The sequence below is a fragment of the Nicotiana tomentosiformis genome, chromosome 11 (genome assembly GCF_000390325.3).
Source record: "Nicotiana tomentosiformis chromosome 11, ASM39032v3, whole genome shotgun sequence".
Lineage (NCBI taxonomy): Eukaryota > Viridiplantae > Streptophyta > Magnoliopsida > Solanales > Solanaceae > Nicotiana > Nicotiana tomentosiformis.
In genome coordinates, this window is record NC_090822.1 from 85939636 (window position 1) to 86011724 (window position 72089).

At 38.5% G+C, this 72089-nt stretch overlaps 1 protein-coding gene and 2 long non-coding RNA genes across 4 annotated transcripts; all 3 read left to right on the forward strand.

Moving 5' to 3' along the window:
- Positions 1–3300: 3300 nt before the first annotated feature.
- Positions 3301–5135, forward strand: LOC138891453 (uncharacterized). Its single transcript, XM_070189577.1, has 3 exons — positions 3301–3673; positions 4301–4653; positions 4836–5135. The coding sequence occupies exons 1-3, from the start codon at positions 3301–3303 to the stop codon at positions 5133–5135; spliced, it is 1026 nt and encodes a 341-aa protein (XP_070045678.1).
- Positions 5136–19954: 14819 nt separating this feature from the next.
- Positions 19955–21136, forward strand: LOC138900920 (uncharacterized). Its single transcript, XR_011412269.1, has 2 exons — positions 19955–20104; positions 20984–21136. It is a non-coding gene; the product is annotated as an uncharacterized lncRNA (long non-coding RNA).
- Positions 21137–38312: 17176 nt separating this feature from the next.
- Positions 38313–39402, forward strand: LOC104101345 (uncharacterized). 2 transcript variants are annotated; one of them, XR_687450.4, is made up of 3 exons: positions 38313–38557; positions 38773–38827; positions 39103–39402. It is a non-coding gene; the product is annotated as an uncharacterized lncRNA (long non-coding RNA). The 2 variants fall into 2 exon arrangements; XR_687451.4 differs by having other exon boundaries at positions 38410–38553.
- The last annotated feature ends 32687 nt before the right edge of the window (positions 39403–72089 follow it).

Consider the following 72089-nt stretch of genomic DNA (forward strand, 5'->3'; position numbering starts at 1 on the left):
TTTGAAAACCAAAAAAAAGGTTATAAATGAAAATCCAAAAAGATTTTGTTTTTAGTTTATTCTATCCATCGCTTTTCAAAGAACTACGCTTGGTCTGATTCATGTGGAACATGATATGTAGGAAACCTACAGCGGGTTCGATCGAATCATTTTTAAAATTAAAAAAAAAAAGAGAGAGAAAAGAGATGAAGTTGTGGGATGTGAGAAAAGAGAGGAAAGAAAAGAATGGTAAGCATAAAGGAAAAGAGAGGAAAAGAGATTGTGTAAACCAGGGAGCGCTAAAAGAAAAGAAAAAAAAAGGTTGGAACAAGCAAATCAGGATGATGTCATATGACCTTATGACCCTCAAAGTCATTCTAGAACCGCTAATTGCTGCTAAGTGCATCACATGTAATGTGATATTATTATCTGATAAATTCCCTAACGCTAACATGTTGGATTTGTTTTGATCCTCTTTGTTATTTTCATTATTTATTTAAAGGTAGGTGGTTGGTTTGTGGCACTCTGGAGAGTCATCCACACAACACTAGGTCAAAGAGCAAGGCAGTCATGACTAGCAAAGAATTGGACACAGGTATTGTTGATCCATCAAGAGAGATTGTGGAGTCGGAATCTGAGTTGAATGAAGAGGTTCAAAGGTTGAAACAACAGATGTCAGATATGTATCAAACTTGGATTAGTGGGCATCCTCCATCCTCATTTCCCACTAACTACGCTGAAAAACCTGCCACCATCCCACCACTATCACAAGGCCAGATTCCCACCATTGTTGATTTTTTCCCACAATCTGCTCCACGCTTTACCCCTTATCACAACTACCCTGGCACCTCTTCCCAGCCTTTCCATGTTCCACCAGCCAAAACAACCTCATATCCCGCTCCAACATCCATTCATATTCTTGTAGCCCCCCACAAGCTATCATCCATCGATCTTCTAGTGAACCCGCGTTCAAAGTTCCCGATGCCCAATACTATGCTCCTGAGCCAACTTTTAAGGTCTTGGATCCCTATAGTTATACCTCTCACTTTGAGCCTCCTGTTGAAATCGAGAAGCCCGCTAAGAATGTGGAGAAAGATGAGATATTCAGGAAGGTGAAGAGTTTAGAGTGATCTTTAAGGAACATGCAAGGGATAGGAAATCAAGTAAGTGTGTCTTACAAGGACTTGTGCTTGTTCCCTGGCGTCCAACTGCCCGCCGGGTTCAAGATGCCAAAGTTTGATATGTATGATGGACATGGAGATCCCCTGGCCAATTTGAGAGGTTATTGAAGTAAGATGAGAGGCGATGGTGGGAAGGACGAGCTTTTGATGACCTATTTCAGTCAGAGTTTGAGTGGGGCAGCCCTGGAATAGTGCACACGTCAAGATGCTAGCAGGTGGTATACTTGGGATGATATGGATCAGGCCTTTGCCCGGCACTTTCAGTATAATAAAGATATTGTCCTGGATCGCCTGTCCTTGATCAAGATAGAAAAGAAGCCTAATGAAAGCTTTAGGGAATACGGGCTCAGATGAAGAGAACAAGCTGTCCGGGTCAATCCTCCGATGGAAGAAGACGAGATGGTCAAGTACTTTCTTCAAGCCCAAGAGCCTACTTACTTTGGCCACTTGATATCATCCATGGGCAAACCTTTTAACGATGTGGTAAAGATGGGATAGATGGTGGAAGAAGGACTCAAGTCGATCAAGATCATGAGCTACTCCACTATAAAAGCAACCACGCAAGCAATCCAGAACGGCACGGGAAGTTTGTTAGGCAAGAAGAAAAAGGATGATGTTTCTATGGTCATCTCTGGACCATGGCGTGGCCCAAGGGGTCCGCCTTACCAGTACACTCAACCTCGACCCAACCCCAAGCCTACACCCACACTCCATATAATCTACCCCAACAGTATTTCCCAACACAAGACCCTCAATACTTAGCCAGGCCACCCTATTACCATGCTCACCACAAACAATCATATGCTCAACCCCCTCATTACCTGCAATGGCATGTACTAGCTCTACAAAAGTCTTAACCACACCCACAACCCTACCGAAACCCTACTGGTTTAATCTTTTGACCCGGGTCGGAGTATAAAAGGGAAAGGCAATAGCAAAAAGAGATCTTCACCCCTCTGGGAGAGTCCTATGCCAGTTTATTTCAAAGGCTGAGGCAATTGGACGTGCTGAGGCTGATTAAGGCAAAGATACTAAATCTACCCTCGAAAAACCTTGATTATTCTCTTAGGTGCGTATATTGTTCTGATGCCCCAGGGCATGATATCGAGAAGTGTTGGCATTTGAAAAGAGCAATACAAGGGCTTATTAATGCAAATCAAATTGTAGCACAGATACCAGATGCGCCAAACATCAACCAAAATTCTTTGCCAGCCCACGCAGAGACACACCTGATTGAGATAGTTCGTAAGGATGGGGAGTCCGGGAATTCTTCCGAGTCCATCATGATGATTCGTTCTAGTGAAGGTAATTCAGTTAAGGTTCTAGACTCTACAAAAGAAATTCCCTCGACAGTTAAAGGGATGACAGAGAAACTAAGGGTGCTCAACGTGAAGCTACCCGTGTTGGTTTTGAAAGGTCCTTCGAAGGATGTTGGGGAAAGTCAGGAAAAGCCAAAAGTGGCCATGCCAGGGATCCCAAGCAAACTTGTCGTAGTCGTTAAATGGGCTCCTATTACCCCTATGGGTATTAAGCCAGTGACCCAATTTCCAGTGGTTGATACAAAGGCTATCTCATGGAATTACAAACAAGTTGTAGTGACATATAAAGGGAAAGAAATGGCGGAAGAAGTCAATAAAACTGGAGGACTGACTCACTCTAGGAGGTGTTTTACCATGGAAGAATTCAGGAAGGCCAAGCCATTCAAGGATTGTCAAATTCCGGTAAAGAAGCCGGTCACTGAAGAAGAGGCGGAAGAGTTCCTAAAAAAGATGAAAATGCAAGACTATTCCATTGTGGAGCAATTAAGGAAAACACCGGCTCAGATCTCTCTTTTGTCTTTACTGATACATTCAGATGACCACTGCAAAGCTCTGATAAAGATTTTGAATGAGGCACATGTTCCTAGTAAGATCACAGTGAATCACTTGGAAAATATTGCCAACAAGATTCGAAGCAAATAGGATCACCTTCTCAGATGATGAACTTCCTATGGAGGGTACAGAACACAACCGAGCTCCTTATCTCGTGGTGATGTGAAGAGTCTGTTGTCTCGAGGGCACTGGTTGAGAACAGCTCTAGTGCAAACATTTGCCCTTTGTCTACTCTACAAAAGTTGAAGATCGGCACTGAAAGAATCCACATGAACAATGTATGTGTTCAAGGATTTGATGGGGGAGGGAAAGATTTTGTTGGTGATATAATGCTCGAATTATTGATAGGTCCAATTAAGTTCACTATGGAATTTCAAGTGTTAGATGTGGTTGTCTCCAACAATTTGTTATTGGACAGGCCTTGGATACACGTGGCTAAAGCAATCCCATCTTCTCTACATCAAATAGTAAAGTTCGAATGGGACGAGCAAGAAATAGTTTTGCACGGTGATGAGGACATATATGTTTATAATGACCCATCTATTCCCTTTATTGAAGCTGAAGATGATAAAGGACCTTGGGTCTACCAAACTTTCGAAATAGTGTCTGTTGAGAAGATTTTTGAGGGAGAATGCATTCCAGGTTAGCGGCTATCCTCTGTGTCTGTCATGGTTGCAAATGAAATGTTGAAGAATGGTTTTGTGCCGAATAAAGGTCTAGGTTTATCTCTACAGGGTATTGTGCATCCAGTGTACCCACGTGAAAATTTTGGCACTTTTGGTTTGGGATTCACGCCCACAGAGAAGGATGTGAAAAGGGCTAAAAATCATAAACAGAAGGTGTGGTCGCTACCCAGGCCTGTTCCACACATCTCTAAGTCTTTTATCAAGCCAGGGGCCACAAAACGTCCAATATCATCAGTCTAGAAACCTGTAGTCAATGTTGATGAAGAGTTGATCAAGAGGTTCTAGAGTATGTTTGATGAGGTTAATATGGTAGAAATTGGGGAAGGTTCTAGTAACACAGATGTGCAGTTCGTCTGGCCAAATATGAAGCTTAGCAATTGGGAAGCTACTCCTCTCCCCACCCGAAAGGAGTTTTGGCAGTTTGCTTTATTTTCCTTTATGTTATCTGGGTTATTCCAGGGTTGTAATCCAGATTTTTGTTTTCGCTAACCCTTCTATCCTTTTATTTTCAATGAAATGAAATTTTTCGTTCTCCGTTATTCCTAATAGTGTTTCATTTTATTTTTCATTTTATGTTATCTAGGTTATTACATTTCTTTTTTTGTTGGTTCTAATGACATGACATGCATAAGAAATTTTCAGCCAAGTCTTAAAAATCAGTCTAATCTTGAAATAATGATCCAAGAACTAGAATATGATGAAGAAGCAGCATTTGAGAAAATAAGTAAAGATCTAAAACAATTTGAAGAGAAACCAAAGCCTAATTTGAATGATACTGAAGCAATCAATTTAGGAGATCAGGATAATATCAGGGAAACCAAGATAAGCGTGCATCTGGAGCCACAAGTCAAGGAAGAAATAATCAAAGTACTATTTGAGTACAAAAATGTCTTTGCATGGTCATATGACGATATGTCAGGCTTAAGTACTGATTTGGTAGTTCATAAATTACCAATTGATCTTGCATCCCCCCCCCCCGGTCAAATAGAAGTTAAGAAATTTTAAGACTGACATGAGTGTGAAGATCAAAGAAGAAATCACAAATCAACTTGGGGAAAAGGTCATTCGGTGTCACTCAATATCCCACTTGGTTAACTAATATTGTGCCATTACCAAAGAAGGATGGTAAGACCAGGGTATGTGTTGATTATCGTAATCTTAACAAGGCAAGCCCAAAGGATGATTTTCTATTGCCGAACATCCACATTCTGATTGATAATTGTGCTAAGCATGAGATTGGGTCTTTTATGGATTGCTACGTGGGATATCACCAAATCCTAATGGATGAGGAAGATGCAGAAAAGACAGCGTTCATCACACCATGGGGAATATATTACTATCAGGTAATGCCATTTGGTTTGAAGAATGTTGGGGCAATTTACATGAAGCATGAAGGCGATGACTATTATATTTCATGACATGATACACATGGAGATTGAGGTTTATATAGATGATGTGATCATAAAGTCAAAGAAGCAGTCCGACCATATCAAATATTTGAGGAAGTTTTTCCAAAATCTCCGTATGTATAATCTCAAGCTCAATCCAGCAAAATGTGCATTTGGTATCCCATCCGGGAAATTGTTAGGATTCATGGTCAGTCAACGTGGTATTGAGTTGGATCCATCAAAGATCAAGGCCATCCAGGAGTTACCACCGCCCAAGAATAAAACCGAGGTGATGAGCTTGCTCGGAAGGTTAAATTACATCAGCAGGTTTATTGCTCAACTCACAACAACTTGTAAGCCCATCTTTAAGTTGCTGAAGAAGAATGTTGCGGTCAATTGGACTGACAAATGTCAAGAAGCATTTGATAAGATCAAGAGGTACTTGTCAAACCCACTTGTGTTGGTCCCGTACGAGCCGGGGAGACCTTTAATCTTGTACTTGACAGTCCTGGATAATTCTTTTGGTTGCGTACTGGGTCAACATTACATCACATGCAAGAAAGAGCAGGCAATCTATTATCTCAGTAAGAAGTTCACTCCTTATGAGGTTAAGTATACTCTTCTTGAATGGACATGTTGCTCCCTGACTTGGGTGGCACAAAAATTAAAGCATTATCTTTCGTCCTACATTACTTACCTCACCTCTCACATGGATCCTCTAAAGTATATCTTTTAGAAGCCTATGCCCACAGGTATACTTGCAAAGTGGCAGATTTTACTCATAGAGTTTGACATTATCTATGTGACTCGGACCGTGATGAAAGTTCAAGCTTTGGCCTACCACTTAGCCAAGAATCCGATGGGATGGAGAATATGAGCCATTGAGGACTTATTTTCCTGATGAAGAAGTGCTATATGCTGACGAAGTTCATCATAATGAAAAGCCAAGTTGGAAACTCTTTTTTGATGGAGTTGCTAACATGAAAGGTGTTAGAATAGGGGCTATACTCATTTCCAAATCAGGGCAACACTACCATGTAACAACCCAACTTCGATTTTATTGCACCAACAACATGGCTGAGTATGAAATATGCATTCTAGGTTTGAGGTTAGCTATAGATATAGGAGTCCATGAAATACTGGTTTTGGGAGATTCAGATTTGTTGGTTCACCAGATTTAGGGAAAATGGGAAACTCGGGACCTGAAGCTCATACCATATTGATAGTGTCTGCATGATCTTTGTCAACGATTTAGGTTAGTATAATTTAGGCATATTCCCAGGATTCATAATGAGATTGTCGATGCCCTGCTACTCTGGCTTAAATTCTACATCATCCAGATAAGGCTTATGTTGACCCTGTGCATATCCAAGCTCGTGATCAGCATGCCTATTGTAATATGGTTGAAGAGGAACTTGATGGTAATCCTTGGTTCCATGATATCAAGGAATACATCAAGTCTGGGGTATATCTGGTACATGCCACAGATGATCAAAAGAGAACCATTCGACGTCTGGCTAGTGGTTGTTTCTTAAGTGGAGGAATCTTGTACAAGAGGACTCCAGACCTAGGACTAATGAGGTGCGTAGATGCTAAGGAAGCTTCAACTGTCATGACTGAAGTACATTCTAGAGTTTTTGGGCCTCATATGAATGGGTATGTCTTGGCAAAAATGATACTTCGAGCAGGTTATTATTAGCTCACCTTGGAACGAGATTGCATCAGCTTTGTTCGCAAGTGTCATCTATGCCAGGTGCATGGTGATTTGATTCATTCTCCACTATCTAAGTTGCACACAATGTCTTCACCTTGGCCCTTCATTGCCTAGGGCATGGATGTTATCAGACCAATTGAGACGGCGGCATCAAATAGACATAGCTTTATTCTGGTGGCCATTGATTACTTTACTAAGTGAGTCGAAGCTGTAACTTTCAAGTCCGTGACCAAGAAGGCAGTGGTAGATTTTGTTCATTCAAATATCATTTGTCGGTTCGAAATTCCCAAGGTAATCATCACAGATAATGCTGCTAATCTCAACAGTCATTTGATGAAAGAGGTATGCCAACAATTCAAGATTTTGCATCAGAGTTCTACCCCATATCGTCCCAAAGAAAATGGAGCTTTTGAAGCTGCTAATAAGAACATAAAGAAGATACTTCGTAAGATGGTGCAAGGTTCTAGGCAGTGGCATGAAAAGTCGCCTTTTGCTTTGCTGGGCTATCGCACTACTGTTCGCACTTCAGTAGGTGCAACTCCTTATTTGTTGATATATGGAATTGAGGCAATTATACTTGCGGAGGTTGAGATTCTATCCCTTCGGCTTGTTGCGGAAGCTGAAATTGATGATGATGAGTGGGTCAAAATCCAGCTGGAGCAATTGAATTTAATTGATGAGAAAAGATTGGCATCAATGTGTCATGGTCATTTGTATCAGAAGATAATGGCAAGAGCATACAACAAGAAGGTGCATCCTTGGAAATTTGAAGTGGACCAGTTGGTATTGAAGCACATCCTTCCACATCAAGCTGAAGCTAAAGGCAATTTCGCTCCAAACTGGCAGGGGCCGTTCACCGTGACAAGAGTGTTGCCCAATAGTGCTTTGTATTTAACAGACATAGAAGTAAAAGTTATGGATGTGGCTATCAATTCTGATGCAGTCAAAAGATACTATGTATGCTTTCTTAGCTCATCTTTAATCACATGTTTTGTACTTAGAATTTTCAAAGTTTGGTATGACGAAGGCATTTTATTCTGCTATCCAAACACTTTTATCCTTTGCTACCCCCTTTTTGAGCCTTTGATGCATTTTCTTTCATACCCTTCTTTTGGAATCAAAAGTAGGGTTAGGAAATAGAAAATAAAAAAAATTAGAAAAAGAAAAAAAAAAAAAAGAAAGAAGAAAAAAAGAAGTGGAAAAAGTGGGGGAAAAAAAGAAAAAGAAAAGAGATAAAAAAAAACAAAACAAAACGAATTGTAGTTTATGTTGGAACCATGTTTGACTTGATTCCTTTTAAGAATACGTAGGCAGCCTTACTCTGAGGTTCGGTCCCATCAAAATAAAAATCTAAAATTTCCCAGATTCAAAGAAACTAGGGCATAAGTTTTAGTTTTGGAAAAAGATCTGATATCAAAAGTTGTAATTCTAAACCCTTTCATCTTAAATTGTTTTGAGCCTTCATGCTATCATTTCTTCCTAACCTTTACCATAAGCCCATATTACGGTCCAAAGAAAGACCTTCCGATCAATCTTTGAGGATAACAAGTCAAGCGTAAGATAGAGGTATGATTTTCTTACATCATGGGTGGCACTTTGTTCATAGGAACAAAAATGAATAAAATGAGAGAGTCTTATTGGTGAAAACCCTCATGGGCACCGCAAGGAGATGTTGAATTGAGAGATAAACATATGAGAGAGGTTTGTTGGTGAAAACACTTCGGGGCACTACAAGTGGAGTGAGGACTGTGGGTTTTACAGGAAAATTGAGTCATTGAAGCCCGGTTTCGAAGTGTAAAGGAATGACGTAAACTGAAGGTGTGATTGGTTTGGAGGATTAGGCTGATCAATCCGAAATGCATGTCATGATCATTGGAGCTAGCTACTTCACTTAGATAAGTCTCTTTTCTCCTCTTCTCCAAATAGTCATATTGGTTCATACCTTTCCTTTTTGTTCCTTTTTCCAAAAATCACTTCACTTTGTTCTTTTGGTTATGTTTCTTTGTCTCTTTCAAGTCAGTCTTGTAAAAGCAAGAAAGAAAGGACTTCAAAGTCTACTACCGACTTCTTGATTGCACAAGGCGAAGTTCAGCCAAGCACATTGTCAGTAACATGATTCGGAAGGAGCAATGTGGTGATAACTGAAGTTCAGGTGATCAAGTGAATCTTGAATTTTGAGAAAATACAAAGGCTCAACAATTTTCATAATGAAAATGCAATGCAACAAGTGAATGTTAGGGATTCGGGTCATTCAGAGATTTTTGTGGTCGAGGTTCGATCAGAAGGTCAAACAATTTCTTGTTAGCACGAAGCAGCTAATCAGAATGAAGCATGGCAGTGGCAGAAGCGAACACCTTCAGCAACGATGCCACAAACTAACCGCCATGTTTTCAATCTAACAAGATTTTCTTTGTTTGAAACAGGGGCAAGAAATTTTGTTCATTCTGCAGGGATCCCCTATGAGGAAAGCATATTTCAAGTAAGTTCATTTTTGACTCTTCAGGACCCTCCTGGATAATGGGATTTAGTTTTAAGTTTTCAGGACCCTCCTAAATAATGAGATTTAGTTTTAGGTTTTCAGGACCCTCCTGGATAATGGCATTAAGTTTTAAGTTTTCAGGACCCTCCTGGATAATGGGATTTAGTTTTAGGTTTTCAGGATCCTCTTGGATAATGGGATTTAGTTTTAAGTTTTCAGGACCCTCCTGAATAATGAGATTTAGTTTTAACCCTTCAGGGCCCTCCTGGAAATGGGATTTAATTTTTTATAAAAGTGCTCAGGACCCTCCTGGATAATGGAATTTAATTTTAAGTTTTCAGAACCCCTCTGGATAATGGGATTTAGTTTTAAGTTTTCAGGACCTTCCTGGACAATAGGATTTGGTTTTAAGTCTTCAGGATCCTCTAGGATAATGGAATTTAATTTTAAGTTTTCAAGTCCCTCCTAGATAATGGGATTTAGTTTTAAGTTTTCAGGACCCTCCTGGATAATAGGATTTAATTTTAAGTTTTCAGGACCCTCCTAGATAATGGGATTTAGTTTTAAGTTTTCATGACCCTCCTCGATAATGGGATTTAGTTTTAAGTTTTCAGGACCCTCCTGGATAATGGAATTTAGTTAAGTTTTTAGGACCCTATTGGATAATGGGATTTATTTATAAGTTTTTAGGACCCTCCTGGATAATGGGATTTAGTTTTAAGTTTTCAGGACCCTTATCGATAATGGGATTTAATATTAAGTTTTCAGGACCCTCCTGGATACTGGATTTAGTTTTAAGTTTTCAGAACCCTTCTTGATAATGGGATTTAGTTTTAAGTTTTCAGGACCCTCCTGGATAATGAGATTTAGTTTAAGTTTTCAGGACCCTCCTGGATAATAGGATTCGATTTTAAGTCTTCAGGACCCTCCTGAATAATGTGATTTAGCTTTTAAACTCTCAGGACTCTCCTGGATAATGGGATTAGACTAACACTCACAAATGTTCCTGGTACAAACCTAGGCAGAAAAGTTTCTTTGCTTTGTCTATTTCGCTGTGATTGCAGGCACCCACCTAGACAATCAGGGTTAACATTTTAGAATGTCATGCACCCACCTGGATAATGAGAGAATTCAGTTCGAGTTTCAAGTCAGTAGCAGGCGCCCACCTGGAGAATGAGGGAATTCATTTCAAATATCAAGTTAGTAATAGGCACCTACCTGGAATATGAGGTTTTAGTAGCAGGCCCTCACCTAGAGAACGCGGGTATTTATTTCAGAGTTGAATTCAAGTTCGGATCAGAACGTCCACCTGGAGAATGAGGGTATTTACTTTAGAAATTAGTTTCAAGCTCAAGTCTACTTCAAGTTCAAGTTTGCTTCAAGTCCAAACAGCATGAGCCCGCCTGAAGAATAGGGTCAATTTTCAAGTTTCATCCAAGTTTGAGCAGCAGGAGCCCGCCTGAAGAATAGGGTCAATTTTTAGTTTCCAAATTCAAGTTAGAAGCACCAGGAGCCTGCCTAAAGAATAGGGTCAATTCAAGTTGGAAGTAGCAAAAGCTCGCCTTAAGAATGCGAGTCAACATTTCGAGATGCACAACAAGACCGAAAGAAGATTCAAGATAGAAGAGTAGATATGATTTTATAGTTTTCTTGTAATTCTTATTTTATTTTTCATTTTTGATGTAATGACAGGAACCACGGACCGGAACCTCGACAACACTTCACTCGACTCTCCACCTCGGTATCCTTCCCCACTTTTCCTACTTTTGAACTACACGTGACCTGATTCCCATATAATTCGGGATATGTAGGCTGTCCAAAACCAGGACTCAGTCACATTTTCCTTTCTTTTAGTTCACTTCTCTTTTAAATAATGGTCGGGTCAAAAAACTTGTCTCGCCGTTCTTCGTCTGAAAACTCTTCATGTTTCTAATCAAAGAAGGGCAGCTGTAGACATGTAATTATACCCTTCCCAAAATTTTATATCTTTTTAGTGCTTAGATATTTCTTTAGGTTCTAAAATTGGTACTTTGCCTATTTTTGACTTTTTTGTTTCATTTTCCCTAAAAATAAAAATTACAAAAATATCTTTCTTTGTTTTAGTTAATTTAGTTCATGTTACTTCTCATAAAAATGAAAATTCCAAATAAAGTCATGTTTGCTTTACGATTTTATGGCATTATGATTCAATAGCTCTCTTTATCTGTGTACTCCTCACAAATGGACAAAATAGGATAACAAACTCCTTTGCACAATTTAATCTCACAATTCACTCATACGCACAAAAAGAAGAAAAGGCAAACACAATCACGTAGTAAGGGGGTCCACGTGGTTTGGAGACATTTTCTTCCTCTCCAAGCTAAGCACTCAATTTTTCCAGGATATAACCCCACACATAGAATAAAATGAAGGGGGAAACAATTAGAAGAGCAGCAACGAGTGGGGAACGGGAATTGAACAAAAAACCAGAGGGGATAGAGAAGAGTCAAACTGAGAGGAATAGAGTGAGAGGGGTGACGGAAGAAACTCTAACAGGGCACTAGACACCAAGGAAGTTAGCACTCAAATTTTTAGTTTCTTTTCTCTTAATCTCGTCGAGCTTCACAGTAATTTAGCTACCCTTCTTCATCAACGGACATCCACATAACTCCTCTCCATTGTTTCCAAATATCTCACTACCATGTGAACTAGGAATACCTTCCTCCGATTTTGCTTCACCAAAATAAAACTACATCACCACCTTGAATCCTATATTATTATCTCGAATTTTCTCTGATTGGTAAAAAGTTTCTGTCAGTTGAGCAAAATTTTTGAAGTTGAGATTTGGGGTGCTCAGATCTGAGAGACAAAGAGGTCTCGGGACAGTCCGTTTTGGTGCTCGAGTTTTTTCGGTTCCGACTCCTGTTCGTACCACTATTGCTGTAATTGCTCGAGGTCCATTCTAAACATTCCCTTTCGTTGTTATATTCTATCACATTGTGAGGTGTTTATTTTGCTTTTAATCTTACTGTTTATTGATATCTGGTTGTGTTAGCATGTGTTAGATGTAATTTATTTTGTGATATTGAAATCAGATTTGTTTATAAAGAGATAAGGATGATATAATAGGCTATATTGGCTTTTAGAAGAGTATGACGGATAAAAAGAAAGCTTTAGTTTAATTAATCATTGGGCCGTGGGGTTTTGGGAATTAATTGTTAAGAAAAAATGAGCATGAAATGAATTCCTCTGTTATTTAATTTCTTTTTATTTAGTTTATTTCTTCATATTATCCGCTAGTAGCATGTTTAGGCCGATCACACTTGGGTAGTCAAGCTTTAGGACTTTTGTTTAAATTTTGAGGCAAGAGGTTGTTCCCCTTAGTTTATTATTTTATTCGGGGAATGTCCCGAGGATTTTGTATATATTTTTATCCGGGGTATGCCCCATAGTGAATGTAATTAGAGGCCATGACGTACATCGTGAAGTGAGCATAGTATAGACTTTTAGTATTTTCACTCTTATTTAATTTTCTTTTCTCTTATTTAGATGGAGACAACCTCGAGCCTCTTGTATGTTTATTTTTATTTCGTGTGTTTTTTCCTCAGTTTGAGTTTTCTTAAAAGCCAACTAGATCATGTATGCAACTGTGACTTTCACGGGACTTGGGGAATGCCTAATACCTTCTCCCCGAGTCAAATGAACCCCCTTATCTAGAATCTCTGGTGCAAACTGGTTTAGAGTCAAATATGTTTTAAGGAAAAATTATTTATAAATGGTGACTTGGCACACCGAGATTATATGTCAAGTGGCGACTCTGAGAAAATCCCTTTTAAACAATCATTTTGTCACTTTCACGATTGAAAACTCTTTGAGCTTTAAAACCACTTTATATCTTTTAATGAGGGTTAGTGAGGTGAAATATAGGGTGTGACAATTGGGACTCAAATCCAATGTCTCACCCTCATAAAGGCATGTTAAGCCATAATGCATTGGGACTCAAACCCAACGTCGTTTCATCATGATGCACCAGAACTCGAATCCGGTGTCTGAACACCTCTTCCGAAATATTGCTACCTCTGATGCAAATTCGAGGCATGTAACATAGAGAATAGTTCTCTAGCATGTCTTAATCAATAATAAATTTAGTATTTGAACATATTATCACTTTTAATGATCATAACACCAATCAGAACTAACAATACTTTGAACATATAATTATTTAATTTAGCTGTTATATGCATAAATGCTTAGTCATAATGAGCCTTTATGAAAATATTAATCATCACTCTAATGGTTATATATTTCTTATAATTATGTAGGCAAATGAAAAGGACTATGTATCACCTACCATTATGGTCTGAAGATGAAGAGTAAGTGCCAAGAGAATTGAGAGAATGAACCCATAAGGTGGCTTTATATACTTAGTGGGTAAAATTATATTTTTGTTAAAGTTTATTGGGCTATCGGTTAAACCGTTAATAAAATTAGGCAAACCGAGACCCGAACTGATAACCCAATAGTCAAATAACATTAAACCGTTATCGAACTATTTACCTAATAACCCGATATCGATAAGCCAATAGTATTTTACTGGTTCGCGCTATCGGTTATACCCGATATATGCCCCGCCCTATCCGAAACTTACCCTCCCCACCCGGGACCCCGTTCAAATGAAACAACAAGTCCATAAATATATTATGGATCTGTTCGAACTCTCGGAACACGTAAAACAACATCAAAACTAAGAATCGCATCCCAAAACCCAATTATATCAAATTATGAACTTCAAGCTTTTCAACTTACTTCGAACGCACTGAATCATACTTAGACTACTCAGAATGACACCAAATTTTGCGTACAAGTCATAAATCACCATACGGAACTATTCCCAGGCTCAGAATCCCAAGCGTATCTCGATAACACCAAAGTCTACTCCAAACCAAATTCAAAGAACTTGAAAACCTTCAATGCGCCAACTTCCACATTAAGTGCCGAAACTCTCCCGGATCATCTGAAACCCGATCTGAACACACGTCCAAGTCCAAAATCATCATACAAACCTATTGGAACCGTCAAATCCTAGTTCTGAGGTCGTTTACTAAGAGAGTTTATTCAAGTCAAACTTGGTCATCTTAGGCCACTATTAAGTAACCAAGTATTCTGATTTCAACCGGAACCCTTTCAAACCCAGGTCAACCACCCCCGCAAGTCATTAAATAGTAAAAGTACATATGGAGAATCTTAATTTGGGGAATGAGGACCTAAAAAGTAAAATGACCTGAATACCATAGTGAATCTTTATTCAAGTCAAACTTGGCCATCTCCACAACCTGCTCGTAAGGAGGCCATAGTGACCTGAATACCATAGTGCAAGCCCACAATAAACCTATTCACTTGCTCTGCATCGGTGGGGAGTATCATAAGTTCATGGCGAGATAACTCAGAGAACCTTGCCTCATAATCGGTCACAGACATCTGACCCTGCTGGAGCCGCTCGAACTGACCCCGTAACACTTCCCTCTGAGAGGGTGGGATATATCTCTCCAGAAATAGACGAGTGAATTGGTCTCAAGTCAAAGTAGGAGAACTTGCTGGTCTGCTAAGAAGATAGGACTGCCACTATCTACGGGCCTTGCCCTCCAGCTTAAAAGTGGTAAAGTCCACCCCATGGGACTCCAATACTCTCATGTTGCTCACCGCCAAAAGCAGGAGGATGTAGCCTGGTCCATTTATCTAATAGCTTATGCGGCTCGCCGGGTGCGACTGGTTTGGGATCTAGGGTAGCCGTTGCAACTAGCTGAGCCACGCCCACAGGTAGTGCACTCGGGGTCTGATATACGGCAGCAGTATGCCCTGGAGCCTGAGCGGTAGGGGTATGTGATCCCCATCCTGCCTGAGATGTGGCTGGGTCTGCTGGAAATAAACCAGCATGCATCATAGAGTCCATGAACTGTAGCATACAGCCCATGACCTCCTGGAAACCTGGTGCGGACATGAAATCTGTTGGGCCGGCTCAGATGCAGGTACCTCTCCCTGCTCTTCAATAACAAGATCATCCACTAGATCCACTGGTGGTATAGCTGGAGCAACTCTAGGACGCCCTCGAACTCTGGCATGAGCTGGAGCCCTCCCTCGGTCTCTAGCAATAGGGGGAGCAGCTCCTCCATGGCCGAGTACAACTGTCGCGCCCGTTCTCAACATCTGTGAGAGAATAAGAGAAAGATACTTATCACAACATCAATTACACGATAGGAGATGAAGAAAGAGAAGTTTCCTAACACCCTATAGCCTCTCGAATATAAGTACGGACGTCTCCGCACCGATCCACAAGATTCTATTAGGCATGCTCATGACTTATGAGACCTATGTGAACCTAGAGCTCTAATACCAAGCTGTCACGACCCAATTTCCCCTATAGGCCATGATGGCGCCCAACATCATCACTAGGTAAGCCAACGGTGAACTAGCCATGTAATTGTTCTTTTCAATAATTTCAAAGTAGTTGATTTTATTTATTAAGAGAATTTTAGTAGGAAATTATAGCAAAGTAAATCATAAACTAACGAAAGAGTAAATATAGTGAATTTAATACTCAAAATCATAAAGTGTCTACTAGATTATTCCCAAAATCTGGTGTCACAAATGTATGAGCAACTAGTAGAATATACAAAATCTTATATACTACTGTCTGGAGTAAGATAGACAAAAAATAAATAAAATAAGAGAGACTACGGGCTCTGCAGGATGGGCACAGAGAGCAGCTCACCACTAAGCCTTGGGGTAACGGGGATACGCACCTGAATGACCGCCAGATGCACATGCCGCAGATCCTGCACGATTAGTGAAGAAGTATAGCATGAGTACATAAACAACATGTACCCAGTAAGTATCTAGTCTAACATCGAAGAAGTAGTAACGACGGGTCGACATCGACACTACTAAGGGCCAATAAATAAAGTACATACATTCTAAATAGGCATGGAATACATTAATAATAGTAATAACGCAATAATGAACAATAAATAAGTGGTCCTTTAATTAGATATCAATTAAGATCCCCAACTAACACGTACTAACTTCAACAAATAAGAGCCATTAATGTAAATTTTAATTTCTCAAGTCATGGAAGTAATATTGAGTAAAATCGGACTCTGAGCAATATCACGCACGATTTATGCTGAGGTCGTACGGCCCGATCCAGAATAATATGTACGTTGCCGAGGGTCGGCCGGCCCAAATCATAGATGCATTTATTATACTGCCGAAGTGCTCTGCCCACTCCACAAGAAGAGAGAATACTCTACGAACTCCGATCTAATGGCTACTACAAGACTAATACACCAGAAGGCACAATTTCTACTAACAGTCAAGTAACCCGCCAAAACTCAAAGTAATGAAGTTCGGTTCGTTGCGAATCCTTTATCAAGTATCAATATAATTTAAGCACTTAAGCTAACAAGTAGAGTACAAATAATACAAGTATTACATGATAGAGTCCTAAAACTACCCGGACATAAGCATGATTTCTAGCTACATATTGACTCTCGTCACTTCGTGCGTACATAGCATTCACAATTAGTAGCAAACAGCAATTAAATACCTATGGGGTAAATTTCCTCTTACAAGGTTAGGCAAGAGACTTACCTCGTTCTCAAGTTCACATTTCGGTCCACGAATCACTCTAAAAGCCTCAAGTTAGTGCTGAACAATCTGAAACTAGACAAATATTTTATAAATTAATCAATATATACTCAAAAGTTCATAATTTAGCTATTAAAGTAATTACCCAACCCGAATTGAAAGATTCCTAAAATTTACCTAGGGGCCTACATGCCCGGATTTCAGAATTTTTGAAGATAAATGTTACCCATAACCTCACGAACCCAAATATATAATTTTTACTCAATTCCATAACAATTTCGTGGTTTAATCTCATTTTTATCAAAACCTAGGTTTTTCAACAAAATCCTAAATTTTTCACAATTCTTGTTTAAATTCATTTGAATTGGATAGTTGATAACTAGCTTACCTAGCAGGTTGGGTTAGGTGCCATCACGACTAGTTGGATTTTGGGTCGTGACAAGGTGGTATCAGAGCTCTAGGTTCATAGGTTCTATGAGTCATGAGCAAGTGTCTAGCAGAGTCTTGCGAATCGGTATGATGACGTCCATACTTATCTTCGAGAGGCTACAGGGCATTTAGGACAATTTTCCATCTTTCTTTCCTTATCGTGCGGAATTGATACAACATGAAATATAACTCTTTGAATTCCTTCCACGCATTCGTGTGCGCATGTGAGCGTTCGGTATCAGCTATGTATCACCGGCTTGTGATTTCAGGGATGACATCGAGATGTGTATTTTGTGTTTTGGTGATAGGTCAGTCTAGAGGACTTGAGACCAGGTTTGGACCATAGCTTAGGCTCGATAGCTTCAGTTGTAACTTGTACATTTGGACTCATATGTCTGGTAGTATCCCTATGAGTGGAAAATTTGTGGCTCGATGAGCAGTCGAATGGCTATATGATGAGGATGATGCGATTGCAAGATGTGTTAAGATGGATTGAATGTGACAAGAAGTGTTTACTTGGAATTTAAAAAGGCCAATGGGTGCTTGATTTTCGTTTGATGTGACGTACAGTCTCGAATTATGAGTGTGTTGAAGGATCTGTCATATAGTTTAACTGTGGGGAGAATTAGATTTTCATGTCTTGTTAATGAGTTTGGACTCAGGAAGATTAAGTGATTGCGTAGTAATTGTGGATGCGAAGGGGTATAACAAGATGCCAATTTGAGGCTAAGCAGGTGTGTTATCTCCTGTATAGTAATCTACGTAGGTGTGTTCCTTATAATGTTGATTGGAGAGTTCCTTTTCTACTAGCGGGTTATATGTGTTGAGATTTGAATTTGAATCTAGTTGAGAAAGTTGACTTGACTATCAAGAGAATAAATGCGAGATTAGCGGATGATTGAGGTATTTTATGGTTGGTATTGCATGGACATGAGAAGAATTTTCGTTGAACTGACTGCGCTATTAAGGCAGTAATAAAGTATGGGTATTGTGAGTTATCAAGTGTTTTAATCTATGGGTTTGAGCCAAGTGGGGGAGCCTGCTATTGACAATTTAATTTCATGGTTATATGTAAAGGTTTAGTTTTAGGCTGAGGCATACTTGTTGGTTAGTTATAACTTGCAGAGGTTGAGATCGAGGATGACTCGAATAAGGAAAATCCTGGATACTGGTTATATTGCACTTATGAATATATGAGAATCATGGAATGAGTGAGTTGTTATTTGTGAAGGATGTAGTGCGCATGCAGTATGAATTTGATTGGTGGTGTTAAGGCAGGGGTACTTCTTTGGGTGTTGTTGTGTTAATGGGGCATGTGTCTTTCGGCCCATTTGGGCGGTGCAATTGAGATTTGAGCAGAGTAGATGACTCTCGAGAAAGTTCTAATGGATTCAAGATTAATATATAGCAATTGAGAATTTTTGGCGGATTTATTTATGGCTAAAATCTGAGAATTAAGTTGGATGGTGTCGAGACTTGTGGCATTTTTGTATATCATTATGGATTTTATATTTCGGTATCAGGAATTGTGAACATGCGCCTATGGTTATCCTCTTCACGAAATTGAGGAGTTGGTTGTAACATTGTGGTTGCGGTGGTGCTTGTTGAACTTGCAATACGGTTATCTTCCTTGAGACATCTCCCATATTTGGGTACACGGATTGCGCAGTTGTGGCGAAGTTATATTGATGTGGCGTGTATGTAGAATAGTTATGTTTAATAATAGAAGGTCATTGGACCTAGAATAGGTACTATCAGGTTTGATTACGGTATATTTGGGAGGATAATATTGAAAGTCGACTTAGCAAGTGATTATGGTTCTGGTTGGGGCGAGAGAACTCTATGACTTGTTGATCTAATAAGGGGTCATGAGATTCCGCTTGTTTCTTTCATTATCAGCAATGTACGAAAGAAATTGTTAGAAGTTGAAAATTGTTAGTTTTCATTAGGCTTGGATTGGAGTGAGATTTGTATTTTGATGTGATTTGAGGGCTCGACTAAGTTCGTATAATATTTTAGGACTTATTGGTACATTCAGACGGGGGTCCCGAGTGGCTCGAATGAGTTCCGAGGTGAGTTTTGAGTGAGTCCGGGCATTTCGGCGCTCTGATGTTGTTCTGGAACTTTTGGAAATGCGAGGGCACATTTTTGAGTGCTGAGGCACAAGAAAAGTGCAGACCGTACAATTCTTCTCGCGGCCGCACTTTAGGGTGGTTTGCAGGTTCGATGGTCCGACTTCGGAGGCTTATATCTTTTAATCTACAACGTATTTGGAGATGATTCAAAAATAAAAGTTGTAGCCCTTTGAATCTAGTTTTCCAAAAAGGAATATCAACAATCATTTGGATAATTTTACAGAAAGTTATGGGTATTTTACTGAAGCCTAGTAGTGCAGAGTTGTTGAAGTGCGACCGCAGCTCGTGGGATGTGTAACCGCACAAGAAAATGTGCGGTCAGCACAATGGGGATCAGATTTTGTACTATATGAACGAGGGTTTCATCTTATTTTTTATTTTTGAACTCGTAAATGAATGGGTTGTCAGATTTTGTGAGTTTTGTCGAATTTCGAGACGTGGGCCCCACTATCGATTTTTCGAGCGGAGTTCATAAATTGTTAATTTGTAAGTATTGGAGTAAATTGTGATTTATTTGCACGTTATTTGAATAGATACAGATCACTGAGGTTGATACGCGCGGAATGGAATTTCCGAAGTATTGTTTATATTGCTCGGCATTGGATTCGGCTTGTTCGAGGTAAGTAACTCTTCTAATATTAGAGTTGAGTGTATGAACCCCGATTATAAGTGGTATGTGTTTGGTGTTGAGGTGACGCACATGCTAGGTGACGGGTGTAGGGGCTTGCACCGTTTGAACTGTGACCCCGTTATTCCTGTGGTACTGTGTAGTTACCTGAACTTATCTGTAATCATAAAATCTCTACGTACTAGAGTTATCGAGTTGTGACTCATGTAAAAAATAATGCTTAGGCAAATGTTGGTATTATTGGGACCCATAGAGGTCATTGTTAGTGACTTTGAGTGATTGTGAGGACTGAGTGACTGTGAGGACTAAGTGATTGTGAGGACTGAGTTACTGGGAGGACTGAGTGAAATGATACTCTGAGAGTATGCATATGGTTTTATCACTGAGTTGCATCGCATTGACATGCACATTTGACATACAGGCATAGAGATGCATTTTCCTCATAATGTACGGTATCACATCATTCATGACTTCTCACACATATTGGCATATGGGCATAGTGATGCATTTTTCACTGGTTATCTGGAAAGAAAATGAAACATCTTATTTATTGTTGAAAGGATTTTTGTGAAAATTATTGTATTCAAACTTACTCATATTTTTTGAAATTTCGATAAAAAACTTGAGTTTTCACTGATACACTTGAGAGGCAGAACTCTTTTCAGAAATCATGATTAAGCTGAGCATTTTATCTCTGAGTTACTTCTTGTATTACTTGTTTTATGTTGTTATGGACTGTTGTTGGCTATTGGTGTTGGACTCGACCTTTGTTCCAGCTCGTCACTACTTGCAACCTAAGGTTAAGTTTGTTACTTATTGAGTACATGGGGTCGGTTGTACTCATACTACACATCTGCACCTTGCATGCAGATATTGGATGCTGATGTTGATGGGATTGACGTGAGCGGGATTTGGAGACGTACATGTGTTTCAGTCGTAGCTGCCTCTTATTCATAGTAGCCTTAGAGTTATAAAAATCTGTTTATGTACATTTCGAACATATAGTGTATTTATTTCATACCAGCTTTATAAATTCTAATCTTAGAAGCTCATGATTTATACTACCAGTCCTTGAGGAATGTATAAGATTTAGATTTTATTTTTTTTACTTAATTGTCTTGTTTAATTTTATTGGAATTGGATAGTTGATAACTGGCTTACCTAGCGGGTTGGGTTAGGTGCCATCACGACTAGATGGATTTTGGGTCGTGACAGTTAACCACGACACTTACCTCGCTTTGCAACAAAATTCAAGATTCCAATACACTCTTCCCTCGCGAATTAGTATCTGAAAGCTTCAAAACTAGTCACAAACAATTCAATATACTCAACACGAATCGTAGGAATTAATTCGATATGAATTTTACTTAATTTCCGGATTAAAATCCAAAATTCATATTAAAAATTGACTGTGGGGCCCACATCTCGAATCCCGAAAAAACATACGAAATCCGAACACCCATTCCTATACAAGTTCAACCATACATAAATTATCAAATTCCGACATCGGATTGACCTTCAAATCTTAATTTTATATTTTTGGAAGATTTTATAAAAATTTAATTTTTCATAAATTCACGGATTCTTGATGTAAATAAGGAATCATGAAATAAAATCAATATAGGATAAGGAACACTTACCCCAATGTTTTCCCGTGAAAATCACCCAAAACTCGTCTTACCCGAGCTCAAAATCGTGAAAAGTGAAAAATGGGACAAAATCCCATTTCCAGAACTTAAGTTCTGTTGCCCAGTCATTTACCCTATGCGATCACAGCCAAACTCCCGCGATCGCGAAGCACAAAATTTTTCTAGCAAATTTTTACTCTATGCGATCGCGTCCATTCTCCCGCGATCGCGAAGAACAAACATTTCCAACAGCCTTCTCCAACTCTTCCGGACAGCCGCTAGTATAATGGCCATAACCTTTTGTACAAAACTACATATAATAAATGGTTTAACTTTCTTAAAACTAGATACCATTATCTACAACTTTCATGTTTTGGTCATCTCCATATTTCTTATAGATTTCGAGATATAAGCTGCCAAAATCAGCCTTGTGCGACACAAATATCTTCTTCACGATTTCCAAATATCTTCTCGGACAACCTGTAGTGTACCAACAATAACTTTTTGTACACAACTCCAAATGTCAAATGGTTTGATTTTCTGAAAACTAGACACAAAGGCTACAACTTTCATTTTTGGATCATCTCCAAATTTCTTATAGATTGCGATATATAAGCTTCCAAGATCGGGTCAGTGCAGCATAAGTTTCCGCTACGCGATCGCGAAAGGTCATCCGTGATCGCGAAGCACTGGTCAATTTCTCCCATTTTACTCATCGCGATCACGGCCAACTAGCCGCTATCGCATAGCACACTGCTGTAGCGAAAACCATCAGCTAAAATGGCCTAGAAATGGTCCGAAACTCACCCGAGTCTCTCGGGGCTCCAAACCAAACATGCACCTAAGTCCAAATATATCATACGAACTTGCTCGCGCGATCAAAACACCAAAATAACGCCTAGAACTACGAATCGGACTCCAAATCAAATGAAATTTTCAATAAAACTATCACGACCCGAAATCTCACCCGTCGTGATGGCGCCTATCTCAATACTAGGCAAGCCGACATCATCAATAACCCACAATATCTTTTAAATACGAAAAACATCATAATTAAATTTAAGAGAAAATCCCACAAATACTAGGTAAAATATATTCCCAAAATCCGGTGTCACTGAGTACATGAGCATCTATACATTACAAGTCTGGAAAACATGGTCTATAATAGTCTAAGACCAAATACAGTAAACAAGGAGATAGGGAAGTAGATACAACGTCTGCGAAACACGGCAGCTACCTCTGAATCTCTGGAAAATCAACTGTGCGAAAGAATCAACACCCACTATGTCCGGGATCACCCGGATCTGCACACGAAGTGCAGGGTGTAGTATGAGTACAACCAACTCAGTAAGTAACAATAATGAATAAGAAACTGAAAAAGTAGTGATGAGCTTCTCAGCTAAGTCCAAGTACAGTACTTTCCAACATAAAAGGGTAGGCATGCTTTCAAGTTCAACATTTAAAACTCCATAGTAATTTCATATCAAATTTGACTGAAACAGAAAATAATATTTTTCCAAAATTTCCAAAATAGTGATATATGATAGTTGAAGTGCAGCAATAATGAAATCAATGCATCCTCTCAGAGTAACAGCCATTCAGTCCTCCCATTCACTCCAACCTCAGAGTCACTCTTTCCTCAGAGTCACTCTTTCCTCTCAATCACTCAGCACTCGGCATTCGGCACTCAGTAGGTACCTGCGCTCACTAGGGGTGTGTACAGACTTCGGAGGGGCTCCTTCAGCCCAAGCGCTATAACAAGCCAATCATGGCATAAATCAATAAAACATGTTGTGGCGTGCAGCCCGATCCCGTAAGTATCCTCACAATTAGGCCCTCGGCCTCACTCAGTCATCAACCTCTCCGGTCTCTCAGGCTCTCATAAACCATGATAAGCAGCCCAACAACAGTGATATGATGCATCAATAATGAACAAGAGAGACTGAGATGTAATATGCAAGTAAAATGGTGACTGGGTACAAAATAGTAATTTAACAGATAATTCAACATGTACACGACCTATGTGGGTCCCAACAGTGTTAACACATGATTTAACCATGATTTATAGTTCAATATCCCTAATACGTGGAAAAATGTATGGTTAACAACAATTTATTCAACTACACAGATCCATGGAATTGACCAAGTCACAATTCCTACGGTGTATGCCCACACGCCAGTCACCTCAAAACTAATCACATAACACATAATCCAGGGTTTCATATACTCAAGACCAAATTTAGAACTGTTACTTACCTCAATCCGAGCAATTTTTTATTCCAATAAGCCTTTGCCTCGCAAATCGACCTCTGGACGCCTCGAATCTAATCACAATTAATTCGATTCAATCAATTCAAATTATAGGAATTAATTCCATATGAAAATACTAATTTCCCAACAAAATTCAAAATTGCACTCAAACATTGTCCGTGGGGCCCACATCTCGGAACCCGACAAAAAATACAAAATATGAACACTCATTAAACCACGAGTCCAACCATATAAATTTCACCAAATTCCGACATCTACTCGGCCTTCAAATTTTCAATTAAAGTCCTTGAAGATTTCTATCATTTTCAACCCAATCTCTACCCATTTGAACTCAACAATCTTTCCACAAACCTTATTGGTATGTGTATGTATAAATAATACTCTCACACCCAAGAATCATACTCCCAATCGCCCATCTTAACTCAAAAATCGAAATTAAAGAATTGGGGGAAGAAATTCTTACCTCTTTGAAGGCCTAGCAAGATCCTTCTGAAATCTTCAAACCTTGAACAAGAATTGATGGACAAATGGCTTGGTCTTCACTTTCTCTCTCTAAGATGCTCTCACCTCTCTCTAAAATATCAGATGCAACACTTCAAAATGACCCCTAATAGTGTTTTATAAGAATGGGGTCGGGCTTATAAAACCAGAAAAATGAAGCCCCGAAACACACTACGCGGTCGCATATTCGACTGCATAACGCTTCTGCCGCCCGCATAATGGGTCGCATAAAAGGCCTCCGGAACTAGGCAACACTGCCTCAGTCTGCGGTCGTTATGCGGTCCACAGACATGTTCTGCGGTCGCATAATGCACCGCAGAACTGATCTGCGGTCGCATAATACGCCGCAGATTTTCCTCCACACTTGCCCCACTCCTGATTCACTCTGCGGCCATTATGCGGTCCACAAAGTGATTCTGCAACCGCATAGTGGGCCGTAGAAATGACCTTCTTCCGACAAAATTTCTCCGGGGTACTTACACATAAGTCAACATCCGGTCAACCTTTTCAACTTAAGTTCTAAACCTTTGAACTAAGTGTTCCAAATCATTCCAACACCTCACCGGACCCGAACTAATTACCATGATAACTCAAATAACAACTGTAAATCACAATTTGAGAAGTAAATGGGGGAACGGGGTTGTAATACTCAAAACTATCGGTTGGGTCGCTACAAAAACTTTAGAACTTCTATTTTAACAATCGTGCGACCGAATCACATCAAACCAACTTCGTTTCTCACCAAATTTGGCACACAAGTCATAAATATAGTAATGGAGCTGTACCGAGTTTCGGAACCAAAAATACGGACCCGGTATCAACAAAGTCAAACATTAGTCAAATCTTTTAAGTCATTAAACCTTTAAACTTCAAAATTTTGACAACATGCGATAACTCAACCTAGGGACATCCGAATTCGATTCCAGGCATACGTCCAAGTCCCAAATCATGATACGGACCTACCAGAACTGTCAAAACACTAATCTGCGTCCGTTTTCTCAAAATGTTAACCAAAGTCAATCCAATTGAGTTTTAAAGCTCTATTTCACATTTTAATTAATTTTTCACCTAAAAACTTTTTGGAAAAATTTATGAACTGCGCACGCAAGTCGAGGAAAGCTAAATGGTACTATTTGAGGTCTCAGAACACAGAAATAATTATTAAATTTAAAGATGACCTTTTGGGACATCACATTCCCACCTCTAAAACAAACATTCGTCCTCGAACAGAATTAGAAAAGTACTTGAGGTGGTGAAAAGGTGTGTATATTTACTCCGCATGTCCGACTCGAACTCCCAGGTGGCTATCTTAATTGATTGACCTATCCATTGCACCCGAACTGAAGGATAACTCTTAGACCTCCACTGTCGGACCTGCCGGGCCATAATAGCTATCGGCTTCTCTTCGTAAGTCAAATCCTTGTCCAATTGGACTTAGCTGAAATCTAACACATGGGACGGATCACTATGATATTTTCGGAACAAAGACACATGGAACACCGGATCAACTGTTGATAATCTAGGTAGTAGTGCAATCATGTAGGCTACTTCACCCACCCTTTCAAGAATTTCAAAGGGTCCAATATACCTAGGGCTCAACTTGCTCTTCTTTCCGAGTCTCATTACACCTTTCAAAGGTGAAACCCGGAGCAATACTCTTTCTCCCACCAAGAATGCAATATCACAAACTTTACGGTCGGCATAACTCTTTTGCCTAGACTGAGCTGTGCGAAGTCGATCCTAAATAATCTTGACCTTATCCAAGGCACCCTGCACCAAATCGGTACCCAACAACTGAGCCTCTCCTGGGTCAAACTAGCCAACTGGCGAACGACACCGTCTCCCGTATAATGCTTCATATGGACCCATCTGAATGCTCGACTGATAGTTGTTATTATAGGCAAGTGGCAATAACTGTACCCAAGAACATCCAAAGTCTATAACACAAGTGCGAAGCATATCTTCAAATATCTGAATAGTGCGCTCTGACTGTCCGTCTGTCTGTGGATGAAATGTTATACTAAATTCAACTCGCGTGCCTAACTCACGTTGTACAACCCTCCAAAAGTGGGAGGTAAATTGCGTACCTCAATCTGAAATAATAGACATGGGCACACCGTGAAGGCGAACAATCTCACGAATGTAACTTTCAGCTAACCGCTCTGAAGAATAGGTAACTGCCACTGGAATGAAATGTGCTAACTTGGTTAACCTGTCCACAATGGCCCAAACTGCGTCAAATTTTCTCTAAGTCTGTGGGAGCCCAACAACAAAATCCATAGTGATACCTTCCTACTTCCATTCAGGAATTTCTAACTTCTGAAGTAAACCACCAGGTCTCTGATGCTCGTACTTGACTTGTTGACAATTTAGACACTGAGCTACATGTGCAACTATATCCTTCTTCATTCTTCTCCACCAATAATGTTTCCGTAAATTTTGATACATTTTGGCGGCACCCGGATGAATAGAATACCGGGAGTTGTGTGCCTCTTCAAGAATTAAATCACGAAGCCCATCAACATTAGGCACAAAAATACGACCATGCATTCAGAACTGCATCTTCCCCCACAACAACCTGTTTGGCATCACCGTGTTGCAACGTGTCCTTACGGATAAGCAAATGAGGATCATCATATTGTCTCTCTTTGATACGCTCATATAAAGAAGACCGAGCGACTGTGCAAGCTAGAACCCAATTGAGTTCTGAAACATCTAACCTCACGAACTTATTAGCCAAAGTCTGGACATCTGCAGCTAACGGTTTCTCACCAACTCAAATATATGCAAGGCTGCCAACACTCACAGCCTTTCTACTCAAAGCATCGGCCACCACATTAGCCTTTCCGGGGTGATACAAAATGGTGATATCTTAATCTTTCAATAGCTCCAACCATCTTCTCTGCCTCAAATTGAGATCTTTTTGTTTGAACAAATACTGAAGGTTACGATGATCAGTAAATACCTCACACGAGACACCGTAAATGTAATGCCTCTAATTCTTCAACGCATGAACAATGGCTGCCAATTCTAAGTCATGAACAGGATAATTCTTCTCGTGAACTTTCAACTGTCGTGAAGCATATGCAATCACTCTGCCATCTAGCATCAATACTGCACCAAGCCCAAAGCGAGATACATCACAATACACCGTATAAGATCCTGAACTTGTGGGTAACACTAACACTAGCGTCGTAGTCAAAGCTGTCTTGAGCTTCTGAAAGCTCAACTCACACTCATCTGACCATCTAAATGGGGCACCCTTTTGGGTCAATTTGGTCAATGGAGATGCTATAGATGAAAACCCCTTCACAAACCGACAATAATAACCTGCCAATCCTAGGAAACTCCCGATCTATGTGGATGAAGTAGGTCTAGGCCAATTCTGAACTGCCTCAATCTTCTTATGATCCATTTTTATGCCTTCAGCACATACAACATGCCCCACTTTTATGCCTTCTCATCGACCCATCTTTCTTCTTCACGAACAACACGGGGGCACCCCAGGGCGAGACACTAGGTCTAATGAAGCCCTTATCAAGCAATTCTTGTAATTGTTCTTTTAATTCCTTCAACTTCGGCGGGGCCATACGGTATGGTAGAATAGAAATGGGATGGGAGTCCGGAGCCAAATCAATACAGAAGTCAATATATCTATCGGGTGGCATCCCCGGCAAATCTGCAAGAAATACATCTGGAAACTCACGGACAACTGGAACTGAATCCATAGAAGGAACATCCGCACTAGAATCGCGAATATGAGCCAAATAAGCTATACAGTCCTTCTCGACCATACGACGAGCCTTCACATAAGAGATAACCCTGCTGGTGGAATGGCCAAGAGTCCCTTTACACTTTATTCGAGGTAACCCCGGCATGGCTAGGGTCACCATTTTGGCGTGACAATCCAATATAGCATGATAAGGTGACAACCAATCCATAACCAAGATGACATCAAAATCTACTAGTATGGGTTATTGTGGATAGGTTGACCAAGTCGGCACATTTCATTCCAGTGGCAGTTACCTATTCTTCAGAACGGTTAGCTGAAATTTATATTTGTGAGATTCTCCGCCTTCACGGTGTGCCCATGTTTATTATTTCAGATCGAGATACGCAGTTTACCTCACACTTCTAGAGGGCTTTACAGTGTGATTTAGGCATACAGGTTGAGTTGAGTACCGCATTTCATCCACAGACAGACGGACAATCAGAGTGCACTATTCAGATATTGGAAGATATGCTTCGCGCTTGTGTTATAGACTTTTGAGGTTCTTGGGACCAATTCTTGCCACTTGGGAGTTTGCCTATAATAATAGCTACCAGGCAAGCATTCAGATGGCTCCATATAAGGCATTATACGAAAGACGGCGTCGTTCGCCAGTTGGTTGGTTTGAACCAGGAGAGGCTCGGTTGTTGGGTACCGATTTGGTACAGGATGCCTTGGATAAGGTCAAAATTATTCAGGATCGACTTCGCACAGCTCAGTCTAGGCAAAAGAGTTATGTCGACCGTAAAGTTTGTGATATTGCATTCATGGTAGGAGAAAGAGTATTGCTCCGGGTTTCACCTATGAAAGGTGTAATGAGGTTCGGAAAGAAGGGCAAGTTGATCCCTAGGTATATAGGACCCTTCAAAATTCTTGAAAGGGTGGGCGAAGTAGCCTACATGCTTGCATTACCACCTAGTTTATCAACGGTTCATCCGATGTTCCATGTGTCTATGCTCCGAAAATATCATGGTGATCCGTCCCATGTGTTAGATTTCAGCTCAGTCCAATTGGACAAGGATTTGACTTACGAAGAGGAGCCGGTAGCTATTCTAGCCCGGTAGATCCGACAGTTGAGATCTAAAAGTTATCCTTCAGTTCGGGTGTAATAGAGAGGTCAGCCAGTAGAAGCATCTACCTGGGAGTCCGAGTCGAACATGCGGAGTAAATATACACACCTTTTCACCAGCTCGGGTACTTTTTCTAATTCCGTTCGAGGATGATCGTTTGTTTTAGAGGTGGAGAATGTGATGACCCAAAAAGTCCTCTTTAAATTTATTAATTATTTCTGTGATCTAAGACCTCAAAAAGCAATATTTATTAGTCATCGACATGCGTGCGCAGTCCGTATAATTTTCATGAAAGTTTTTATATGAAAAATTAATTAAAATATGAAATAGAGCCTTAAAAACTCAACTGAGTTGACTTTGGTCAACATTTTGAGCAAATGGATCCAGGTTAGTGTTTTTGACAGTTTCGGTAGGTCGTATCGTGATTTGGGACTTGGGCGTATGCCCGAAATTTAATTTGGAGGTCCCTAGCTCAAGTTATGACCATTTAAACGGAAACTAGAAATTTAAAGGCTAAAGATTTCTAAGTTTGACCACGGAGTTGACTTTTTGATATCGAAGCCGGAATCCGATTCTGGAAATTAGATTTAGATGGAAGAAATTGGAATTTTTGTAAAACTTTCCCAAAACAAAAAATTAAGATTTGAAGGTCCATTGGACATCGGAATTTGGTAATTTTTGTATGGTTGGACTCATCTCGGAATGGTTGTTCGGATTTCGTAAGTTTTTCCGAGATTCGAGATGCGGGCCCCACTATCGATCTTTGGGATGAATTTCGGATTTTAATCCGGAAAATTAATAAATTCATATGAAATTAATTCCTACGATTTGTATTGAGTATATTTGATTGTTTATGACTAGATTTGAGGATTTCAAACACGAATTCACGAGGTAAAGGTTTATTGGATTCTTGAATTTGGTTGCAAAACGACGTAAGTGTCCTGGTTAAACTTGACTTGAGGCAATAGAACCCTTGAATTATTTGCTATATGAATTTCATGTGTAATGATGTATAGGCAGGGTGGCGAGTGCTTATACTTTTTCAAATTAATTGTTTGCTTAATTATTTAAACATCTTAAATTATTTTAAGACACGAATTAATTGTTATAATAATTATTTCTCTCATATTCCTTGTCAAATATTAATTCTTGAATTCTTGCAATAATTGCTACATGCTTATTTTATTTATGTGTCTTAACTGCTACTTGACATTTAGCATATTAAATATTAAACTGCTTATTTTCTCCTTGATTTCCACAATTAATTGCTACTTGTCATTGTTTGTTTCATAAATAAATTATAATTTTTGTATGCCTTGACGCTTAAGAATTTTTCATTGAACGTGGTATTAATTGGAGTATTTTTATTATATTTAAGAGTTGTTAAAATATTAGGGGGAACGGGTTGCACGCCGCAACAGAATTATTTAAAGTTTATATTGGGGGATCGGGTTGCACGCCGCAATGAAAACAAGTTGAGGGATTAAGACTGCTGAATTGACTTCAATTATTGATATTATTTACCGGTCTTACTACTATTCCTATTATTATTATTATTATTATTATTATTATTATTATTATTATTATTATTATTATTATTATTATTATTATTATTATTATTATTATTATTATTATTGTGTACAGGTTAATGTAAGCGACCTGCCTTAGCCTCGTCACTACATCGTCGAGGTTAGGCTCGGTACTTACCAGTACATGGGGTCGGTTGTACTAATACTACACTCTGCACTTCTTGTGCAGATTTCAGAGTTGGTTCCGGCGACGCACATTAGATTTGCCCGAATACAGCTACCAGTAGAGACTTGAGGTATAACTGCATAGTATTCGCAGTTCTAAAGTCCCCTTCTATCTTATCTCAGTTGTGTATTATATTTCAAACAGCTTGAATTTTATTCATACCTTTATTTGTATTATTCTAGAAGCTCATGCACTCGTGGCTCCAGCTCTGGGATAGTATTTAGATATCACGATTATTATGAATTATTCACTTTATTTCAGATTTTATTTCCGCATTTGTTTTCTTGTTATTAATTAATTTAAAATTTTGTTAAAATGGCTAATTATATTCTAACGTTGGCTTTCCTAGCAAATAAAATGTTAGGTGCCATCACGGTCCCGAAAGGGGGAAATTTCAGGTCGTGACAGTTAGTATCAGAGCACTAGGTTACATAGGTCTCACGAGTCACAAGCAAACTTAGTAGAGTCTGAAGGATCGATACGGAGACGTCTGTACTTATCTTTCAGAGGTTATGAAGTTTAGGAACAATATCACTTCTTTCTTATCCTGTCGTGCGATTTTATTCTATCATCGATAATTGAACCATTCTATTCTTATTCTCTCGTAGATGGCGAGAAAACGCAATACATCTACCGACAGACAGGGACCAGAGCCCCCGGTGGCAACAATGGCCAGGGGTAGAGGTCGAGGCCAAGGTCATGCTAGAGGCCGAGGCAGAGGTAGAGCTCAGTCTAGAGATCGAGCAGCCGCACCTGTTGTAGAACATCAAGTGGATCTTCAGGAGGAGGTTCCAGATCAGACTGTACCAGTTGGACCAGTTCAGGTCCCGGAAGGATTCATAGCGATTACAATGCTTCAGGATACTCTAGTCCGTTTGGTAAGTCTTATGGAGGGCGTGACCCAGAATGGTACATTTCCAGTGGCACCAGCCGTCTCACGGGCTGGGGGAGGAGCACAAACTCCCACTACTCCCGCTCAGGAGCAGATGGCTCCCAGAATCAAGCTCCAGCAGCCCCGCCAGTTGGGGTAGTTCAGCCAGTTATTGCGGCACAGGCCGGTGATAGGCCCGCCATGTCTTTTGAGGCCTTATTGAGACTAGATAAGTTTACCAAGCTCTTTCCAGTTCACTTCAGTGGTACACCTTAGGAGGACCCACAAGATTATCTTAACCGCTGCCATGAGGTATTGCGGAACATGAGTATAGTTGAGACCAACGCAGTTGATTTTCCTGTATTTCAGATGACGGATTCTGCCAAGAGGTGGTGGAGAGATTATACGTTGACCAGACCAGTAGGATCACCTGCATTGACCTGGGAGCAATTCTCATAGCTATTTCTAGAGAAGTTCCTCCCTATCACATTGAGAGAGGATTTCCACAGGCAATTTGAGCATCTACAGCAGGGCAGTATGACTGTTACTCAATACGAGACCCGTTTTATGGATTTAGCCTTTCATGACAATCCAATATAGCATGATAAGGTGACAGCCAATCCATACCCATGATGACATCAAAATCTACCATGTCAAGAAGTAGAAGATACATGCTAGTCTCAAGACTCCTAATAATAACCACACACGAACGATAGACATGATATACCATAACAGAATCTCCCATTGGTGTAGATACACACATAAAAGCATTTAGACAATCATGAGGCACAACCAAATATGAAGCAAAATAGGAGGACACATAGGAATAAGTAGATCCTGGATCAAATAGAACTGAAGCATCTCTATGACAAACTGGAACAATACCTGTGATCACGGTATCGGATGACTCGGCCTTAGGCCTAACTAGAAAAGCATAAAATCGGGGCTGGCCCCACCACTCTAAACCACATCCCTAGGACGGCCTCTAACTGTCTGGCCTCCACCTCTAATGGCCTGACCTCCACCTCTAATGGCCTGACCTCTACCTCTAGTTGCCTATACCCCTACCTCTAGCTTGCTGAGTATGCGGTGAAGCAACTAGTGCCGGTATGATGGCACGAGAATCCTGCCGAGATTTGTTGCTCGACAACCTAGTGCAATACCTCCTGATGTGACTAATGTTCCCACACTCATAACACTCATTCTGCTGTCGTGGCTGTTGAAGCTGAAGATGACCCGAATGGGCCGGATAACCACTGTAGTGACTCTGGAATGGTGGTGCGCTGATAGAAGCTGAGTGTGCGCTAAATGTTGGCTGCCCAGAGTAAGGCATAATAGGACTGTGGCTCCTTGAAGCACCATGAGATGCCTGAAGTACTAAATGAAATGGTCTGGGAGGATGACCCCTACCAAAATTACCCCTGCCTCCAGACGAGGCAACACTGAACCAACCGAACTGACAAGGCCTCGTATCAGACCCCTGCCCTCTCTTCTGTGTAAGAACCATCTTGATCCTCCTAGAAACATTAACAGCCACCTGAAAGGAAATCTCAATTCCGGTCTCCTTGGCCATCTGAAGCCTGATAGGGTGAGTGAGTCCATCAATAAACCTCCTCACTCTCTCTCCCTCAGTAGGTAGTAAAAGGAGAGCATGACGGGCTAAATCTACAAAACGGGTCTCGTACTGAGTAACAGTCATACTGCCCTACTATAGATACTCAAATTGCCTGCGAAAATCCTCTCTCAATGTGATAGGGAGGAACTTCTCTAGAAATAGCTATGAGAACTGCTCCCAGGTCAATGCAGGCGATCCAACTGGTCTGGTCAACATATAATCTCTCCACCACCTCTTGGCGGAACCCGTCATCTAAAATACAACAAAATCGATCGCATTGGTCTCAACTATACTCATGTTCCGCAATACCTCATGGCAGCGGTTAAGATAATCCTGTGGGTCCTCCGAAGGTGTACTACTTAAGTGAATTGGAAAGAGATTAGTAAGCTTATCCAGTCTCAATAAGGCATTAGAAGACATGGCAGACCTATCACCGACCTATGCCGCAACAACTGGCTAAACTACTCCAACTGGCGGGGCTGCTGGAGCCTGATACTGGGGAGCCATCTGCTCCGGTGCGGGAGTAATGGGAGTTTGTGCTCCTCCCCCAGCCTGTGAGACGGCTAGTACCACTGGAAATGTACCATTCTGGGCTACGCCCTTCATAAGACTCACCAAACGGACTAGAGCGTCCTGAAGAACTGGAGTAGCTATGAATCCCTCCGAAACCTGAACTGGTCCACCCGGTACAGTCTGAACTGGAACCTCCTCCTGAAGATCCACCTGAGGTTCTACAACATGTGCTGATGCTCGAGCTCTAGACTGAGCTCTACCTCTGCCTCGGCCTCTAGCACGACTCGGCCTCGACCTTTACCCCTGGCCATAGTTGTCACCGGGATCTCTGGTCCCTGTCCGTCGGTAGATATATTACATGTTTTCACCATCTGCGAGAGAATAAGAACATAATGGTTCAATCATCAATGATAGAATAAAATCGCATGAAAGAATAAGAAAGAAGTGATATTGTTCCTAAACTTTATAGCCTCTGAAGATAAATACAGACATCTCCGTGCCGATCTTTCAGACTCTACTAAGTTTTCTCGTGACTCGTGAGACCTATGTAACCTAGTGCTCTGATACCAACTTATCACGGCCCGAAATTCCCACCTTCGGGACCGTGATGGAGCCTAACATTTCACTTGCTAGGCAAGCCAACGTTAGAATAATATTAGCCATTTTAAAATAATTTTTAAAATTTAATTAATAACAAAGAAACAAATGCGGAAATAAAGTCTGAAATAAAGTGAATAATCCATAATAATAGCGATGTTTGAATACCATCCCAGAATTGGTATCACAAGTGCACGAGCTTCTAGAATAATACAAACAAGGGTCTGAATAAAATAAAGTTATCTGAAAGAAAGCACACATCTAAAATAAAGTAGAAGGGGACTTCAAAGCTACAAATGTCTTGCAGCTATACCTCAAGTCTCCACTAGTAGCTGAATCCGAGCAAATCTACAGTATGCCACTGGGACCAACTCCGAAATCTGCACAAGAAGTGCAGAGTGTAGTATGAGTACAACCGACCCCATGTACTCTGTAAGTGCTGAGCCTAACCTCGACGAAGTAGTGACGAGGCTAAGGCAGGTCGCTTACTTTAACATGTACGTAATCATACAATAATAGAAATAAAACAGGTAACTCATTTCAACAGTTGAAACCAACTCGGCATTCATAAACAATTATTATTTCAATCAATTTCCGTTGCGGCGTGCAACCCGCTCCAACAATATAAACTTAAAAATATAATCTGTTGCGGCGTGCAACCCGATCCCCCAATATATTCTTTTTCATTTCCGTTGCGGTGTGCAACCCGCTCCAATAATATAATTTAACAACTCTTAAATATAATAAAAATACTCCTATAAATACCACATTCAGTAAGAAATTATTTGGCAACAAAGCACACAATATTATAAATTATTTAGGAAACAAGTAATGACAAGTAGCAATTAATTGTGAAAATCAAGGAGAAAATATGCAATTTCATATTTAATATGCTAAATGTCAAGCAGCAATTAAGACACATAAATTAAATAAGCATGTAATAATTATTGCATGAATTCAAGAATTAATATTTGACAAGGAATATGAGAGAAATAATTATTATAATAATTAATTCGTGTCTTAGAATAATTTATGATGTTTAAATAATTATACAAATAATTAATTTGATGATGTATAGACACTAGTCACCTCGCCTATACGTCGTTCATATGAATTTTATATAACAAATCATTCAAGGGTTCTATTCCCTCAAGTCAAGGTTAACCACGATACTTACCTCGCTTTGCAACCAAATTCAAGATTCCAATACACCCTTGCCTCGCGAATTAGTGTCTGAAAACTTCAAATCTAGTCACAAATAATTCAATATACTCAACACGAATCGTAGGAATTAATTCCATATAAATTTTACTAATTTTACGGATTAAAATCTGAAATTCATTTTAAAAATTAACTGTGTGACCCATGTCTCGAATCCCAGAAACACACACAAAATCCGAACACGCGTTCTGATACGAGTTCAACCATACAAAAATTATCGAATTCCGGCATCGGATTGACATTCAAATCTTAATTTTATATTTTTGAAAGATTTTATAAAAATCTAATTTTTCTTCCATAAATTCACGAATTCATGATGTAAATGAGTATGAAATCATGAAATATAATCAATATAGGATAAGGAACACTTACCCCCAATATTTTCCCATGAAAATCACCCAAAACCCGTCTTACCCGAGCTCAAAATCGTGAAAAATGAAAAATGGGACGAAATCCCATTTCCAAAACTTAAGTTCTGTTGCCCAGTCATTTACACTATGCGATAGCGGCCAAACTCCCGCGATCGTGAAGCACAAAATTTTTCTAGCATTTTATTACTCTATGCGATTGCGGCCATTCTCCCACGATCGCGAAGAACAAATGTTTCCAGCAACCTTCTCCAACTCTTCCGGATAGCCGCTAGTATAATAGTCATAACGTTTCGTACAAAACTTTAAATACAAATGGTTTAACTTTCTGAAAATTAGACACCAAGATCCACAACTTTCATGTTTTGGTTATATCCCAATTCTTTATAGATTTCGAGATATAAGCTTCCAAAGTCAGCCATTTGCAACACAAAATTCTTCTTCGCGATTTTCAAACATCTTCCCGGACAGCCTGTAGTGTACTAACAATAACTTTTTGTACACAACTCCAAATGTTAAATGGTTTGATTTTCTGAAAACTAGACATAAAGATTACAATTTGAATCATCTCCAAATTCTTTATAAATTGCGACATATAAGCTTCCAAAGTCGGGTCAGTGCATCAAAAGTTTCCTCTACGCGATCGCGAAAGGTCATCCGCGATCGCGAAGCACTGGTCAATTTCTCCCATTTTACTCATCGCGATCGCGGCCAACTACCCGCTATCGCATAACACACTGTTGTAGCCAAAAACTATCAGCTAAAAATGGCCTAGAAATGGTCCGAAACCACCCCGAAACTCATCCGAGTCCCTCAGGGCTCCAAACCAAACTTGCACACAAGTCCAAAAATATCATACGAACTCGCGCGATCAAAACACCAAAATAACGCCTAGAATTACGAATCGGACTCCAAATAAAATAAAATTTTCAAAAAAACTTTAGAACTTCTATTTTAACAACCGGACGTCTGAATCACGTCAAACCAACTCCGTTTCTCACCAAATTTAGCAAACAAGTCATAAAATATAGTAATGGAGCTATACCGGGTTCTGGAACCAAAAATACGGATTCGGTATCAACAAAATCAAACATTAGTCAAATCCCTTAAATCATTAAACCTTTAAACTTCAAAATTTCGACAACATGCGATAACTCGAGCTAGGGACCTTCGAATTCGATTCCGGGCATACGCCCAAGTCCCAAATCATGATACGGACCTACCGGAACTGTCAAAATACTGATTTAGGTCTGTTTGCTCAAAATGTTGACCAAAGTCAACCCAATTGAGTTTTAAAGCTCTATTTCACATTTTAATCGATTTTTCACAAAAAACTTTCCGAAAAAATTTACGGACTGCGCACGCAAGTCGAGAAAAGCTGAATGGTGCTATTTGAGGTCTTAGAACATAGAAATAATTATTAAATTTAAAGATGACCTTTTGGCTCATCATAGTTACATACTTTCACTATTAGCTAAGAACTTAATATGACTGATATATGGGTGTATAACAAAACAAGCTAGTATAAAGTAATAATTTATTTTTTGGTAAATAATAAATATCATTATTCATATTAAACAAAGTATTACTTTAAAGTTTCAAAACTAATTTAAATAAGTATATAATTATAGTTAGTTAAACTTAAATATATTATATATTAGATTTAAAGAATTATGTGCTTGTATCTATCTACATTGATTACTAGTTATATTCAATTTAGATAAGTATAAAAGTTATTGATTTAATAATCTAATACTATTTTAATAACTTAATAATTATCATAAACCTAACTTAACATTAAAATTAAGAAGCTAATATTATTGAAATATGAACATATAACAAAACTAACAATATCATATAAGATGAAAAAGCTATAAAGAAAAATATATTTTAGAATATCTTTATTTCATGCGAATAGCTGATTTTTTTTTGTTTTACTTAAATTTAAGATATTTATTCTTTTGCTTATATGTAATTTTCTTACTTTTATTTGAGTTTATGGTATTTGAATTTTGTTCTTGTATCTAAAGTATTTATATTAAGAAGTAAATAACGACAAATATATAAGAAAAGGGACGACTTAAACCTAAACCTCCAAACCAAAACCTAAACTTCTCCTCTCCCTCAGCCTCCACTCTCCCTCTCCGTTTTCTTATTCCCTTCTTCCACAGTAGTGGCGTTAATTTAAATCTGCAAGAAAGACAAAGAGTAGTAAGAGGGTATTCCCGCTGCTTCTCATTTATGGACAAAAATTTTAACTCGTGGGTTTGTCTCTTCTATATCGTAGAGTTTTTTATTCTCCTTACACCTACTTGGATTTGGGGTTTTAAGTTCAATTTACGAGTTATTTCAGCAATTTGATAGATATTATGCCCTTTTTTTATACGCAGTGAGTGCGATTTTGAATATTTGATAGGTTTTGTGCCTTACACCTAATTGACTTGAGTTTCTGCTTCAATTATTTATTTTTTTATTTATAGGGTGCTAAAGAGAAAAGTGCCTTTGAGAAATTTCAATCTCTTCCAATGCCTAACTGTAAGTTTTACTTCTTTTTCATCTCCTTAAGTTTTATGATGTTTATTTAAATGCTTTTTCTTTTGTTTTCTATGTTGGAAAAAAGTTTAGATCTTTTTTTTTTTCTTTATTCATGGCTAAGTTTTTTTTATTCCATAATTTATTGATTTTTTTAATTACTACTCTAAATGCATATATATATATATATATATATATATATATATATATATATATATATATATATATATAATTCAAATTTAAGTTTCTCACAAGATCATATTTTTTAATTATTTCAGCATATATAGTGATTACGGAAACTGCTTCATTATTCTCGGATGCGGGTGCCATGAGGGTGGCAACATGAATCATCAAGCAAATACTTATGTTTATTTAATGTGAAATTCTGTATATTATTTCTAATCTCTGTTACAATCAAGCCTCACATTGGCTAGTTCTTTTCTTCACATTTTAGTTATTGTAGAAGACTTCTCTACTAGATGCTATTAATTTAGTAGTACAAATGTGTATGTTGGAATTTATTTTGTGAAACTTTTTAAATGCCAATTTGTGTAGAATAAGTTATTTCTCAAGCTTAATATGTTATTAGTTTTAATATATTATGCACGGCCACAGAATAATTGGAAAAGTTTAGAAAAAAATCAAATAGCTAAGAAACAGTGGATTTGTGAGACAAACTTTTGTCACTATAATAAATTAACTTTTTTGTCAAAAAATAATAAAATAATCTAACCATGACTTTTTTTGTATGATTTGTAGCCATGGAACTTTTAGTCCGCAGCTAAACAAAATAAATTGCCACGGGGTACTATATGAAAGCAGTTACATATCTAAATTTTCGTGGAAAATAAATTTAAATCTATTGCCACGCTATAACACATTGTGGCTACCATATAAAGATAGCTATAGATTTATTTGAGAGAATAATATTGTAACGACCCACTGGTCGTTTTACTTGCTAGAACCTTGTTCCCCTAAATAAGACTTCTCGTACTTGCTTTTACTGATTTATGACTTGCGGGGATGGTTGGTTCGAGATTTGGAAGAGTTTGGGTTGAAATCGGAACACTTAGTTCCTTAAGGTTGGCTTGAAAGGCTAAGTTTGACTTTGGTCAATATTTTTAGTAAACGACCTCGCAATCAGAATTTGACGGTTCCAATAGGTTCGTATGATGATTTCGGACTTGGGAGTATGTTCGTATTGAGTTTGGGTGACCTAGGAGCGTTTCGACGCCTAATAGTGGAAGTTGGTTCTTGAAGGTTTTTGAAATTCTTTAAATTTGGTTTGGAATAGGTTTTGGTGATATCGAGGTCCGAATGGAATTCCGATACCGGGGATAGTTCCGTAATATCATTTAAGACTTGCACGTAAAATTTGGTGTCATTCAGAGTAGTATAAGTATGATTCGACGCGTTCGAAGCGATTTAGAAACTTGAAGTTCAAAGTTTGATTCAATTTGATTTTGGGGTGTGATTCTTGGTTTTGTTGTTGATTTACGCGTTTCGAGAGTTCGAGCAAGTCTGTATTATGTTTATAGACTTGTTGGAGTAGTTGGACGGGGTCCCAAAAGGCTCGGTTGCGTTTCGGACCGCCCTGAGTTGAGTTGAAACACACCAGATTTTTGCTTCTGGTTTCCTTCTTCGCGAACGCGGTCAGACCCTCGCGTTCGCGATGAAGGATTTGGGGTACTGTGGGCTGGGGAGCTTTTTCCCTACGCGTTAGCGTGCGCAGGACCGCGTTCGCGGAGATCTGGGCCCTCTAGCCTTCGCGTTCGCGTGACCTAGCCCGCGTTCGCGTAGAAGAGGCTGAGCTGGGTGGCCGTTGTTCGTTCTTCACGTTTGCGAAGAAGCCCTCGCGTTCGCGTTGCTCTTGTAGCATTTGCGATGGGTAAATTTTCCTGGGCCTGGGCCGTTTGCCTTCACGATCGCGAGGCCTCTTCCGTGATCGTGAAGAAGGCAAACCTGGGCAGTGAGTTTAAAATCGGGACTTAGGCATTTTTGGGGTCATTTATTACACTCTTGGGCGATTTGGGAGCTCTTAAGGAGGAGATTTCGACCTAGCTTTGTGAGGTAAGTAATTTCTACCTCTTGTGAGTTTAATACATAGTTTATGGGTAGATTATGACATGTAAATTAGAAAAAATCATAAGTTTAGAGGAAAACCTAGGTTTTTGATAAAAATGGAGTTTTACCACGAAAATGGTTATGGAACTTAATAGAAATCATATATTTATGTTTCTAAGGTTATGAGTAACAACTTTCTTTGAATCCGGAATCCAGGCACGTGGGCCCAGGGGTGAATTTTAGGAATCTTGCATTTAGAGTTAGGAAATTACTTAAATAGTAGGGATATGAACTTTTAACCCTATATTGATTAGTTTCTACACTATTTGGATAGTTTTGAATTGTTCCGCACCAAATTGAGGGTTTGGGCATAAGTTTGGACCGGAAAGTAGGTCTTAAAGCGAGGTAAGTCTTTTTTCTAACCTTGTAAGAGGGAAATTTTCCCATAGGTGAACTTAATTAATATATGATTATTTGTGAGGGCTACGTACACACGAAGTGACGAGAGTCCGTACGTAGCTACTATTCTTGTTATATCCGGGTAGTTCTAGGCTTACACCATACTTTGTGGGTACCGTTATCTGAACATAATTATTTATTTGCATTGAATGGAACTAAGTTGAGGATTTTCAAGATTTCAAAGGTTTTAGGTAAATTAATATTTTGAAAAGAATTGAGAAAAATTACGTTATATTTATATTTAACCGCGTCGCAAGTATATTCCGCGAACGGGGTAACTATTTCCACTATTCTCATGGGAGCTGATCGTTCGCCTCAGAAGGTTAATAGATGCACATATGCTTCGCGTCGTTCGACCCTCGGCAGTGCACAATTTACCTTTTCATGTTGGATCGGGCCGAACGTCCTTGGTGGAATTTGTGTGTGATAATAGAAGTGGAAGCCCTTTTTATAATTGGTATAAATTTACTGTTTTAGAGATCATTTGATTAAAATGAAGGAAGTATTTTGGTTTCTTAGAGATGATGGAAGAACTGTACAGTTATTTCTTGTTTTGAGTTTATTGTTAGTTCTGTGTATCATGCTTATTTAGAATCAGATATTATTATATTGTTGGCCCTAGTGAGTGTCGAAATCGACCCCTCGTCACTACTTCTTCGAGGTTATACTAGATACTTACTGAGTACATATTTTTATGTACTCACGCTACACTTCTGTACTTGATTGTACAGGATTTGAGGCAGGTATAGCTGGCCACCAGTCCAGCGCGTAGACTGATTTCCCAGCTCGAGACTTCCCGGTGAGCTGTCCTTTTGAGCCGTTCTGCAGCAGTTGGAGTCTCTCTTATGTTCTTTTATTTTCCGTCTATTTCCTTTCGCATAGTAGGCTAGCATTGTTTTGTATATTCTACTAGATTGCCCACATACTTGTGACACCAGGTCTCGGCACACACACTAGTAGACTTAAGATTTTGGTTTGCTCATATAATTACGATTAGTACTAATTGCTTTCATTTATTTATGTTAAAATTGCAAACTCCTAAATTATTTTTTTTAAATAAGGAAAAAGCTATCGTTTACATATTTATCTAACCGGAAAATCACTAGTTAGTCAGTGTTGGCTTGCCTAACAACGTTGTTGGGCGCCATCACGGCCTATAATGGAATTGGGTCGTGACAAATATCATTTGCTTGCTATAAATGTATTTGTCGTGCAAAAAGTATAAAATTATTGCTATACATATAGCTACAATACAAAAAATTTATAGCAATAAGTATTAATCCTTAGCCACAGACCATGTAAAGTTTGTAGCTAACTTTTAGCGCTATATTTTGCTACGAATGCTACGGAAAATTTCATAATTAGCTACATTGTGTTTTGTAGCTATAAATGAATTATGTTGTAGTGTTGACTCTTGATTGATATTTGATAATGTTGTTGATTTTAGTGTTTGCATTGCTCTTACACCTTGCTTTATATTGAAAGAAGTTTTCAAATTTGTTACTTTTGGAAATTCTATATTTGAAGGAGAGTTGAATTAGTACTCGACTGCTATCTGATAGTTCGTACGTCTAATTGAAACAAATTCTACGTTTGATTTTTCAGTCTTGCTTTCCGATTCTTTTTGTCGAATATTACCGCAAGAGAAGGCTTACTAAAACCACAAGGGTTTGTGGAATTATCAATGTTTTGGAAGAGATGCATTCCTTATATATATATATATATATATATATATATATTTTCTCAAGAAAACGAATTGTAGAATGCACTAAGAAACTGTCAGTTCCCTTTGAAAATTCGTTACCCAAACTTTATATGTTACTTCACCAATGTCATATTCTTCAGTAACTAACAATTTTATCACCCCTTTCACTTTCATAGTAAACAAATACACTAAGCTTAGGACAAAAAGCAATTCGTCAAAGCATATATGGGTGAGGCTTCGATTTTCATGACAGAATTCTATTTATTTCATTTGAATTTTTTCCTTTTTTTTTCTCGGTTTAAATAGAATAATTGTAACCTTCTTTCTTTTGTATTCTTTAACATTTTAATTAGCGAGCCAACAATCCAAGAGTGTTCCATGTTAATATGTTTGAGAAACAACAATTCTGTTGGAGTTACCTGAAGATTGGGCCACGAAGACTGGGCCAACACAAGAGTTAGAGCACTTGGGCCTAGCCCATTATTTTTTTGTATCAGTCTTATTTCTTTTTGGTGGTTAGAGGTGATACTCAGGTAGAAGGAATTTATTTCAATGAAACTTTCTCTCCAGTTGTTAAAATGTGCACTATTAGATGTGTAATTGTTGTAGTTGTCAAACAACAATGGCCTTTGTTTCAGTTGGATGTTAATAATGCATTTCTGCATGGGGATCTGGATGAAGAAGTTTATATGAAACTTCCTCAAGGTCTTTCTGTTGCTTCTACTTCTTCTGATTCTTCTGGGTCTCCTACTTTAGTATGTAAATTGCAAAAGTCTCTCTATGGCTTGAGACATGCTTCTAGGCAATGGTACGCCAAGCTGTCCCATGCACTCTATTCTAGGGGTATAATCACTCATTGAATGACTTCTCCTTGTTAAAACTAACTGTTGTACTACCCTTATAGCTGTTTATGTAGATGATATTATTGTGAATGGGGATGACTTGGATGAAATTTCTACTCTTAAAGCCTTTTTGGATGCTCAGTTCAAAATTAAGGACTTGGGGTTGCTTAAATATTTCTTGGGTATTGAGGTATGTTATCTTCAGTCATGTATTCTTTTGTCTCAGAAGAAGTTTATCTCCGATTTGCTATCAGAATACAAATGTGCTGATGTTTCTGTTGTTGTTAGTCCTTTGGACATGAATCGCAAGTTACATTCTGATGTTGGGGAGCTACTGCCTCAGCCTGAAAGCTATAGGAGTCTAGTTGGGAAACTAAATTTTTTGACTCATACAAGACCAGATTTATGCTTTGTTGTCCAACATTTAAGTCAATTTTTACAGCGACCTAGAGTTCCACATATGACTACCGCTTTACATGTATTGGGATACTTAAAGGGCACTTCTGATTTTGCTGTCCAGTTGTGATAGTGATTGGACAGCTTCCCCCGAGTCTAGGCGCTCCATTTCTGGTTTTTTCATTCAGTTAGGTGGTAGTCTCATTAGTTGGAAGTCTAAAAAGCAGCACATTGTTTCCTTGCCCTCAGCTGAGGCAGAATACAGAGCCATGAGTAAAGTGGTAGCTGAATTAGCATGGTTAGTCCGCATGTTATCTGTTTTGGGTCTCACTACTGCTCTCCCGGTTCCTATTTTGTGCGACAACCAGGTTGCTATTCATATCGCCAAGAACCGGTGTTCCATGAGCGTACTTGTAACGACCTAACCGGTCGTTTTGACTTTTAGAATCCCGTTACCCTAATAAAACTTCTCGTATGTACTTTAAATAATTTATGACTTGTAGGGATGGTTGGTTCGGGATTTGGAAGTGCTTGGGTTGAAATCGGAACACTTGGTTCCTTAAGTCGGCTTTAAAAGGCCAAGTTTGACTTTGGTCAACATTATGAGCAAACAGACTCGGATAAGTATTTTGATAGTTTCGGTAGGTCCGTATCATGATTTGGGACTTGGGCGTATGCCTGGAATCAAAGTCCGAGGTCCCTAGCCCGAGATATGGAATTTTGATGAAAAATTAAAATGTTTAAGTTCAAATAGTGACCGGATGTCTAATTATATGAAAACGACCCCGGAATAGAATTTTGATGATTCCAATAGCTCCGTATGGTAATTTTGGACTTAGGAGCGTGTTCGCAATTTTATTTGGAAGTCCGTAGTTTAAATTAGGCTTGAAATGGCTAAAAATAAGAATTTAAGTTTGGAAGTTTGACCGAGGAGTTGACTTTTTGATACAGGAGTCGGAATCCAGTTCTGAAAATTTTTATAGCTCCGTTATGTCATTTATGACTTGTGTGTAAAATTTGAGGTCAATCGGAGTTGATTTGATAGGTTTCGACATCGAATGTAGAAGTTGGAAATTTTAAGTTTCATTAAGCTTGAATGGGAGCATAATTCGTGGTTTTAGCGTCGTTTTATGTGATTTGATATTTCAAATAAGTTCGTATGATGTTTTAGGGCTTGTTGGTATATTTGGTTGAGTTCCCGAGGGCCTTGGGTGAGTTTCGGATGGTTAACGGATCAAAATTTGGACTTAAAACAGCTGCTGCAATTTTTCCTCTCTGTTGAAAATTCTGGCCTAAAATCGAGGCCCAAAATCGAGCTCCCAAGATCAAGGCCGAGGATCGAGTGCTGCCTGGGCAGAATTATTAAAGAGGGCATTCGTCCCATTCACCATTTTTAACAAATTGGAGCTTGAGCAGAGGCGATTTTTAATAGATTTTCAAGGAAAAGATATTGGGGTAAGTGATTCTAACTTGGATTAGGTCTATAAACATAACTATATCATTGTTTTCACCATTTAATTAGTGTTTTGAGATTGAGATTTGAAAACTTTTCGAAATCTCATAGAAATAATTTTTTGTGGTTTCAGTATCGATTTGGAGTCGGATTTGAGTGAAACTGGTATGGTTAGACTCGTAATTGAATGGGTTGTCGGATTTCATAACTTTCGCCGGATTCCGAGATGTGGGCCCCACGGATGAATTTTTAATTAATTTCGGGATTTTTATTTAAAATATAGTATTTTCTTATAGAATTGATTCATATAATTTTTAGTGATTGTATCGAATTATTTTGGCTAGATTTGAGCCAGACAGAGTTGAATAATCGTGGAAAAGGCCTTATAGTGGATTAAATTGGAGCAAGACGAGGTAAGTCTCTTGTCTAATCTTGTGAGGGAAAAATTACCTCATAGGTGATTAAAAATATAAATAATTATTGCTAATTGTGGGAGCTACGTACGCACGAGGTGACGAGAGTCCGTGCGTAGCTACTATTAATGCTAAAGTCCGGGTAGTTTAGGACTCAAAGCATAAATTATTTGTGTAAATTATATTCTTTATTTAATTAATATTATTTGTTAGCTAAAAATATTAAAGGATGGAAATCTCATATACTTGATTTTTTGATTTAAATTAATTAATTGTTAAAATAAATTGTTCTTCCTCCCGAATTTATCTTATAATAAATATACTCTCCTTCCGGAGGCACATAAGAAAATGTCCTCCTTTCTTGTGGAGCGGGCCGAACACCTCGACAGGATAGATGCATCTATGGATCGTGCCGTACGTCCCTCGGCGGTGTACACGAAACTCTGGATCGGGCCGTACGACCTCAGTAGAAATCATGCTTAATAATAATAATAATTACATGATACTTTGATAGTTTATTTCAGCTTGTGAAGCTAATTAAAATTTGGAAATTATTGGAATTTAAAGAATTTATTTATCTCTGCTTGTTAAGGAAATTATTGTTATTCCTGTAAATGAGGCTAATTGATAAATTAGAAATTTATTGGAATTGAAGAAATTTAATTACTTCTGTTGGTTCAATAAAATTAATGTTAACTCTGTGAATCACGTTGATATAATATATTTCTATTTTCATGCTTATTTAATATTATTGACCCATAGTGAGTGTCAAAGTCGGCCATCTCGCCTCTACCTCTTCGAGATTAGGCTTTATACTTACTCGGTACACGTTATTTTCGTACTCATGCTGCACTTGCTGCACATTTTATTGTGCAGGTACATATATGTCTATGCGGCCTTGTGGGCACAAAGGTGCGGTTAATAATTGTGGGGACATAGGTGAGCTGCATTTTGTATTACGATCCGCAGCCAACAAAGTCTCCTTCAGAGATATTATATTTTCCTGTCTGATTTGTATTCTGGACAGATGCTGTATTTTATTTTAATTCCCTAGTAAATGCTCATGCACTTGTGACACCGGGTTTTGGGAATGGTTGTGAATTGTTTAGAAATTTAGTTGCTAAAAATATTTATCATTTACTCTATGAGTTTTATCTTTATTATTTCATTGAAAAAGTTTTTGATTTCAAAAATATTACAATAGGTAATTAAGCTAAGTATGTATTGTTGGCTTGCCTGACAGCGGTGTCCGGCGCCATCACGACCTTTAATGAATTTTGGGTCGTGACAGTACCAAGCACATCGAAGTCGACTGCCATTTCATTCACACTAAGTTGGCTGATGGTCTTATCTCTTTGTCCCATGTTTCTACTAGTTCCCAACTAGCTGATGTTTTTACTAAACCTTTGACAGGTCTACACCATCGCCACTTGATTGGCAAGTTGGGCATGTGTCCACCCTCCACTTAAGGGGGATGTTGGAGTTACCTGAAGATTGGGCCATGAAGACTGGGCCAACACAAGAGTTGGAGCACTTGGGCCTAGCCCATTATTTATTTGCATCAGTCTTATTTCTTTTTGGTTCTTACACTGTAAAGGTCCAAATATAAATAGGGGAAAAATAAACTTCTAGGCTATTCTTTTATTTTCAGTTTTGGTTAATACAACAGAAGATGTTTTCTCTCTCACACGACTTTCCCTTTTTCCTTTTCCTCATGAACCCTAATAAAGCATTTGCACATTAATGTTGATTTCTACTTTTAACATTCACCAGCTAAATTTTTTGAATTACTTTCTACGAATTATATTTGAGTTTAATTTTTTGACATTTGGCAATTTTTTTGTAGAATGAATGTGTAGGAAAAAAAAGAAGAGGAAAAGGTAAAGGACGGAAGGTATAGTTTCACTTATATAGATTATTAAGAAAAAGGATCAACTATCTCTAGAAAACAATAAATCTGCAAAGATTTAAAATTCTTGAAAATATAAAATTCCATGATAGGAATAATATGGAGTAAAACTTGAAATTAGATTTGACGACTAATATATTTCTAATATTCATATACATTAGACATATATTATTTATTTAAGTAATTTATGACCGCGCGAAGCGCAGATAAATTCACTAATTACAACAATCAATAAATTTATTCATGTGGTACATGAATTACTAAACAAGTTAGGGAAGGGACACCCACATTCACTGAATTTATAGCATAATGAGAAATTTTTAAAAGAATTAAGGGGGTGAAAGGCGAATGGAGATATACATGCACCTCTTATATTTAGAAGAGAAAATAGAATATAGTATGAACATTAACACATGTGCGTAAACTACAATTCTGATGTTGTTGACATTTTTAAAGATCAAGCTTCTCCTCCTTCCTATATTAAGAGGGCATTTGGATATAAAAATTATAAAATTTCGGAAAAATTAATTTTTTTTAAGTAAAAATATTATTTAAAAATTAAAGTTGTGCTTGGACATAAATACAATTAAATGTTATTTTTGAATTGTTGTGAGTGATTTTTAAGGAAAATTTTGAAAAGCAGCTTTTTGGAGTTTTTTAAATTTCCAAAAAAAATCGAAATTCAACTTCAAGTGAAATTTAAAATTTTCATGGACAAATATTGATTTCGAAAAAGGTAAAAAATTTCTTATAGCCAAACGGCCCTAAATAGTTACAATAAAAAGCAAGTTCCTGGGATTCAATTTGTCATATCTTCTCATATGTTTAAGGAAGTCTTTTTCGCCCACTTTGTTGGTCATATAAGTAACTAAAACTTAATAGTAATAATAAACTAAATATGGTAGGAATTAGCTAAAAGAGTGATAATTTTTAAATATCTTCATAAGTTACCTGGAATCAATATATTTTTGGTTACAAATATTAATATATCTGACGTTAATTACTCTCGCTATTATTGTACTCTTAAAAGATTTGTTCCCTACTTTCCAAATCCTTAGTATACCTTTTTAACTTTTCTTCCTTTTCTTTATCACTTGAAACAATAATCACAATCAATATAAATATATAAAGTTGGGCATAGTTGAGGTGATGTGACACCTCTCTATGACCAGTATTTCTATTTTTTTTTTATCTAAGTTTTTTGAGATTTTCCCCCTCATCTGATTGAAAATTATCTTTTTGTTATCAACAGACTTTACATATTCTTACTACTTTCATCAATTGATGTGGTCTTTATTTGTCTTAATAATCAGTTGAAGCCTCTATTAATTAGAATGTCAGTCCCACTACGTTTCAGCAATTAAGAGGCAGTTATTTGTGTATACGGGTGAAACCGGGCCCATGGGACACCCCGATTTCTAATAAATTAAAACGAGCAAGAGACGTGATGATAAGAAACCAAAATCGAGGCAAGGGTCTCATTGAGCTAGGGTCTGGGGGCACAACGCCCACCCTCGGAAATATCAGGGCCATAACACAGGGATCGGTCCAAATCCCAATAGACTTCAGAGAGCATTGTCAGGCAACCGATCACTATTAACAGAAGGTCATGATATCCGTGACCAGCCGGATATCACGGCATGGATCTTAGCAAGTACCAGCGAAAATTCGGTAATTAGTTAAACGGAAGATTTTTACCTTTTATGGAATTGTACCTAGGGTAGGACTCCCCTACTATATAAAAGGGGGTCTGATTATTCATTAGACATATTGTAACACGCATATCAAGGCAATATACTATTATTTTCTCTGTTATTCAAAGTTCTTATTCTTGTTCATCAGTGCTTGGTCATTGTGAGTCCGGAATAGAGAGTGGATATTTCATTAAGGTTGTTGTTAAGTCCGGAATCACCCTCCACATGTGGTTTGACAATTTATTATCTCCTTTATCCATTTAATCTAACGTAATTTATCGTTTGTATCGAATTAATCCATATATCCTTAAAACCACAAATAAAATTTATTATTATCCGTTTTTTAGGGTAAACAGTTTGTCGCCCACCGTGTGGCTAAAGATAATAATGGTAATTTGATACAAATTTTCATAACACACCATATTTTTCACTTGTTCTTTGAAGTCTTTAATTTCAGGTCAAAGCTTAAAATGTCAAACTCCCAATATGCCCCTTTGAACGTGGATGCTGAGTCTGGACACCATGGAAAGAACAACAATGTGGTACCCAGTAACGAGGTGCTCCCTGTTGACCCCAACGGAGTTTTGGCCGTGGACCCGATCGACGTTAACTCACATGTAGCCATCAATGCATTGCCTACCGATCCTGAGAACAACATCTGTGGGGGAGTCCGATCGGTAGCCCAAAATAAACACGAAGGTGAATGTGATGTAATCAACTTGTGAGTAATCTTCGAAATGTTGCAGGCTCAATAAGCAGCGATATCCCAGTTGCAGAACCAGAGCCGCCCCCTCCCCCCCCCCAACAGAGTCGAGCCCGAACCGTCCCGAAAAACGCTCGCAGAAATGAACCAATCGTAGAAAGGTCGAGTGAAGATGAACCTGGGACCAACCCCGAGATCATAAAGATGCTTGAGGAACTGACAAAACTGGTGGAATCGGGAGAAAGAAAAATCAAAGCTAATGACAAAAAAGTATAAACCTACAATTCCAGGGTCGACGAAATCCCAGAGCACCACCGATATTGAAGGGCCTGAATTCCAAGAAGTTTGTTCAAAAACCTTTCCCTCCAAGCACAACTCCGAAGCCGATCCCAAAGAAGTTCTGCATGCCCAAAATTCCTAAGTACAATGGAACAACTGACCCAAATGAACATGTAACCTCCTACACGTGCGCCATCAAGGGGAACGACTTGGAAGATGATGAGATCGAGTATGTCCTGCAGAAAATGTTCGGAGAGACCTTGTCAAAAGGAGCTATGATATGGTATCACAAATTACCCCTAATTTTATTGACTCATTTGCTATGCTTGTAGACTCCTTCGTGAAAGCACACGCCGAGGCCATCAAGGTCGAGACCAGGAAGTCATACCTTTTTAAAGTGAAGCAAAAAGATAATGAGATGCTCAGGGAATTTATGTCCTGATTTGAAATGGAACGAATGGACCTGCCTCCGGTCGCGGGTGATTGGGCCGATCAAGCCTCCGTACAAGGACTCAATGCTCGAAGCTCATTTGCTTCACAGCAGTTGAAGAAAAATCTGATAGAATATCCGGCGGTAACTTTGGCCGACGTCCATAACCGGTACCAATCAAAAATCAGGGTCGAAGATGATCATCTTGGGGGCCCTTCCGAGTTCATTTAACCCGTCAGAGCTAGTGACAAATCCAAAAGAGACATTGATCGTGAACCAAGATCAAATAGAGAGCGGTATCAACCATACAATGGAGATCGAAAAGGTAATGGGCCTGGACAAAACCTTGTAAGAAGTGAAAGGAGAAGCGACCTGGGTTAAAATAATCGGGGACTCATGAGCAAAAGCAATTTTGACAGGCCCATCGGGCCTAAGGAAGCGTCGAGGTTAATAGAGTATAACTTCAACGTCGATGCTGATGCCATCGTATCTGCCATCGGACGTATCAAAGACACCAAGTGGCCTCAACCTTTACAGTCTGATCCTACCCAAAGGGACCCCAACCTAATGTGTAAATATCATGGCACTCACGGCCACAGAACTGAAGACTGTCGACAACTGAGAGAGGAAGTAGCCTGGTTATTCAACAACGGACACATCCGAGAGTTCCTGAGCGATCGAGCTAAAAATCATTTCAGGAATAGGGACTCCAATAAGCAGATCGAGCACGAGGAACCTCAGCACGGCATTAACATGATCATTGGTGGGGTCGACGTCCCCCAGGGGCCTATGTTAAAGCGCACCAAAGTGTCCATCACAAGGGAAAAGCAGACTCAAGATTATGTGCCAGAAGTAACCGTATCTTTCAACGACGAGGACGCTGAAGGCGTCGTGCAACCGCAAAATTATGCAATGGTAATATTTGTACTCAAAATAAATCTCGAATTAAGCGTGTGTTAATTGATCTAGGTAGCTCGGCCAATATCATCAGATTGAGGGTCGTAGAATAGCTATGTTTACGATACCAAATTGTGCCTGCAGTCCGAGTTCTAAATGGATTCAACATGGCATGTGAGACCACTAAAAGGGAGATAACCCTACCGGTGAACACAGCTGGAACCGTTCAAGAAATAAATACTATGTGATCAAAGGAGATATGAGATACAATGCTCTGTTCGGGAGGCCATGGATTCACAACATGAGGGAGGTGGCCTCGACACATTGAATTCCTTATAATATAGATTGTTTCTCCTGGTCCCACCTTGACATGACAGGGATCCCGCCGGAAATAACTACTCACAAGCTGAGCCTGGATCCGAAGTTCCACCCGGTCAAACAGAAAAGGAGGCCTCATTCCGAAGTCAAGCATGTACTCATCAAAGACGAGGTATCTAAACTTCTTAAAGTAGGATCCATTCGGGAAGTTAAGTACCCGGATTGGTTAGAAAACGTAGTAGTAGTAGTAGTAGTCCCTAAAAAGGGGAATAAATTAAGAACGTGTATAGACTATAAAGATTTGAACAAGGCATTCCCCAAGGACTCTTTTCCTTTGCCAAACCTTGATCGCATGATCGATGCGACGACCGGCCACGAGATCCTCATCTTTCTCGATGCCTATTCCAGGTACAACCAAATTTGGATGGACCCGGGCGATTAGGAAAAAACATCCTTCATCACTAAAAACAACACCTACTATTATAACGTAATGCCATTCGGACTAAAAAATACCGGTGCCACTTACCAACGCCTAGTAAATCGGATGTTCAAAGAGTAAATAGGAAAATCAATGGAGGTTTATATTGACGACATGTTAGTTAAGTCCTTGCGAGGAGAGGACCATTTGAAACATTTGCACGAAACCTTCAATATATTGAAGAAATACAGTATGAAGCTGAACCCGGAGAAAATAAACCAAATAAACTAAAAATACCATCAGTAAAATAAAGGGAAGAATAGTTTTTTGGTATTTTTTTCTTCAAATAGATAATCTACAAAAGGAACATTCAAACTCCAAATAATAAAAATTGGAAAGCTTAGAAAAGAAGACTTCAAATGCACAACAAAAAAGCTTATATCTCCCTCTATCAAATTAAAGAGCTTGCGATTTTAGAATAGACACAAAATCTATATGTACTTGTTTCTAATTATTATAGTTTTTTTAGATTTTGTTATATTTTTGTTCTTCATCATGCAACATCATATTTTGATTCCGAAGAATCTCTCTTCACGTGACACTCTCCTCTCCTTCTTGCAAATGCAATTCATTTGTATGCGACCCAAATGATATTCTTACAAACACAATGAATATTTCACTCAAGTTTAACATAAACTCACTTCACATCAATATATTGAAATTCTCAATTCTAGATACTTCTACCCCTAGTTATACATCACATGAAAGAAAGCACTCAAAGAAAAATACTTGAATCCTCTACCTGTAAATTTCTTGCCATTCACATTTGTTTGCCCACCATATTGATGACTGCAAATAATTCTCATGATTTTATACAGTACGACTATCACTAAAAGCCCAAGGAAATCATCAAAAATAAAAGACATCCATAATAATGACAATAGACATTCTAACTAACTAAATATCGCTAACATGAATCGTGATTCGATATAGAATTCAAAGGAAAAATATTAAATTAAAGATATAATATATTATATTAAAAGAGAGAGAAGGGGGATAAGTAGAGAACTTGCTCTTGTCATGTTTAACGGTGCGTAGAATCCAAAAAGGAGTGAAAGGAGGAATAAAAACAGATTAAAAACCAAAAGGAATGAAAACAAAGAATATTGAACAAAAGCAGATTGACAGACTATGAAATTATAATGAGATTATCAGTTTATGCTTTTGACATTCTATATAGAGTTTCGATATATATAACTTATAAATCCAGCACTGTTATTAAACTTTAAGGCAAATTGTTTACCCTAAAAAACGGATAACTATTAAATTTATTTGTGGTTTTAAGGATACGTGAATTAATTCGATACAAACGATAAATTGCGTTAGATTAAACGGATAAAGGAGGTAATAAATTAGCAAACCACTTGGGGAGGGTGATTCCGGACTTAACAACAACCTTAATGAAATATCCACCCTCGATCCCGGACTCACAATGACCAAGCACTGATGAACAAGAATAAGAACTTTGAATAACAAAAAAAATAAATGTACATTACCTTGATATGCATGTTACAGTATGTCTAATGAATAATCAGACTCCCCCCTTTATATAGTAGGGGAGTCCTACCCTAGGTACAATTTTATAAAAGGTAAAAAATTTTCGTTTAACTAATCACCGAATTTCTGCTGGTACTTGCCGAGATCCACGCCGTGATACCCGGCTGGTCACGAAAATCATGGCCTTCTGTGAATCGTGCTCGGTTTCCTAACAACGCTCTCTAAAGTCTTTTGGGATTTGGATCGATCCCGGGGTCATAGCCCTGATATTCCCGACGGTGGGCATTGTGCCCCCCGACACTGGCTCGATGATAATTCAAATATAAGTTTCTCACAAGATCATGTTTTTTTCATTATTTCAGCATATATAGTGATTACGGAGAGTGCTTCATTATTCTCGGATGCGGGTGCGATGAGGGTGGAAACATAAATCATCAAGAAAATACTTATGTTCATTTAATGTGAAATTCTGTATATTATTTCTAATCTCTGTTACAATCAGGCCTCACATTGGCTAGTTCTTTTCTTCAAATTTTAGTTATTGTAGAAGACTTCTCTACTAGATGCTATTAATTTAGTAGTTGTAACGACCCGACTTGTCATTTTAAGAATTTACATTATGTTCGATGGTTTAAGGTCTCGAGCAACTTTGAAATGTATATTATGACTTGCGAGGGTGGTCAAGTTTGGTTTTCAGATGATTCAGGATTTAATTGAAAGAACAATTCTTGTTTTGGAAGCTTAAGTTGAAATAATTGACTGGATGGTGAATTATATGTAAACAGCCCTGAAATAGAGTTTTGATGATTCCAATAGCTCTGTATGGTAATTTTGGACTTAAAAGTGTGTCCGAAAAATTATTTGGAAGTCCGTAGTGAAAATTTGCTTGAAATGGCGAAAGTTAAATTTTTGGGAAGTTTGACGAGGGAGTTGACTTTTTGATATCGGAGTCGGAATCCAGTTCCAAAAATTTTCAGAGATCCGTTATTTTATTTATGACTTGTGTGCAAAATTTAAATTTATTTGATAGGTTTCGGCATCGAATATAGAAGTTGGAAATTCTTAAGTTCCTTAAGTTTTAAGTGGGGTATGATTCATGATTTTGGCGTTGTTTTATGCGATTTGAGGTTTCAACAAAGTTTGTATGATGTTTTAGGACTTGTTGGTGTATTTGATTAAGGTCCCGAGGGCCTCGGGTGAGTTTCAGAGTGGTTTCGGCTCATTTTTAACTGTTGGTTTTTTTGACAGCTATGTGCGAAATTTCTGATGCACAAAGCTGATTTTGGAAGCTTATACATCGAAATCTATGAGGAATCTGGAAATTATCAAAACATGAAAGTTGTAACCCTTTAATTCTAGTTTTCAGAATGATAAACCATTTATCATCTGGATATTTGTACAGAAAGTAATGATCGATTGACTGAAGTTAGTATTGCAGATTTTGGCTACAGTAGTGTGCATCGCCAGAAATTTCTGCTGCACAAGGCTAATTTTGGGAGCTTATATCTTGCAATCTATAAGAATTTGGACGATGAAAAAAAATATGAAAGTTGTAGCCCTTTGTATCTAGTTTGCAGAAATGTAAATTGTTTAGCAGTTGGAGTTGAGTACAAGAAGTTATGGTTGATACACTACAGGCTGTCGGAGAAAAGTTTTAGAAGAGTTTGATATTTTCAGCATAAGCATGTAATGATCCAAAGGTCCATTTTTAGTTCTAAAGATTGAAATTCGATTTCGAGACTTCTTAAATTTTGATAATGAATTATATGAGTGATCTGGAAAGTTTGGTCTAATTTCATCAAGTCACGATTGGGTTTTTAGCGTGAAACATGAGTTAATTGTTTAACAAGCGAAATTGGTATCATATTGAGTAAATGAGCTTCGAATTGAGTTTCTATTGAATGACTAGGTTCGTATTATTATTTGTGACTCATAGGAAAAAGAATCGTTGAATTCCGAGTTCATATTATGGAGTTAGAGCCTTTTTAGTGAAACAAATAAATGTTGGTGCAAGCAAGTTTTGGTGTGGACTTTTAGTGACGGAAAATAGATATTTAGTGACGGAAAATGGACTTTTAGTGACGAATGGGCAGAAAATTAAGGACCAAAAATGGACATTTCCTTTATTTCGTTTTGATTTTTTGGAGCACGGTTCTTGGGCGATTTTGAGGATTTTTTCACGACTTCGACTTGGGTAAGTGTCCTATATCCAAAAGTGATTATATTTCATAAATCCATGGTTATATTCATCATTTATTTTGGATTTAAATGAAAGAAATTAAGATTTTTGCAAAACTTTTCAAGAACGAAAATTTTAGATTTGGAGGTCGAGTTGTTATCGGAATTTGATAAAATTGGTATGGGTTGTCCGATTTTGTGAGTTTCGTCAGATTCCGATATGTGAGCCCCACAGGCGATTTTTGAGTTAAATTTCGGATTTTGTTGAAAAATTAGTATTTTCATATGGAATTAATTCCTATAATTAGTATTGACTGAATTGATTTTGGATAGATTTGAGTTGTCCAGAGGTCAATTCAAGCAAGAAGGCAATTTTAAAATATCGGCCTAACTTCAAAAAGGTAAGTATCTTGCCTAACTTTGTGTGGGAGAATTTTCCCTAGGCATTAAGTTTTATGTGAAAATTGTGTGATTGGAAAACCATGTACGCGAGGTGACAAGTACGTACTTAGTTTATATGTGCAAACTATATCGGTTAAAAAATTTGTAGACATCCTTATGTATTAAATTGGAAAATTGTGGAAATTTAGTAAATCCTTGATTTGTCATGCAACGTTAGAATAATATTATCTATTTTAAAAATAATTTTTAAATTTATTAATAATCAAAGAACAAATGCGGAAGTAAAGTCTGAAATGTAGTGAATAATCCATAAAAATAACGGTGTCTAAATACCTCCCATAATTGGTGTCACAAGTGCACGGGCTTCAAGAATAATACAAATAAAGGTCTAAATAAAATAAAGCTGTCTGAAAATAAACACACAGCTAAAGTAAAATAGACGGGGACTTCAGAACTGCGGACGCCATGCAGTTATACCTCAAGTCTCCTCCGATTAGCTGAAAACCGACCAAGTCTATGGTACGCCGCTGGAACCAACTCCGAAAACTGCACAAGAAGTGCAGAGTGTAGTATCAGTACAACCGACCCCATGTACTGGTAAGTGCTGTGCCTAACCTCGACGAAGTAGTGACGAGGCTAAGGCGGGTCACTTACATTACCTATACGCAATATTAGTAACAACAACAATAATAGAAATAAATCAGGTAACTCATTTATAATAATTGAAGCCAACTCAGCAGTCATAACCAATTATCATTTCCATCAATTCTGTTGCAGCGTGCAACTCGCTCTCACAATATATTCACATTCAATTCTGTTACAGCGTGCAACCCGCTCTCACAATATATTCACATTCAGTTCTGTTGCGGCGTGCAACCCGCTCCTCCAATATATTCATTTTAATCAAGTCTGTTGCGGCGTGCAACCCGATCCCCCAATATATATATATATATATATATATATATATATATATATATATATATATATATATATATATGTATGTCGACTTTTAAATAAGTCTGTTGCGGCGTGCAACCCGATCCTCCAATATGGACTTTTAATAAGTCTGTTGCGGCGTGTAACTCGATCTTCCAATATGGACTTTTAATAAGTCTGTTGCTGCGTGCAACTCGATCCTCCAATATATTCATTATAATTAATTCTGTTGCGGCGTGCAACCCGCTCCTCTAACGTATTCATTTACCAATTCTTATAGAAGAAATTTCCCCAATAAATATAACAATTAATATAAAATTATAAGACAACAAGCATACAATAATTATGATTTAATTATGAAACAAACAAAGGCAAATAGCAAATTATTATGGAAATCAGAGAAAAAATATGCAGTTTAATATTTAATATGCTAAATGTCAAATAACAATTAAGGCACATAATTCAAATAGCATGTAACAATTAATGCGGGAATTCAAAAATTAATATTTGACAAAGAATAGGAGAGAAATAATTATTATAATAATTAATTCATTATTTAAAATAATTTATAATTTTTCAAGTAAGCAGGCAATTAATTAATTTGACGACGTATAGACACTCGTCACCTCGCCTATACGTCGTTCACATGCAATTCACATAACAAATAATTTGAGGGTTCTATTCCCTCAAGTCAAGGTTAATCACGACACTTACCTCGCTTTGCAAATTCCAATCAATTACTCAACCACAACTTTTCCTTTTATATTTGTCTCCAAAAGCTTCAAATCTATTCACAAACAATTCAATATACTCAATACGAATCATAGGAATTAATTCCGTATGAATTTACTAATTTTCCGGATAAAATCCAAAATTTATTAAAATATTCGGCAGTGGGACCCATGTCTCAAATCTCAGAAAAACTTACGAAATCCGAACACCCATTCCGATACGAGTCCAACCATACAAAAATTATCCAATTCCGATGTCAAAGGGACCTTCAAATCTTAAATTTTCGTTTTTGGAAGATTTTATAAAAATCTGATTTTTCTTCCATAAATTAACGGATTCATGATATAAATGAGTATGAAATCATGAAATATAATCAATATAGGATAAGGAACACTTACCCCAATGTTTTCCGTGAAAATCGCCCAAATATCGCCTTACCCGAGCTCAAAAATGGAAAACAGTTGAAAATGGGTCGAAACCCCATTTTCAGAACTTAAGTTCTGTTTCTGGGATTTTTACCCTTCGCGAACGCGGTCAGTGCCTCGCGTTCGCGAAGCACAAATTCCTACATCCCAATTTTACTCTTCGCAAATGCGAGGGCTACTTCGCGAATGCGAAGCTTGCTTGGCTTGGCCTTCGCGAACGCGAAGGCAATTGTCCTGGCCAGCCCCTTTCTCTTCGCGAACGCGAAGCTTTACACCTCAAGCCTTCGCGAACGCGTTCTCTCTGTCGCGAACGCGAAGCACAAAATGTGCCAGCCCCAATTTGCTCTTCGCGAACGCGAGACTCCCCTCGCGAACGCGAAGAAGGAAACCAGAAGCAGGTTTCTGCAATTTCCTCAAGTCCAAAAATGATCCGTTAACCACCCAAAACCAACCCGAGCCCTCGGGGCTCCAAACCAAACATGCACCCAAGTCCTAAAATATCATACGAACTTGCTCGCGCGATCAAATCGCCAAAATAACACCAAGAACTACGAATCGGACACCAATTCAAAGGAAATTTTCAAGAAAACTTTGAATCTTATATTTTTACAACCGGACGTCCGAATCACGTCAAATCAACTCCGATTCTCACTAAATTCGTCAGAAAAGTCATAAATATTATAGTGGACCTATACCGGGCTCCGAAACCAAAATACGGACCCGAGGTCAATAAATCCAACATCAGTAATTTCTTAGAAATCATTAAGCTTTCAAGCTTTTAATTTTTCATCAAAATTCCATATCTCGGGCTAGGGACCTCGGAATTCGATTCCGGGCATACGCCAAGTCCCAAATCACGATACGGACCTATCGGAATTGTCAAAACACTGATCCGGATCCGTTTGCTCAAAATGTTGACCAAAGTCATTTTAGTTGAGTTTTAAAGCTCTATTTCACATTTTAATCTACTTTTCACATAAAAACTTTCTGGAAAATTGTATGGACAGCGCACGTAAGTCGAGGAATGATAAATGGTGCTTTTCGAGGTCTTAGAACACAGAATTACTTATTAAATTTAAAGATGACATTTTGAGTCATCGCATTCTCCACCTCTAAAACAAACGCTCGTCCTCGAACGGAGTTAGAAAATAAGTACCTGAGCTGGTGAATAAGTGTGGATATTTACTCCGTATGTCCGACTAGGACTCCCAGGTAGATGCCTCTACTAGCTGACCTCTCCATTGCACCCGAACTAAAGGATAACTCTTAGACCTCAACTGTCGGACCTGCCGGGCTAGAATAGCCATCGGCTCCTCCTCGTAAGTCAAATCTTTGTCCAATTGGACTGAGCTGAAATCTAACACATTTGACGGATCACCGTAATATTTCTGGAGCATAGACACATGGAACACCAGATGAACTGCTGATAAACTAGGTGGTAATGCAAGCCTGTAGACTATTTCACCCACCCTTTCAAGAATTTCAAAGGGTCCGATATACCTAGGGCTCAACTTGCCCTTCTTTCCGAATCTGATTACACCTTTCATAGGTGAAACCCAGAGCTATAATCTTTCTCCAACCATGAATTCAATATCAAGAACTTTTCGGTCGGCATAACTCTTTTGCCTAGACTGAGATGTGCGAAGTCGATCCTGAATAATCTTGACCTTATCCAAGGTATCCTGTACCAAATCGGTACCCAACAACCGAGCCTCTCCCGGTTCAAACCAACCAACTGGGGATCGGCATCGCCTTCCGTATAATGCCTTATATGGAGCCATCTGAATGCTCGACTAGTAGCTATTATTATAAGCAAACTCCGCAAGTGGCAAGAAATGATCCCAAGAACCTCCAAAGTCTATAATACAAGCGCGAAGCATATCTTCCAATATCTGAATAGTGCGCTCTGATTGTCCTTCTGTCTGTGGATGAAATGTTGTATTCAACTCCACCCGCATGCCTAATTCATGCTGTACAGCCCTCCATAAATGTGAGGTAAATTGTGTACCTCGATCTGAAATAATAGACACGGGCACACCGTGAAGGCGGACAATCTCACGAATGTAAATTTCAGCTAACCTCTCTGAAGAATAGGTAACTGCCACTGGAATAAAATGTGCTGACTTGGTCAACCTGTCCACAATGGCCCAAACTGGATCAAATTTTCTCTGAGTCCGTGGGAGCCCAACAACAAAATCCATAGTGATACGCTCCTACTTCCACTCAGGAATTTCTAACTTCTAAAGCAAACCACCAGGTCTCTGATGCTCATACTTAACTTATTGACAATTCAGACACCGGGCTACATATGCAACTATATCCTTTTTCATTCTCCTCCACCAATAATGTTGCCGCAAATCTTGATACATTTTGGCGGTACCTGGATGAATTGAATACCTGGAACTATGTGCCTCTTTAAGAATTAATTCACGAAGCCCATCCACATTAGGCACACAAATACGACCCTGCATTCGCAGAACCCCATCTTCCCCTACAGCAACCTGTTTGGCATCACCGTGTCCTTAAGGACAAGTAAATGAGGATCATCATACTGTCTCTCTCTGATGCGCTCATATAAAGAAGACCGAGCGACTGTGCAAGCTAGAACCCGACTAGGTTCTGAAACATCTAACCTCACAAACTGATTAGTCAAAGTCTGAACATCTGCAGCTAATGGCCTCTCACCAACTGGAATATACGCAAGACTGCCCATACTCACAGCCTTTCCACTCAAAGCATCGGCCACCACATTAGCCTTTCTGGGGTGATACAAAATGGTGATATCATAGTCTTTCAACAACTCCAACTATCTTCTCTGCCTCGAATTAAGATCTTTTTGTTTGAACAGGTACTGAAGACTACAATGATCAGTAAATACCTCACACGAGACACCGTAGAGGTAATGCCTCCAAATCTTCAGCGTATGAACACTGGCTGCCAGTTCTAAGTCATGAACAGGATAATTTTTCTCATGAACTTTCAACTGCCGCGACGCATATGCAATCACCCTGCCATCTTGCATTAATACTGCAACAAGCCCAGTGTGAGATGCATCACAATATACTATATATGATCCTAAACCTGTGGGTAATACCAACACGAACGTCGTAGTTAAAGTGGTCTTGAGCTTCTGAAAGCTCAACTCACACTCGTCTGACCATCTGAATGGGACATCCTTCTGGGTTAGTCTGGTCAATGTGCTTGCTATAGATGAAAACCCTTCCACGAACCGATGATAATAACCTACCAAACCCAGGAAACTCCAGATCTTTGTAACTGAAGAAGGTCTAGGCCAATTCTAAACAGCCTTTATCTTCTTAGGATCCACCTTTATGCCTTTTGCCGATACCACATGCCCCAAAAAGGCAACTGAGTCTAACCAAAATTCACATTTTGAAAACTTGGCATATAACTGATTATTCTTCAAAGTGTGAAGCATACTTCAAAGATGCTGCTTATGCTCCTCTCGACTGCGGGAGTAAATTAAGATATCACCAATGAATACAACCACAAAAGAGTCCAAATAAGGCTTGAACACCCGATTCATCAAATCCATAAATGTTGTTGGGGCATTTGACAACCCAAATGACATCACTAAGAATTCGTAATGCCCATACCGAGTTCAAAAAGTTATTTTAAGGATATCAGATGCCCTAATCTTCAACTGATGGTAACCAGACCTCAAATCAATCTTCGAAAATACCTTGGCACCCTGAAGCTGATCAAATAAGTCATCAATTCTTGGCAACGGATATTTATTTTTGATAGTGGCCTTGTTCAACTATCGATAATCTATACACATCCGCATAGAGCCATCTTTATTCTTTACAAATAATACTGGCGCACCCTAGGGCAATATACTGAATCTAATGAATCCCTGGTCAAGCAAGTCTTGTAACTGCTCTTTAAATTCTTTCAACTCCGGCGGGGCCATACGGTATGGTGGAATAGAAATGGACTGAATGCCCGGAGCCAAATCTATACAGAAGTCAGTATCTCTGTCGAGTGGCATCCCCGACAAATCTGCAGGAAATAATTTTGGAAATTCACGAACAACTGGTACTGAGTCCATAGAAGGAACATCCGCACTCGGATCACGAATATAAGCTAAATAGGCTAGACACCCTTTCTCTACCATACGCCGAACTTTCATATAAGAAATAACCTTGCTGGCAAAATGACCAGGAGTTCCTTTCCACTCTAACTGAGGTAACCCCGGCATGGCTAGAGTCATTATCTTGGCATGACAATCCAATATAGCATGATAAGGTGACAGCCAATCCATACCCAAGATGACATCAAACTCTACCATATCAAGAAGTAGAAGATCCACACTAGTCTCAAGATTACCAATAGTAATCACACACGAATGATAGACATGATCTACTACAACAGAGTCTCCCACCGATATAGATACACACACAGAAGTACTCAGAGAATCACAAGGCATAACCAAATATGAAGCAAAATAGGAGGACACATAGGAATAAGTAGATCCTGGATCAAATAGAACTGAAGCATCTCTATGGCAAACTGGAATAATACCTGTGATCACAGCATCAGATGACTCGGCCTCGGGCCTAGCTAGAAAAGCATAAAATCGGGGCTGGGCCCCACCACTCTAAATTGCGTCCCTGGGACGGCCTCTAACTGACTGGCCTCCACCTCTAACAGTCTGACTTCCACCTCTAATGGCCTGACCTCCACCTCTAATGGCCTGACCTCCACCTCTAGCTGCCTGACCCCTACCTCTACCTGGCTGAGTAGGCGGTGAAGTAACCGGTGCCGGTATGATGGCACGCGAATCCTGCCGAGATCTGTTACTCGCCAATCTAGGGCAATACCTCCTGATGTGACCAATGTTCCTACACTCATAACACCCATCCTAATGTCGTGGCTGTTGAAGCTGAAGCTGGCCCAGATGGGCCAGATAACCACTGTAGTAACTCTGGAGTGGTGGTGCACTGATAAGAGCTGAATGTGCACTAAATGTTGGCTGCCCAGAGTAATGCATAATAGGATCGTGACTCCCTGAAGCACTGGGAGATGCATGAAGTTCTGAATGAAACGGTCTGGGAGGATGACCCCTACCAAATTTACCCCTGCCTCCAGACGAGGCACCACTGAAACTATAGAACTGACGAGGCCTCTTATCGGACCTCTGCCCTCTCTCTTGTGCAAGAACCATCTCGATCCTCCTTGCGACATTAGCAGCCGCCTGAAAAGAAATCTCACTTCCGGTCTCCTTGGCCATCAGAAGTCTGATAGGGTGAGTGAGTCCCTCAATAAACCTCCTCACTCTCTCTCCTTCCATAGGTAGTAAAAGGAGAGCATGACGGGCCAAATCCACAAAACGGGACTCATACTGAGTAACAGTCATACTGCCCTGCTGTAGACGCTTAAATTGCTTGGGGAGTTCCTCTCTCAGTGTGATAGGGAGGAACTTCTCCAGAAGTAGCTGAGAGAACTGCTCCCAGGTAAGTGTAGGCGATCTGACTGGTCGGGTCAATGTATAATCTCTCCACCACCTCTTGGCAGAACCCGTCATCTGAAATACAGCAAAATTAACCCCATTGGTCTCAACTATACCCATGTTCCGTAGCACCTCGTGACAGCATTCAAGATAATCCTGTGGGTCCTCAGAAGGTGTACCACTGAAGTAAACTAGAAAGAGCTTAGTAAACTTATCCAGTCTCAATAAGGCCTCAAAAGACATGGCGGGCCTATCACCGGTCTGTGCCGCAACCGCTGCACTACCTCAACTGGCGGGGCTGCTGGAGCCTGATTCTGGCGAGCCATCTGCTCCGGAGCGGGAGTAGTGGGAGTTTGTGCTCCTCCCCCAGCCTGTAAAATGGCCGGTGCCATTGGAAATGTACCATTCTGGGCCACGCCCTCCATAAGACTCAACAAACGGACTAAAGCATCCTGAAGCACCGGAGTAGCTATGAATTCTTTCGGGATCTGAACTGGTCCAGCTGGTACATTCTGAACTGGAACCTCCTCCTGAAGGTCCACCTGAGGTTCTACAACAGGTGTAGCTGCTCGAGCTCCGCACTAAGCTCTACCTCGGCCTCTGCCTCGGCCTCTAGCACGACCTCGACCTCTACCCCCTGGCCATAGTTGCCACTGGGGGTTCTGGTCCCTGTCCATCGGTAGAGGTATTATGTGTTCTCGCCATCTGAGAGAGAATAAGAGTAGAATGGTTCAATCATCGATGATAGAATATAATCGCATGACAGAATAAGAAAGAAGTGATATTGTTCCTAAACTTGATAGCCTCTGAGAGATAAGTACAGACGTCTCTGTACCGATCCTTCAGACTCTACTAAGTTTGCTCGTGACTCGTGAGACCTATGTAACCTAGTGCTCTGATACCAACTGTCACGACCCGAAACTCCCACCTTCGGACTGTGATGGCGCCTAACATTTAACTTTCTAGGCAAGCCAACGTTAGAATAATATTATCTATTTTTAAAATAATTTTTAAATTTATTAATTATCAAAGAACAAATGTGGCAGTAAAGTCTGAAATGTAGTGAATAATCCATAAAAACAACGGTGTCTAAATACCATCCCAGAATTGGTGTCACAAGTGCACGAGCTTCTAAAATAATACAAATAAAGGTCTAAATAAAATAAAGATGTCTGGAAATAAACACACAGCTAAAGTAAAATAGACGGGGACTTTAGAACTACGGACGCCATGCAGTTATACCTCAAGTCTCCTCGAGTAGCTGAAATCCGACCAAGTCTATGGCACGCCACTGGGACCAACTCCGAAATCTGCACAAGAAGTGTAGAGTGTAGTATCAGTACAACCGACCCCATGTACTGGTAAGTGCTGAGCCTAACCTCGACGAAGTAGTGACGAGGCTAAGGCAGGTCACTTACATTACTTGTACGCAATATTAGTAACAACAACAATAATAGAAATAAATCAGGTAACTCATTTATAATAATTGAAGGCAACTCAGCAGTCATAACCAATTATCATTTCTATCAATTCTGTTGCAGCGTGCAACCCGCTCTCACAATATATTCATATTTAATTCTGTTGCAGCGTGCAACCCGCTCTCACAATATATTCACATTCAGTTTTATTGCGGCGTGCAACCCGCTCCTCCAATATATTCATTTTAATCAAGTCTGTTGCGGCGTGCAACCCAATCCCCCTATATATATATATATATATATATATATATATATATATATATATATATATATATATATATATATATATGTATGTCGACTTTTAAATAAGTCTGTAGTGGCGTGCAACCCGATCCTCCAATATGAACTTTTAATAAGTCTGTTGCGGCGTGCAACTCGATCCTCCAATATGGACTTTTAATAGGTCTGTTGTAGCGTGCAACCCGATCCTCTAATATATTCATTATAATTAATTCTGTTGCGGCGTGCAACCCGCTCCTCTAACGTATTCATTTACCAATTCTTATAAAAGAAATTTCCCCAATAAATGCAACAATTAATATAAAATTATAAGACAACAAGCATACAATAATTATTATTTAATTATGAAACAAACAAAGGCAAATAGCAAATTATTATGGAAATCAGAGAGAAAATATGCAGTTTAATATTTAATATGCTAAATGTCAAATAACAATTAAGGCACATAATTCAAATAGCATGTAACAATTAATGCAGGAATTCAAAAATTAATATTTGACAAAGAATAGGAGAGAAATAATTATTATAATAATTAATTCATGATTTAAAATAATTTATAATTTTTCAAGTAAGCAGGCAAATAATTAATTTGACAATGTATAGACACTCGTCACCTCGCCTATATGTCGTTCACATGCAATTCACATAACAAATAATTTGAGGGTTCTATTCCCTCAAGTCAAGGTTAACCACGACACTTACCTCGCTTTGCAAATTTCAATCAATTACTCAACTACAGCTTTTCCTTTTAAATTTGTCTCCGAAAGCTTCAAATTTATTCACAAACAATTCAATATACTCAATACGAATCATAGGAATTAATTCCATATAAATTTACTAATTTTCCGGATAAAATCCAAAATTCATTAAAATATTCGGCAGTGGAACCCACGTCTCAAATCTCGGAAAAACTTACGAAATCCGAACACCCATTCCGAGACGAGTCCAACCATACAAAAATTATCCAATTCCGATGTCAAAGGGACCTTCATAAATTCTGATTTTTCTTCCATAAATTCACGGATTCATGATATAAATGAGTGTGAAATCATGAAATATAATCAATATAGGATAAGGAACACTTACCCTAATATTTTTTCGTGAAAATCGCCCAAATATCGCCTTACCCGAGCTCAAAAATGGAAAAGAGTTGAAAATGGGTCGAAACCCCATTTCCATAACTTAAGTTTTGTTTCTAGGATTTTTACCCTTCGCGAACGCGGTCAGTGCCTCGCGTTCGCGAAGCACAAATTTCTACTGCCCAATTTTACTCTTAGCGAACATGAGGGCTACTTCGCGAATGCGAAGCTTGCCTGGCTTGGCCTTCGCGAACGCGAGATGCCCTTCGCGAACGCGAAGGCAATTGTTCTGGCCAGCCCCTTTCCCTTCGCGAACGTGAGGCTTCGATTGCAAACGCGAAGCTTCGCACCTCAAGCCTTCGCAAACGCGTTCTCTCTGTCGCGAATGTGAAGCACAAAAGGTGCCAGCCCAAATTTGCTCTTCGCGAACGCGAGACTCTCCTCGCGATCGCGAAGAAGGAAACCAGAAGCAGGTTTCTGCAGTTTCCTCAAGTCCAAAAATGATCCGTTAACCACCCAAAACCAACCCGAGCCCTCGGGACTCCAAACCAAATATGCACCAAAGTTCTAAAATATCATACAAACTTGCTCGCGTGATCAAATCACCAAAATAACACCAAGAACTACGAATCGGACACCAATTCAAAGGAAATTTTCAAGAAAACTTTAAATCTTATATTTTTACAACCGGACGTCCGAATCACGTCAAATCAACTCCGATTCTTACCAAATTCGTCAGAAAAGTCATAAATATTATAGTGGACCTATACCGGGCTCCAGAATCAAAATACGAACCCGAAGTTAATAAATCCAACATCAGTAAAATCTTAGAAATCATTAGCTTTCAAGCTTTTAATTTTTCATCAAAATTCCATATCTCGGGCTAGGGACCTCGGAATTCGATTCCGGGAATACGCCAAGTCCCAAATTACGATACGGACCTACTGGAATTGTCAAAATAGTAATCCGGGTCCGTTTGCTCAAAATGTTGACCAAAGTCAACTTAGTTGAGTTTTAAAGCTCTATTTCTCATTTTAATCCATTTTTTGCATAAAAACTTTTTGAAAAATTATACGGACTCGCGCAAGTCGAGGAATGATAAATGGCACTTTTCGAGGTCTTAGAACACAGAATTACTTATTAAATTTAAATATGACATTTTGGGTCATCACAGTATTTATATGATAATTTGGTGTCATTGCGACTTGGAATTTTATTAAGTTTAAATTGATCAAAAATTTGGACTAAAGAAGGTGTTGTGTCATGCTGAGTTAATTTTTCTTCCTTGTTGTTTTTGAGGCTTATATACATTGTATGGAGCTTTGGGCTATTTGCTGTGAAATTAATTGATTTTGTTGCATCTTTGGAATTGGTTGTGGCCTATGGGCAATTTATAATATGAATTACTGTTTTGTGTTATCGTGGTAATATCTGTGTAAATTGTTGTGTGATTTACGTTACTGTTATGCGGCCGATAAGGGTGGCATTCCACTGTTGATATTATATGGGTATAAGGGTGGTATTTCACTGTGGTTATATGTGTTAGGATATTGTCTGGGCAGAGCGATAAGGGTGACTATTAAACGGAGCGATAAGGAAGGTTAATATATGAGCGATAAGGGTGGCTATTATAGGAGTGATAAGGGTGGCTATAGGAGAGATAAGGGTGTTATTGTGAGGGATGATATGTGAAGATGTGAGGATATTTTGTTAGTAATTTTTATGTGATGTCGTGATTTCCTTGTGACTTCTTTTATATATTGTGCAATTTATCTTATAAATTCAGTAAATTTGATAATAGTCAGATATATGTTAAAATTATGAGCCTGTGGATATTGCCGGCCAGATTATGATATGGGCACGAGGTGCCGGGGAAATATGGTCAATTTATTATTGGCACGTGAATTGTATGTGCAGTTATGATATGAAATATGGGCACGAGGTGCCGTGGTTATATAATGAAAATGATATTGGCACATGAAAAGTCTATGTAGTTGTGATATGAAATGTGGGCACGAGGTGCCGTGAGTAAATGATGATGATATTAGCACGTGAGTAGTCCATGCAGTTGTGATAGAGATATTGGCACGAGGTGCCTTGGAAATATGAAAGTGGGTTGAGACCCGTATTTTATGATTATGAAATGAGGTGTCACAGAGTGACTTTTATTTGAAAGAATTATATTCGAAAGATATTTATTTGGAAGAATTATATTTGAAAGATATTTATTCGAAAGAATTATATTTGAAAGATATTTATTTGAAGGAAGTATATTCGAAATATATTTATTGAAAAAGATTATATTCTAAAGATTTTTATTTGAAAAACTTATAGGTGAAATATTTATATTTGAAGGACTTGATTAATTAGTTGTACTTATATTCATTATTTGTTGAGCAATATTTATGTTGTTCTTGTTACCCTGCTGTTTATATCACCGGTTGATTATTGTTATTATCATTGCTATTAGCTTCCTATTATTTTTATATGCTATACTGCACATGTTATTAGACTAGTGAGTGTCTTGACTGTACCTCGTCACTACTCTACCGAGGTTAGTCTTGATACTTACTGGGTACCGACTATGGTGTACTCATACTACACTTCTGCATATTTTTGTGCGGAGCTAGGTACTTGAGATATTGGACTCGAACAAAGTTAGTGTGTTGATCGCAATGATTCAAGGTAGAGCTGCTTGGTCGTCGCAGTCCCTTGGAGTCTTTTATTTTATCGTACTGTCAGTTATTATTCGAATAATATTGTATATTCGATTTCCTTGAGGTCATTTTATATATTCAGTTAGAGTTCGTGATTCAGTATTACCAGTCTTGAGAGTTTGTTTGAATATTTCCGATGTTGGTTTCGATTATCTATGTTTTAAAAAATAAAATTGGCTTGAATCGTTGTTATGATCGGCTTACTTAGTCTTAGAGACTAAGTGCCATCACGATGCATGTATAGGATTTTGGGTCATGACAGTAGTACAAATGTGTATGTTGGAATTTATTTTGTGAAATTCTTTAAATGCCAATTTGGGTAGAATAAGTTATTTCTCAAGCTTAATATGTTATTAGTTTTAATATATTATGCACGGCCACGGAATAATTAGAAAAATTTAGAAAAAAATCAAATATAAGAAACAGGGGATTTGTGAGAGAAACTTTTGTCAAAATATTAAAAAATAATAAAATAATCTAACCACGACTTTTTTTGTATGATTTGTAGCCATGGAACTTTTAATCCGCAGCTAAACAAAATAAATTGCCACGGGCTACTATATGAAAGCAGTTACATATCTAAATTTTCGTGGCAAATAAATTTAAATCTTTTGCCATGCTATAACACATTGTGGCTACCATATAAAGATAGCTATAGATTTATTTGTCGTGGCAAGAGAATAATATCATTTGCTATAAATGTATTTGTCGGGCAAAAACTATAAAATTATTGCTATACATATAGCTACAATACAAAAATTTCGTAGCAGTAAGTATTAATCTTTAGCCACAGACCATGTAAAGTTTGTAGCTAACATTTAGCTACGCTACATTTTGCTATGAATGCTACGGAAAAATATATTGTAGCTAAAGTGTTTAGCCACAGAAATTTTCATAATTAGCTACATTGTCACGACCCAAAATCCATTAAAGGTCGTGATGGCGTCGGACATCGCTATCAGGCAAGCCAATAATAAATACTAAATAAATTCTCATTTTAATATTTTTAAAATCATAGTTGTTCCCCTCAATTAAAATAGCAGAAGATGAAGTTTACAAAATACGTAATAATATCTTTAAAAATTTTTAATACAATGCAACCCATAATCATCTCAAAATCCGGTGTCACAAGTGCATGAGCATTTACTAGGGAATTAAAAATAAAATACAGCATCTGTCCAGAATACAAATTAGACAGAAAAATATAATATTTCTGGAGGAGACTATGTTGGTTGCGGATCGTAATACAGAATGCAGCTCACCTATGTTCCCACAATTATTAACCACACCTCTGCGCCCACAAGGCCGCTAGACAAATATGTACCTGCACAATAAAATATGCAGTAAGTGCAGTATGAGTACAAAATAATGTATACTCAGTAAGTATCAATCCTAATCGCGAAGAGGTAGAGACGAGATGGCCGACTTTGACACTCACTATGGGTCAATAATATTAAATAATCATGAAAATAGAAATATTTATATCAACGTGATTCACAGAGTTAACAATAATTTTATTGAACCAGCAGAAGTAATTAAATTCCTTCAATTCCAATAAATTTCCAATTAATCAATTAGCCTCATTTACAGGAATAACAATAATTTTCTTAACAAGTAGAGATAAATAAATTCTTTAAATTCCAATAATTTTCAAATCTCAATTAGTTTCGCAAGCTGAAATAAACTATCAAAGTATCGTGTGATTATTATTATTAAGCACGATTTCTGCCGAGGTCGTTCGGCCCGATCCAGAGTGTCGTGTACATTGCCGAGGGATGTGCGACACGATCCACAGATGCATCTATCCTGCCGAGGGACGTGCGACACGATGTTCGGCCCGCTCCACAAGAAAGGAGGACATTTGTCTTATGTACCTCCGGGAATGAGAATATGTTTATTATAAGAAAAATTCAAGAGGATGAACAATTTATTTTAACAATTAATTAATTTAAACAGAAATAAGCATATGAGATTTTCATCTTTTAATATCTTCCCTAACAATTCACAATATATATCAAATAATTTAATTCAGTAAAGAATACGATTTGCACAAGTAATTCATACTTTG

Coding starts and splice junctions, on each gene's coding strand:
- LOC138891453 (XM_070189577.1), top strand. CDS start 3,301: ATGAACAATGTATGTGTTCAAGGATTTGATGGGGGAGGGAAAGATTTT. Junction 3,674..4,300: donor TGAGGGAGAATGCATTCCAG/GTTAGCGGCTAT, acceptor TATGTTATCTAG/GTTATTACATTTCTTTTTTT. Junction 4,654..4,835: donor CAGGCTTAAGTACTGATTTG/GTAGTTCATAAA, acceptor CCATTACCAAAG/AAGGATGGTAAGACCAGGGT.